This window comes from Nicotiana tabacum, chromosome 20 (assembly GCF_000715075.1).
Source record: "Nicotiana tabacum cultivar K326 chromosome 20, ASM71507v2, whole genome shotgun sequence".
In the NCBI taxonomy this organism is placed as follows: Eukaryota; Viridiplantae; Streptophyta; class Magnoliopsida; order Solanales; family Solanaceae; genus Nicotiana; species Nicotiana tabacum.
In genome coordinates, this window is record NC_134099.1 from 141,304,664 (window position 1) to 141,376,752 (window position 72,089).

Below are 72,089 nucleotides of genomic sequence, written 5' to 3' on the forward strand. Positions count from 1 at the left end.
GTAGTCTCTCTCATACTCTTAGACTTACGTTAGATGCTCATGACTGGTGACACCCCGATGTCGGGCTGTGTTGGTTTCCGCAATTTGTACTATTTCACTTTTATTTTGGGATTATTCAATGACTTAAATTGTGTTATTATAATTGTGTAAAAATGAATTGAGAGTTGTGTTGGCTGGCCTTGTTTCACGATATGCGCCATCACAACCGGGTCCGAATTTAGGGTCGTGACAACCCCCTGAATCTTTGTGAACATTATTTGACCTTCTTGGCATCAATGCTACAGGGAAAAAAGGAGGAAAAAAACAAAAGATCTAAGTATAGAAACTTGTGATCCATTTATATGTTGTGGTTTTTTATTTCTAACCTTGAATTACTGCCTTTGAACTCTCGTGCATATTGTTGAAGTGTGTGAGCACCTTATCTAAAAGCTTAAACTGTTAGATAAAACATATTTTTATTTATTTAATTATGTATTTAAATGCCCCTAACGTGCGGGCTGATTCTTTTTCATTGGCAAGCACGTAATTTTTTTTTGGTATTGAGTAGCGGTGAGACTCGAATCCATGACTTCTGTCTGCTATATAATTTTGAAGTGTGTGATCATCTCATATAAAAGCTTAAGCTATTAAAGAAATCACACTTTCATTTAATTAATTATGTCTTAAACACATGTAGTTGTTCAGCTTTGAAAATTTTATAGGCTTTGACTTTTATAGATGATATAAAATGCTTTTTCAATACTTACGCTTATCCGTTATAAAAATCAAAACCTATAAATTTTCTTCAGTACAAATCCCCAATTAACTACAGCAGTAACTTCATCATTCATCAATAAACTATTGAAGTAAACAATAAGAGTGGACATCACAAGAAAGTTTATCCCAAAGGAAAAGAGTATACTTACTAGTCTTAACTCCTAAGCTTGAATCTTATCTTTACAAATACCTATTATTCTAAATCATATGCAATTGAATTGATTAGACCTGTCAATTATTAGCCATTTAGGTTTGTGTATAGCCTTTCTATCCTCACAAGAAAGAGGTAAGGTCTATACTATCCTCCTCACACCTTGTTGGGGTTCGAAATCTGCACGGCAATTATAAGTAACATTGTACCTCGAATAAAGTAGTAACCCTGTGCCCCCCAACACCTCACGATGAAAACGAAAAAATAAACATAAGAGGTTGAGAAGTTCCTAGTTGTCCCAATGATTTGAATTTTTTTCCTATATAAATCCTTATTTACATTTTAAATTGTATTCTTTCACTATTTTGAGACGAGAAAATTTTGGATGCACTAATATTTTAAATATTTTTTTTTCAAATTTAATTGTTACCCTAAATTAAAATGATTTTTTTTCAATTTAGCATAATAAAAATTAACCACATAGATTCAAGATAACAAATAATAGTACCCAAAAAATTAAAAAGAGAAAAAACAAATTTTAAAAGCGGTTGTAAAAAGAAATTGCAACAACTATAGAGTATCAAGATACTAAGCCACACGATGAAAGTTTGGGAAAGGACGGTAGAGACGAGGGTTAGGAGGGGTATATCTATTTCTAAGAACCGGTTCGAATTCATGTCAGGGCATTCGAGACAGAAGCTATTCATCTTATTAGGAGATTGGTGGAACAATACAGGGAGGAGAAGAAAGACTTGCATATGATGTTCATTGATTTGGAAAAGGCACATGAGAAAGTCCCTAGGGAGGTTTTGTGGAGATGCTTGGAGGCTAGAGGTATACCTGTCGCATACACTAGAGCGATTAAGGACATGTACGATGGAGCCAAGATTCGGATAAGAACGGTGTGAGGGGACTCGGGACACTTCACAGTAGAGGTGGGTTTGCATAAGGGATCAATGCTTAGCCCGTTCCTATTTGCCTTGGTGATGGATGAATTGACCCAACACATTCAATGGGAGGTATCTTGGTGCTTGTTTTTTGCAGATGACATAGTACTAATGGACGAGACACGCTGCAGTGTTAATGCTAGGTTGGAGGATTGGAGGCAAACCTTGGAGTCCAAATGTTTCAAGTTGAGTAGGACTAAAATAGAATACTCGGAGTGCAAGGTTAGTGACACGGCTTGGGAGGATGACATTGAAGTGAGGCTGGACACACAAGTCACACCCAAGAGAGAAAGTTTTAATTATCTTGGGTATATAATCCAAGAAAATGAGGAGATTGACGAGGATGTCACACATCGTATTGGAGCGGGATGGATGAAGTGGAGGCTAGCATTCGGCGTCTTGTACGACAAGAATGTGCCATGAAGACTTAAAGGTAAGTTTTACAAAGCAGTGATTTGACCGACCATGTTGTATGGGGCAGAGTGTTGGCCAGTAAAGACCTCTCATATTTAGAAATTAAAAATTGCGTAGATGAGGATATTGAGACGGATATGTGGTCATACTAGGATGGATATGATTAGGAATGAAAATATTTGAGATAAGGTGAGAGTGGCCTATGTGGGGACAAGATACGGGAAGCAAAACTGAGATGGTTCAGGCACATGAAAAGGAGAGGTGTGAATGTCCCCGCAAGGAGGGGCGAGAGGTTGTCTATGGTGGGTCCTAGGAGAGGTAGAAGTAGGCCGAAAAAATATTGGGGAGAGGTGATCAGAAAGGTCACGGCACATCTTCAGCTTACTGAGGATATGAACCTTAATAAGAGTGTGTGGACGTCGAGGATTAGAGTTGTAGGTTAGCAAGTAGTCGAGCGTATGTCCTTTCCAAAATTGTACTTCCTTCCATAGTTGTGGTACTAGTATTATCCTCGTGTTCCCTATTTTTAGATCGATATTGTTACCTGATGTTTCATTTGCTTCGTTTTTTTGGGCTATGTTCATTTATAAGTAGCTTATTATAAAAATTGATCAATTTATAATATATTACTAATATACCAATTAGCTATTTGTAGCCAAAAAAGGTGTCAAAGTTTTGCTTTCTTTTGAGTGGGTGTTATTCAAATAGATTGGGCATCTTAAGGAGCTTGAATCTCAGCTTTGGGATGATTTGGTGGAGTTTTGAGATTGTTTGAATTGAAAATTCGAAGTAGAAGATGAACATGAAAAAAAAATATGTGTATCTGATAATTGGGGATTTTAACTACTTATTAGTGCCTTTTTTCTTTTGTTTTAGTCTAAAAGCATTGAATTGTGTTCCCCAAACTAATGAAATGGTGCAAAATTGCAGGAATGATGGAAGTTAACCTCTTGAGCTCAAAAATGAGTAATCAGAGGCACAAGGCAATAAAGGGCGAAGGAGCACAACTGTGCGGTCCGTAGAAGGAATTATACGGTCGCAGAAGAAATTGCAGACTGCAAATTTCCATCTGTGGCCGTTAACAAAGAAGGAAACTTCAGCAGACAATTGCGCAAATTGCGGATTGCACATGAATTGTGTGGCCGCAAAGATGTGCTAGAAGTTGAAGATAAGAGAGTGTGCAAAAAGACCAAGTCCAGGAGCCTCTGTGAATTGCGGACCACACAAGAATTGTGCGGCTGTAGAAGAATGCCTTGCCATTGCAGTCATAATTCTGCGTGTCACTACCCAAACCGATGGGCGACGACGGGCACCCGGTACCTTACTCAACCGAGTAACAACATAACGTATCTTTCATGCCATACTCTCATAGATAACTGAGCCGGAAGGCTGCCGTGAGATAAGTAGAATACAACATGTGATACCAACTTATACATAATACATACGGGCCTATAAGACCAAAATAACCACTCGTACACTGAACATAGGCCGACAAGGCCATACAATCTTTTATGTACATGACATCTATCTACAAGCCTCTAAGAATACATAATTTTCATAAAGGTCGGAACATATTCCCACCATACCAAACAATACACGTGTAAATCATACTAACCAAAGAAGCAACTCCGAAGCAAATGGAGTGCACCAACATCTTCCGCTGAGCTGATAGCCTACTTGGAGGGCTCTCAACCTGTCTATCGGGACCTGCGGGCATAAAATGCAGCATCTTAGGACAAAAAGGACATTAGTACAGATAATGTACCGAGTATGTAAGGAATGAAAATCAGTAAATAATAGACATGCGAGAAACATGGAGTAAAAGACTCGACATGTACGTTTGCATAGCTCTATGAATCATTTCATTTTTATAATGTCATACATATGCGTATAAATGTTATATCATGCATAGGTATATGCGTTCATAAAATCATCAAGCCCCTTAGGGCATCCCATCATATCATCTCGGCTATTGTGGGCAACATCATCAACGTATACCAGCTGATCAGGTGATGGTGCGTATATAATGTCGTAACCTTTTCCCATATCCCATACACACACACACACACACACACATACACACATATATATATATATATATATACGCGTATATAATGTCATCTGGTCATGAGTCAACGTACATGTATAAATGAATGCAATGCATGAGAAGTACGTTAATAAAATCTCTCGGAACGTCATAAGACCATTATGCCTCTGATTAATATCATGAAATAAACTTTATCAATTTACGTTTTTCTGAGACCCATGAACAGACGATAGAATAATAAGACATATGGGAATTCAAGAATATAGACATCTCTAATACTTCTATGAATAGAGTCATTTATGCAATTTGTGCATTTGCTCATTTCGTTCGTGTCGTATAGATCATGACAAAAAGAAAGAAGGATAACCTTAACATACCTGGAGTAGGGAAAAATCCGTATAGTATTCTTGGAAAAGGTTGCGCCGTACTCCTCTAGAACCGCAAAAATTTTCGTTGCTATGGTTCTAACAATGCTCGTTGGAATTGTTTGGTTGCAAGAAGTTTGGTTGAAATCTTGTAGGAATTGCTTGAAAATCACGTTGTTGTTGTGTTTTAGAACTGATTGTAGAGTTTTGGCAAGGAATTTTGTAGGAATTTTGCAGGAATTTGATGTAATATTTTGTGTTCAAGATAATAGAAAGGAAGTGTTATGTGATTAACACATCTCTTTGCCACCAAGCCAAAATGACTAAGAGTCATTTGTCCAAAAAGGAGCATGCTACCACGTTAAAGGTAAGGTTCCTTAAACTTATCCAATTTTTAATTAATTAATAATTTATCAATCTCCCATTAACCAATAATTAACCAATTACCCGAATCACTTCCTCCTGCTGCTCACTACTAATAGGATGGGACTTTGCTAGGTGATTAAATGAACCACCAAGCCTAGGAATATCAACCCGATGAGGATCATTCTTGAGAAACAAGCCTACAGGAAAATTTTGCTGGCCTCCTCTGTGTAGGAAACCAACATCAGATGCTCCAGAGTCCTTCATCCAACCACCAATGTCCCCAAAACCTTCAGACAAGAAATGGAGTATGACACTAAACACAGAAACAAGCACAGAATTGCTTGAAACACCAGGAGGCGGCAAATTTCGATCTGCACCCCTGTTTTTAAGTAGAATGTTTTGTAAAAATGTCCTGAATACAGAGCCAGGTAGCTGAGGAGGTGCTGTAGGTGGCATGAACTGCATTACCAGGCGGCAGAGGTCCCTCTGCTTCTCTTCAACCTGCAGAAGGAATAGGTTGAATTTGCTTGTGGATGAAGAAATATTTAACGAAATAGCAAGCCTTTCTAGACTTTCTAGTAGAAGGGATGGGCATATGTGATGCAATGATTCTTTGATGAAACATGATCAGCAAAAAATTGGTTGATGCACTTAGTACAGGAACCAAGGCAACTTTAAAAGCCAGCTAAACAGAAAAGCTGGGCAAAAAGATGATCCATATATGCACTAAAATCCATCATATCATCGTCCAAATGTATGATTAAAAAAGAGCAGCCAAGCAACTATAATATATTGAAGAACGTAAGACTTTAGCCACCCAAAATCATGCCGGACTAGGTGGTGCAGTATTGTTACTTACACAGCCTTATTGGGAAGATACGCATATAATTTAAGGAACTACATGGAAAGTTTGAATACAAATGACTAATGACTTGGTGTTTTTTATCTAAAAATGCCACCTTTTGCCAACAAAAAAACCAAGCAACATAAATAAGAATTGTCAAGGCTCCAAAAGGTTAGATTTCCTCTCTGTTTTTATGCGCGTCATGGAGTAATATTTTTACTTAGATGTCCAAAGCCAGCTTTATGGATGAAGATTCAGTACAATTTCCTGAGCAAGTCAACCAAAACTTTTTCTCTTTATTCTGACAGGTGCAACTCAGTGCAAAAACTGGATCAAGTAGGAGCGCTACAATTTAAGCCAAAGCTCTGGAACATCTGGCTGAAAGAATTGCAATAATTTCCAAATTGCTGGATGAATAAATGTTCCTATTAAACTTGATCAAGTGAGAAATATCAATTTTAATGGTCAAGTCATACTTTTGGCTGACAGGTTGAATTAGTTTTTAAATTGCTACATACAAAAATTATGGTGTTATTCCTCCTCAGCAAGCAGTTCAATCATAATAGTGAAACTGGAATACGACATCAACCATCAGCTGCTCCTTACATCGCTGACTACCATATTAAAGGATTAGAGCTTCCATTTCAACAAACAATATTCCATTCAGGTATCCTTTAAAGACATTACAGAACAAATGAGTCATGTTTAACTTGTTACAGGACCTTCTTGGAATACCCACCATCTCATTCAAGTATAACGTAGGAATATTAGACTAAGAGCCAACATGAGCATGGAACAGCATAGGATGAGGAGAGAAGCACATAAAATGCCAACATAAGTTCAGTTCCATTCACAAATAGAATACCTTGTTAATTGCTTCTGACAAAGCGGTTGTAGTCAGGACCAGGCTAGCCTCATTTGACATGTCCTCACACGAGCCAGGCCAACCATACAGAAGGCATCAGACTTTGAAGATCCTGCTTGTTAGGACTCTTCCGCGACAAAAACCCTTCAAACAAATGGTCAAAATTTGAAGATTTCCACCACAGTATCATCATTTCTTCCCGCCTTAAGATGTGGCATGCCAAAGCCAGATATGTATATGAACCTGAGTAAGGACAGTCTGTAAGGCTCAACGGTGCTGTTTTACATAAGGTCGAAAGTGCACTTATAATATGTTCAAACAAAATTCTTGACTCTGAGAATTCTAATAAAGAATCGAGTATGCTGTCCAAACTCATATAGTCATGTGGAGGATGTATCCTAAAGACCTCCATTATCAGTGATAAAAGTGGGCCACAAGCTATGTACTTTGTGCTTCCATCTTCAGCAGCAAGTGCAGAGAATAACTCCTCGCATATCCCACGAGAGACAGGATGAGAAAGTTTTTCAAATGACACAAACCTTTTCAATCTTCGCAATTTCTCAACAGAACTGAACTCTGCCCTTCCCACACGCTGCATTTCAATTAGCCTTCCAAAACAATTAAGCAAATCAGTAGCAAGTGAACTTCTGGTTGGTGGAGGCTGAATGGGAAGAAAACCTTTCACTGGGTACCTGAAAGGAATTCCCCCGAAGTTTAACTCACAACGTTCACCTTGAGAAAGAGAAATTGCTGGATAATATCCCAATCCAGGTACCATCTTACGAATACCAACAAATGCTAGAATTATTTCAAATTACTTAAAATACTACTTATTTTTAATACTACTATTATGGTCATATGGTACCTTGTATGATACTAGTCCATAAATATTGGGTATTAACGCTCGGCCCGTATTTTATCCCGATATGCCAAACTTGGACGAAAAATTCATTTTCTTTGACTTGCTTCCCCTCTCACCTTCACAAATTTACTCATCACTTGTTTGAAATTGCATAATCCTTATAATCTCCAAATAATCTTTTCCTTGGACTAATGTCAATTACCTTACGGCAAATTCAATGTACAATACTACAGGGTGCAACATCGTTATAATTTAATACTACAAAATGTAATATCGACGTAATATTACGGGGCGTAACACTGCGAACCGCAGAAGAGTTGCCTCATGGCCGCAGTTCAGAAATGTGTGGCCGCAAACATCCAGTTCCTGACAAATGAAGAAACCTTCATATCGCACATGGAATTGAGTGGCCGCAGAACCTCTCGATGGGCATTTTTGTCCGAGATATTCAGCTTTGTATAAATAAATGTGTTTCACAAAATTAGGTCAAGTTTTGAATATCAAAAGCACTATATTCGTTGTTCTTTGCATTTTGGTGTTTTAATATTAGATTTATTTGTTTTAATCTTTCAATATGAGTTTTATTATCTTTTCTTCTTTGTTTTTTCTACACCCACTATGAGTAGCTAAATTTTTGCTAGGGTTGTGACCCAACCCTAGTGTGTAAACCTTATGGGTGATTAACTTTATGATTGGGTGTTTATTATTTAGCTTAATTCATGCTTGAATCGGAAGGGATCGACTGGGTTACGAATAACGGAAACTGATAGCCTATTTGGCCAAGCTGCAAAAATCAGCTTATTTTGAGAAGTGCTTTTCTCAAAAGTACTTTTGATGAAAAGCAATTTGTGTTTGGCTAATTAATTTGAAAAGCACTTCTGAGCAGCAATTAGTGTTTGGCCAAGCTTTAAAAAACTATTGTTAAGTGTATTTTTCTCAAAAGTGCTTTTCAAAAAAGTGCTTTTGGAGATAAGCTATTTTTTTCTTCTTCTCCAAAATTGCTTCTGCTTCTCCCCAAAAGCACTTTTTTCCTTTCAAAAGCTTGGCCAAACACCTTAATTTTAGAAAAAAAGTACTTTTGACCAAAAAAAAGTGCTTTTGCCTCAAAAGAAGCTTGGCCAAACAGGCTATTAGTATCTACTTGAGAAAGAGGGACATAGGTAAACTTAGCTAACAAGGAATTGGGTCAATTGAGAGATTGATTAACCCAATTAAAAGGTTCAACTTAGAGATAATAATAACTCGACTTGAGCTCTTATCAACTGTTTTGGTTGATACCTATTTGGTTTTGAGAAAGCCAAATTGGATAAAATCACTCTTTGACTGAGAGGTATTGAGTGGCTAACGTAGTGTTGTGAGCTGTAACACACCCCAATCAACAAAATGAGCATAAACTTTTTTATCGCATTAGGCAAACACCTACGTCATGGTCATAGCCCTAGACCTTTTATATATTTGGAAACCCCTCAAAACAATCTCTAGTCTTATATCTTTAATTTGCATTCCTTAGATTAATACTAGATATGGAACAAAAACCCTATTGTGCAATCTAGATACTTCACTTGCTCATTCCGAATATATACTCCTAGCTCCCATCTTAGCTCCCTATGGATTCTACTCCGACTCTTTGTTGGGTTTTATTATTGCATACGACCGTGTCATTCCCCTTTTGAGGTATACAATTGAACGTGATCAATTTTTGGCACCGTTGCCGGGGAGTTAAAAACGGTGTTAGCTATATATTTGGGTTTGTGTGTGGATTATCTTATTTTCCTTCTGTGTTGCTAATTTGTGTGAATCAATCGTAGGTACAATCATAGAGGCAAAAAACAATGAACGAAAACATGCCTTTGGGGATGTATACATTGATGATGACCAAGTTGAAAAGGTTCCTCTTGAACCTCAAGCAAATAGAATAGATCGGGCGCCTCATGACAATGCCCCAGTTCTACGCCCACCTCCACCACGAGCGGCTCCGCACCGGTTGTTGCCTAATGAAGGGTATGCAAGTGTCATAGTCCCTCCCGTATTAGGGAGAGCAATATTCAAATCGCCTATGTGATGCTCACTTTGTTAGAGCAACGAGGTTTCTTCACCGGGGCTACGGGTCAAAATGCGTATAAACACTTGAAGGGGTTTGTCGACACTTGTTGGGGAGCAAACAAATGAATGTCTTCGAGGATGCATTGAGGCTAAGGTTTCTTCCCTTCCTTTCTACAAGGGAAAGCTTTAGATTGGTTGGAACGATTGTCGAACCATTCCATTCGTACTTGGGATGAGTTGGCGGAGAAATTTATTGCTAGGTTCTTCTCTATCGGGCATATGGCTACACTTAGAGATGAGATTCTAGCATTCAAGCAAGATCCCAATGAACTGCTACATGAGATATGGAAGTGGTATAGAACAATGGTCAAAGAGTGTCCCAATAACGATATCATAGAGAATATAATTCAACAAACTTTCTATCGTGGGATTAACGCAACCAACCAATGTGTGGTGAATTAACTTGCCGGTGGAAATTTTATTACTACGACTTATGCGGAGGCTTGTGAGATTTTGGATTAAATTGTGGAAACATCATCGGCATGGCAATCCCGAGCTAATGTTCCACAAGGTGATCCTAATGTGATTCACCTCCATAAAGAGTTGCATGACCATGGGCAAGCCATTGCCAAATTGACCACCACCATGAATCAACTAGAAAAGGCTCAACTTCAACAAGTGCAAAATCCTAAGCAAGTCAATGCCATGGAGGGAGTGAACATGATGGTGAACAAAAGAAGGACAAAGGGTCCGCAAGTGCAAAATCGAGTGGAGAATTATGTGCAAGAGGATAGTGGGTTTGAACAAAATGACTCTTATAATGAACAAGAAGAGGAGGTGCAATATGTGAATAACTTTTAAGGGTAAATAAACAACTTCCAAGGCCCTAATCAACAAATATGGCAACCTCAAAGCAATCAAGGTAATTGAAATGGAGGCAACAATCAAGGGAATTGATATAACAATGACAACCAAGGAAATTGGAGTGGTGGCAACAATTAAGGTAATTGGAGTGGCAATAATCAAGGAAATTGGGGAGGTAACAATTAAGGCAGATGGAACAATAATCAAGACAACCAGGGCTCGGATTTTGAAAGACCCACGATGTTTCAACAACCAAGAAACCCGCCTCCTTATCTTCCCATGGTCCAAGTTATTCCAACAATTAAATAGAGCATATTGAGAATATGTTCAAGTAAATAATGAAAAACAATTCTGATTCGGATGCCCAACTTGCCTCCCACAACACTTCAATCTGCAACTTAGAAATTCAAATGGGGCAAATCTCTCAAGCTCTAAATACACGTCCTAAGTGGGCACTACCAAGTGACACAGTAGTGAACCCAAAGAGTGGTAACAACATGGGGTATGTCAAGTCTGTTACTACAAGAAGTGGAAAATGTGAGAGTGCACCTACCTCAAGCCAAAGACAACTTGTGGATGAAGAACAAGTGATACAAGAAGAAGAGATCCCGAACAATGTAGAGCAATATAATGAAGAGGTTCGGATTGATATTGATGAGAGTGTGGAGGAAACTCAAGAGGAGGTGAACCCGTCTAGGGATCACATTATTGACATACCGGAGCCGGTAGTGCAAAGGGCTAAAGCACTATTGCCTAAGCCTCTACCTCCATACCCTCAAAGACTTGTAAAGCAAAATGGTGAAAACTAATTCCAGAAATTTATTCAAATGATGAAGAGTCTCTCAATCAATGTGCCATTAGTTGAAGCCTTAGAACAAATGCCCGGTTATGAAAAGTTCATGAAGGATCTTGTGACAAAGAAGCGGTCGATGAATTTTGAAACTATCAAAGTCACTCATCAAATGAGTGCAATTGTGCATTCACTAACTCCCAGGTTGGAGGATCCCGGTACTTTCACGATTCCTTGTACAATTGGAAGTGTTGAGTTTGCTAAAGTTCTTTGTGATTTTGGGGAAAGTATCAATTTGATGCCCTATTCAGTTTTCAAGACATAGAGAATTGGGCAACCAAGGCCCACCTCTATGAGATTTCAAATGGTCGATCGTACTATGAAGAGACCTTTGGGAGTGATTGAAGATGTTTTGGCTTGTGTTGATAAATTCATTCTTCCAGCGCATTTCATTATTCTAGATTGTGAAGTTGATTATGAGGTGCCGATTATTCTTAGAAGACCTTTCCTTGCTACGGGGAAGGCTCTTTGTGATGTTGAAGCCGAAGAACTTACTTTCCGGGTTGGTGATGAAAAAGTGGTTTTTCATGTGTGTAAGTCCGTGAGGCAACCCAATAGCAATGAGGTGTGCTCTTTTGTGGACTTGGTGACTGATGTTATTGCGGATGAAACAAGTGCGGTGATCAATATTGGTGATATGTTGGAGGCCAGCTTGCTCAACTTTGATGATAACGAGATGGATGGTTTTGTGGAATGTGTGAACTATTTTCAAGGAATGGGGTCATACACCTATGAACCCTGAAAATTATCCTTGGATCTTGAAAATAGGACAACTCATCCTACAAAGCCTTCAATTGAAGAGCCTCCTACTTGGAGCTGAAGCCATTGCCTCCACATATTCGGTCTGAATTTCTTGGCCCTTATTCTATTTTAGCAGCTATTCTTTCCTCTTGTTTGACTAATGTGGAGGTAGATTCTACATTAGTGGTGCTATAAAAGAGGAAGAAGGCTATTGGGTGGACATTGGCGGATATTCGGGGGATAAGCCATGCATTTTGCATGTGCAAGATTACTTGGAGGAAGGTACAAAACCATCTATTGAACATCAAAGGAGACCAATGAGTCTATGCAAGAGGTTGTCAAGAAGGAGATTATCAAGTGGTTGGATGCTAGGGTTGTCTACCCCATCTTCGATAGTTTGTGGACTTCTCCGGTTCAAGGTGTCCCAAAGAAGAGGGCATGGTAGTGGTCACCAATGATAAGAATGAGTTAATTCCTACAAGAACGGTGACCGTTAGAGAGTGTGTATGGACTATCGTAAGCTCAACAAAGTCACGAGGAAGGATCATTTTCCACTTCCCTTCCTAGATCAAATACTTGATAGATTGGCCAGTCGTGCTTTCTATTGTTTCCTTGATGGGTATTCGGGCTACAACCAAATTCATATTGCTCTAGAAGATCAAGATAAAACAACGTTCACATGTCCCTATGGTATTTTTGCTTTCAAGCCGATGCCATTTGGTTTATGCAATACACCGGTGACTTTTAAAAGGTGTATAATGGCTATTTCACGGGCATGGTGGAGGATTACCTTGAAGTTTTCATGGATGACTTCTCGGTGGTTGGGAATTCTTTTGATGATTGTCTCACAAACTTGGATAAAGTGGTGGGAAAATATGAAGAAACAAATTTGGTGCTAAATTGGGAGAAATGTCATTTCATGGTCGAGGAAGGCATTGTCCTTAGGCACAAAATCTCAAAGAATGGAATTAAAGTTGACAAGGCAAAGATTGAGGTGATTTCTAAACTTCCACCTCCAACTTTGGTAAAGGGCGTGCGGAGTTTCTTAGGTCATGCAGGGTTTTACTGATGCTTCATCAAAGATTTTTCTAAGGTGGTGAACCCGTTGTGCAAGCTTCTCAAGAAGGATGCTAATTTTAACTTCAATAATGATTGCATGAGAGCCTTTGAATTGTTAAAGTTCAAGTTGACAACTACTCCTATTATCACCGCTCCAAATTGGAGTGTTCCTTTTGAGCTCATATGCGATGCAAGTGACGTAGCGGTGGGGGATGTTTTGGGGCAATACATCAACAAGATTTTTCATCCGGTCTACTATGCTAGTAAGACCATGAATAGTGCCCAAGTTAATTATACCATTACGGAGAAAGAGCTCCTTGCCATTGTGTTTGCAATTGAGAAGTTTCGCCCTTACTTAATGGGTGCAAAAGTGATTGTCCACACGAATCATGCGGCACTTCATTATCTTATGAGCAAGAAAGATTCCAAAGCTCATTTAATGAGATGGGTGCTTTTGTTGCAAGAGTTTGATATTGATATCCAAGATAGAAAAGGAAGTGAAAACCAAGTGGCAGCCCACTTGTCTTGTTTGGAGGAGGAGGGGAGGCCGCATGATGGCCTTGAAATCAATGACTCCTTCCCTGATGAGCAACTCTTGGTTATTTCAGTAAAAGAGGTGTCATGGTTCACGGATCTAGAAAATTGCCTTATGTGTGGTATCATCGTGGATGAATTCTCTTCAAACCAAAGGAAAAAGCTCAAGCGGGAATGTCAAAATTATTATTGGGATGAACCATACCTTTTCCGGATTTGTACGGATGGGGTGATTAGAAGATGTGTACCGGAAGAAAAGCAAGGTGAAATTCTTGGGGCTTGTCATTATTCACCTTATGGTGGTCATCATGGTAGAGCGAAAATGGCAACCAAAGTTCTAAGTTGTGGTTTATATTGGCCCACTCTTTATAAACATGCAAGTGATCTATCATGGGCGGCTTTCAGGCCATGCCCCATGACCCCTTGGGTGCGCACCATGGCGTCCTAGCAAGCCTCACAACGCCTAGCACTATGGACGGCCATGTGGTCTTGGCTGCACCAAGTGACAAGCGCGCATGTGCCTTTGTCGCCCCACCGATATCCCTTGCCAGCGCCCAGCCACAGACAGATGCCAACAATGTCGCACGTATAGACAACGCCGCGTGCGCAGACCGTGATGCTAAAGACAAGGTTGCTGACAACGGACCTATTTCTACCTTGTATAAAACTAAGTCCTTTTCATTATAATTATAAAGTAGATTTACTTCTTGTATTTCCAATGTCTCTCTAGCTTAGTTAGGTCAAATCCTGTAACTTTGGTTTATTTTTTTTAAAGCGTTATTAGGGGGATCAAGCAATCAAACTTTCTAGCAAGCAAATAATTTTCTGTACCGGTGTCTCTCCCCCTCGACACCGTGTTGCTTTTTCTGTAATAGCTTTCATTAATGCAATCAAGTTTTCTTTCATTTTTATTCTCTCATTGTTGTTCTCTCAATTGCTCTTGACATTAGTTTTCCCGTACGGCACTGACAATCTCTCTAGCGTACGGAGGGGAACTCAGTTGGCGGATAGTAACTGCACTGATATTAGTTGCTTAGCCTTACGTCGCCCTTATAAGGAATCTCAGGAAGTCGCCACGTAACAGATCTAGTGAAAAGGTGTGATAAATGTCAACGGGCCGGTGGAATCTTAAAGAAAATTGAAATGCCTCTCACTACCATTTTGGAGATTGATATTTTTGATGTGTAGGGTATTGACTTCATAGGTCCTTTTGTGAGTTCTTGTGGAAACGCCTACATCTTGGTCGCGATTGATTATGTCTCCAAATGGGTTGAAGTCGTTGCTCTACCCAACAATGAGGCAAGAATTGTGGTGGCATTCTTGAAAAAGAATATTTTCACAAGGTTTGATACTCCGCGGGCTATTATAAGCGAAGGGGGGTCACATTTTTGCAACAAGGCTTGTGACAACTTACTTAGCAAGTATGGTGTTACTCATAAAGTTAGGACTCCCTCTCATCCACAATAAAGCGGTCAAGTGGAAGTATCCAACTTAGAGATAAAGAGTATCTTGTCCAAAACAGTGAATGCTAACTGGATGAATTGGTCCAAGAAGCTTGATGATGCATTATGGGCTTATCGAACGGCGTACAAAATGCTTATCGGAATGTCTCCATACCGGTTAGTGTTTGTAAAAGCTTATCATCTTTCGGTGGAGCTTGAGAACAAAGCCATGTGGGCTCTAAAAGAGTTGAATCTTGATTGGGATGTAGCTGCTAATCTGAGGGTTGCACATTTGAATGAGTTGGATAAGTTCTGGTACCATGCTTATCCAAGTTCGTCCTTGTACAAAGAAAAGATGAAATATCTTCATGAAAAATATATTTGGAACAAAGAGTTTAAGGTGGCGGATTTTGTGTTGTTGCTCAATTCACGGTTGAGGATGTTTCCCGAAAAGCTAAAGTCTAAACGGAGTGGCCCTTTTGAAGTTGTGGGTGTGACACCCTTTGGTGCATTGGACTTGAAGAACAAAAACAATGAGCTATTCCGAGTCAATGGTCATCGGGTGAAGCACTATTTGGGAAAAGTTGGAGATGGTCGCGTCGTGGTGGTCATTCATTTCAATGGATTGTATTCTACGTCGTGTCGCGATGTTAAATCAGGCGTTTCTTGGGAGGCAACCCATGTTTCTTTTTCTTTTCTTTGTTTCTTTTGTAGTTAGGTGTTATTTTTTAGCAAACTTGATTTGAAGTGTGCTGCAGGGATGAGTGTGCTTTACAGAAATTATGGACAGAAAATCTGGTTAAGTGTTTAAAGGATTGCAGACCCCAAGTGCAATATGCGGACCGCACAATTATGATTGCGGCAGCAAAAGTGCTCTGCGGTCGCACAAATAACTTGCAAACCACACAAATAGAAGGTGAAAATTGACAACTCTCTGAAGTTTGTCTATCAGAAAAATGGTCAATCTGCGATCCGCAACAGGGATCTACAGTTGCACATAAATTTCTGTGGACCGAAGACAAAATGAGGTGTGACGACCCAAAGGACCATCACCTGTTTTCTTACCCATTATGTGCTTCCAAGGCCTTGAAAACTTTATTTAGAGTCGCTTCAATTTGCGTGCGCAGTCCGGGCACATAGCCGGAAATCTTAAATATGAAATTCTATGAAAAATGCTAAGTTTGATATTAAAATGAATAAAATTTAACTTCGGTCAATATTTTGGGTAAACGGACCCGGACCCGCGATTTAACGGTCTCGGACGGTCCGTAGGAAAATATGGGACTTGGGCATATGCCTGGAATCTGATTCCGAGGTCCCAAGCCCGAGAAATAAATTTTTGAGTAAAATTGTTTTCTCAAATTGTTAAGGAAAATTGAAATGAAAATTTATTAGAACGTGTTGGTATCGGGCCCGTATTTTGATTCCGGCATCCGGTACAGGTCTTATATGTGATTTAAGAGGTTTCTGTAAAGTTTGGTTAAAATCGGACGTCATTTGACGTGTTTCGGACTTGAATTCCTAAATTTGAACTTGATGGAGTTTTTGAAAATTTCATTGATCTTGATGTTTAATTCGATGTTCATGATGTTATTTTGGGCGATTTGATTACATGAATATGTTCGTAGAATGTTTTTGAGGTTGTGTGTATACTTGGGTTAGAGTTTCGAGGGCTCGGGTGAGTTTCGAGTAGGTTCCGGGATGCCTTAGGCTTAAAAAGATCAGATGTTGCAGGTTCAGGAAATATTGCAGGTCTCTGAACCCTCTTGCGCGGTCCGTGAGAAATCGCGTGCGGCCGCGGAGGGGCCAGCGCGTCCGCGGTCGCCTTTGAGCGGTCCACAGTGGATGTTGTGCGGCCGCGGTCGGCTTTGTGTGGTCCACACGGGGCTATGATCTGCAAGTCTTCAGGGAGGCCTGTGTGGCCACGGTCCTTTTTGTGCGGTCCGCACAGAGAGTTTCAGAGGGGTATAAATTCACGTGAATTTCAGTTATTTTTACACTTTTCAAAACCCCAAAACGTAAGAGGCGATTTTCTAAACAACTTTTCTTCTCCAAAACGATTGGTAAGTGATTTCTAACTCATTTTCTTCACTTCTTAACATTTTTTAACATGATTTCAACTTCAAATCAAAGATTTTCATGGGGAAATTGGGTGTTTTGGGTAGAACCTAGGTTTTCTAAAATTGGGGATTTGGACCTCAATTTGAGGTCCGATGTTAAAACAAACCATATATTTGGATTTGTGGGGGAATGGGTAACCGGATTTTGGTCTGAACCTCGAGTTTCGACCATGTGGGCCCAGGGGCATTTTTGACCTTTTTGGGTAAAACCTTGTGAAATTTATTTTCATGCATTGGGGTTGACTCATTTAGCATTTATTGATGTAATTAAGTAACTTATGACTAGATTCGAGCGGATGACTAGATTCGAGCGGATTGGTGGTGGAATCAAGAGGTAAAGCTATAATTGAGACTTGAGTGGTGTTCAAGGCATCGAGGTAAGTGTTTGGTCTAACCTTAGCTTGAGGGATTAGGAGCGGAATCATATTTGCTACTTGCTTCTTGTTGAGTACGACGTATAGGTATGGTGACGAGTATCTATACGTTGGTGTCGAGCATGACCGTGAGTCTTAAATTGAAAGTGGTTGTGTCCTTAATTGACATTTCAGATGCTTTAATTAATGATCTTCTATATTGCGCAAAGAATTGTTCTATCCTCGCAGATATTATATATGTTTGAGAATTGTCATTATTTGGGCTGAGTACAAGCTAAGTTAAGATTGGTTATAGCTAATTCTCCCTTGTCGGGATGATTGTTTCGATATCTTTGTTCCCTTGCCGGGAAACTATTATATTGCTTTTGTTCCCTCGCCAGGAGGTTATTATATCGCTTATGTTCCCTTGCCGGGATTTCTTGTAATTGTGTGATGAAATGGGAGTGTGTGGTATGCCTACCACAAGATATTATGAAATGGGAGCGGGTGGTACGCCTACCACAAGATATTATGAAATGGGAGCGGGTGGTACGCCTACCACAAGATATTATGAAATGGGAGCGGGTGGTACGCCTACCACAAGATATAATGAAATGGGAGCGGGTGGTACGCCTACCACGAGAAATGACAAAGTGGGAGCGGGTGGTACGCCTACCACGAGATATGAGAAATGGGATCGGGTTGCATGTCTGCAGCAAGATGAAACTAAAAGTGAAAGTTGCCTTTATTTTCTTCATTTGTGATAGAAGTTATATTGCTAACTTCCTTATTATTCCCTGTTATTTTCTTTTAACTGCTATCCCCGAAGCATGTTTCCCTTCCCCAGCTTTAACTGCTTATTACTTGTTTACTTTCCCGCCATATATTGTATAACTGCACAGGTTTATCTGGAGTCTAGTCCTAGCCTCGTCACTACCTCGCCGGGGTTAGGCTAGACACTTACCAGCACATGGGGTCGGTTGTGGTGACGCTACACTCTGTGCTCTTTTGCACAGATCTAGGTCTTGGACAGCAGCAGTAGCGCGGGAGCCAGCCTTTAGTCCAGTGAGACACCGAGGTAGCCTTGCAGGCGTCCACAAGTCCAGCGTCTCCTCTATCTTTTATTTCAGTCTGTTATCTCATGTATTCGAGACAAACAGTTTATATTTTCTTTCAAATGGTTGTATTTAGTACTCTTAGAAGTTCGTGAGTAATGTAACACCAGTTCTTGGGTAGAGGCATATGTGGATTCTCGCATTATTGTTTCGTCTTTTTTAATTTAAATCTTCCGCATAATTATTTAATTCCGTTGCTTCATGTTATCACTGATAATTGTTGAAAGAAGTAATTGTTAATGAAGTAAGCAGTTAAGGATTGGCTTGCCTAGCTCCCATTAGTAGGCGCCATCACGACACCCAGGGTGGGAAATTCGGGTCGTGACATGAGGCTTTAAGCTCAAAAGGTAACAGAGTGCGGTCTGCAATTGAAATTCTACGGTCGCACTCGTCCCTTCTTCCCTTAGCAAATCGTTGAGTATAAATAGAGGGCTAGGGGTTCCTGTTACACTTTTCCCTCTCTGAGTACAAAACTTGCACCAATTTGAAATCTCTTGGTAAATCATCTGCCCATACACTTAACAATTGTGATGACTCATTTCTTGCACTTCCTCATATATGTTATGCTTAAATTATTTGTTAGAATTTTTCAATCTTTAGTTTAATTTATAGCTTTTTAGTTAGTTTTAGGTCATTTGTCAGTAGAACTCAATTGTACAACCATGTGGGGTTAAATTTGTAGTAGGTCAACTAGCACATGCTTTATGGGGAATAGGTCAATAGATTTTCATGCTTGTACACTGTTACCATGTCAAAATTTGTGCAAAAATTGCAAGCCCTAAATACAATTACTAAAATGTTCGTGATCCGCAAGAAAATTGTCTGGTCCACAGAAGTTGAGTCTAGGGCAACTTTTGTAATGAATGGGTTTGCGGCCGCAGAACTGCCCCTATCCTGTTATTAGAGAGTTCACAATTTGTGACTCACATGTGCGACTGCAAGATAAATTGTGCGAATCGCAAAAAATGAGTTACGGCCACAAAACAGCTAATTCTCTATTATGAGAGAGTTGGCACATTTTAGATCTCTGAGTTTCGACCGCAAGGAAACATTTGTGGACCGCAATACACATCTGCGGCCGTAATATAAAATTGTATGGTCTGCAAGGCCTAATCTGCGGCCGCAAGGAAAATGTGCGGACCGCAGATCCTTATCCTGCAAGCATGTCTCAATTGTGTTCTTCATTATGTTTACTGGTATGTCCTTGTACGTCTGAACTTGAATTGCAACTAACAACTGCCTTTGCTTGGTACAGAAAATGGTTTGATCTAGAGGCAGAGGTGATATTTCAAAGGGGAGGGGTGAACCTTCCAGAGGTCAAGGCAAGAATGTTTTACCCCTTGGCCTACAAAAGATAATTTCATAAAAGGCTACAACCAACAGAGAGAGAGGTGCAGAGCCCTCTGAGTCGAGCTCTTATGTCCCGTCTAGGGAAGCATCGGAGGGCAACTCAGTTCAAGAGTAGCCGGCTATCCAGTCAAAGCCGTTAGGGAGATATCAACTTAGGGATGAGTCGTCCATATCTCATTGCACTTTCGAGGGTTCGAAAAGTGCTAGTCAGGCTTCTGAGCCATCTACTGCACCTATCCCTAAGGAACCAGATACAACAGTTGAGGACGTCCCTGATGATGGCAGTGAGGGAGATGTTACAACTGCCTGCCCTGAAAGGTCGAAGAAGAAAGAGGTCTGGGAGGACTGGTTTGTTAGTTTGGCTACCTTCACCAGCTTCCGTACTTGGTGGCCAGTGAGGTCGCTCACTCTTGAGTGACAATTTCAGTTGAAAGATCTTGAGAGGTATAACCCTGCAGTATTGAGACAATTTTAATAACGCAAAGGGTGGATGTGGTTTACCCAGAGCGTGGTGGATGCTAAGGAGTACCTTGTTCGGTAATTCTACGCTAATATGGTGCATATTAAAAAGGGACAAAGGTGACGAAAGTGAGAAACCTCAAGGTGCGATTTGATCGGCATACATTGAACACATATTTGGGACTTGATAATGTCGAGCCCACAGAGTACTTAGAGAAGTGCGCACTTGGGGATGCAACTCGTCCTTGGTTAGCGGAAATTCTAACTGCACTAGGTCCACCACAACCATGGATCACAACAGGGGTGCCTATCCAGAGGAGCACTCTGAGTTTCGAGGTAAAGGGGTGACAAACCTTTGTCTGCAGCAGACTAGACCCATGCCAGAATGAGACATATCTTCCGATTCCTCGGGCAGTTCTAGTTGCTTCTATCATGGCCGGGGGCCCTATCAATGTGGGTGCCGTGATGTCGACCAACAGCTCAATAATTGCTAGGCAGGATGACTCTTCCTACCCATATCCCAACACCATTACAGAGTATCTTACAGATGCACAGGTGGAACCAAGAAATTTTGATACAAAGGTGAGGCAGAAAAAGACTTTCTCATAGTACTCACTTATGGATGCGAACAACCCAAAGAGAAAAGGTCAGTCGTCTACCACCACATGCCAGTCTGATGAGCCAGTTGTGGTAATTGCGGAGGTAGTTGATGTTCCATCCACTTCGGCCGGGCCTTCCTCTAGTGAAACAGCTATGCCTTCCCCGTCATCTTCAGTTCCAACTATAGTTTCTACCACAGGTTCCACTTTAGCTTTGAAGTTGTTACCCATGCCTATTGTCCCACTTTCTGCGTTGCGAGTCTCCCAAACACTCGTGAGCCTCAACAACTGGATGCAGATAGCCACTGCAAAGTTGTCTGACTTATCCAGTACTATTGCAGCACAGTCCTCTATTCAGGCACCTAAGGTTCCCCCGACAGTTGAGGAGACATTGAAGAAGCTCCTAGAGAACCAGACTACTATTATGGCTAACTTGGTACAGAATGGATCAGTGATAAAAGAGCTGGTAAAAGAAGTAAAGAAAATAAGAAAGTCCGAAGCCACCAAGAAGTCAGTTGACAAGCTTCGGAGATAGGAGACCAAGATTGCAGCAGCCGGAGATCTTCCTTTTGACATGATGATTGATCCAGGTCCTATAGCCCCATCAGCACCACTGGCACCAGCTAGCCAGTCTGAGGAGCCAGACCTGGCTGCCGACACATCTGAGGCAGTGCGCCAGATGTTCACCAACCCGGCCACTCCCAGAGTTGAGGACGATGAGATTTAGTTGGATGAGGCTGAGGGCGGTGACATTGTTGGGTACACATAGATGTCCAAGGAGCCATAGGGAGTCTTCTTCACTCTTTCCCTTCCTTTATTCTTATTTTTTTAAGCATTGGTGACAATGCTTATTTTTATTTAGGGGAGGGGGTGGAGTTTATTTGATCTTATTTGATGATTCTGAGACATGCCTGTAATTAACTTGATACTATTTTCTTTTTTTTTTGCTCATTATGTATATATTCTCTCTCTTCTCTCATTATGTATATATTCTCTCTCTTCTCTCTCATTATGTATATTCATTCTGTTTTCAATAGTTTTTACTTTGTAGCTTCTTTATGTTGGTTTCCTTATTAGTTAGTGTTCGATTTAGTAGCTTTTTTTTTAATTTAGTAGCTTTCTTTTATGTTTCAATAGACAACAAACCTTTGATTTTCTAAATGCCATGATTCTTTCCAAATGTGGTTATTGCGTAAACCGGGTAACTCGTCCCAACGGTGGATGGCGTGTCAACCTTCCTAAGGGAATGAGTCCATTTTGTGTTTAGATAATAATAGTATTAATGAATAAAAAGACCTAATTAAGTCAAACTCGAAAAGTGAAAAACTTGCTTCATTTGGCACTAACACATTCAACTACGTGCTTATGTTTAGAGACAAGGTTTTTAATAGGAAATAGCTCTAGTTAGCGACTTTGTGACTCTTGTGTCGACTTTGGTACCATCGAGTGGTCTATTGGACCATAGTGATCTTGAATCTTGAATGTGGTCGTTGTGATCCCTTGACTCTATCATTTTTAACAATCTAGTTGCGTGAGGGGTGAGATGCTTTGTTGCTAGTCCAAGTATCTGTGAGAAAGGTCTAGAACTTGCCCCGAATGTATTTTAAGGCGAAATCCTAAGTTTTGCTTGGCTTGAGAAGTGATTGTAGGCTTTCCTTGGCCCATTTGAGTTTTCTATCTCCTACCAATGATGTCATCCCTAGTCAACCCCTTCGAGCCTTTAGCCTTTCTCATTTGAAAACCATGTTATAAGCCTTTACTCGTTCTATCGTGATCCTCTCTTGGCACCCGAGCTTTCCTTAACACTCACGTGAAACAAATGACTAAAAGCATAAGTATGGGGGAGAGAAGAGGAAGAAAAAGGTATCAAGGCACAAAACAGAAAAGAAATGATGAGAAGGAAAGGCAAAAAAAAAGAACAAAAAGAAAAATGCAAAAAAGTGAATAAGTGGAAGAGTTGAAGGGATTCAAGGAAAGACAATGATCCCAAATGTGGAGAAAAATGAATGTAATGATCAAGAAAGAGTGATGTTAAGTCTCTCTAGTCTCCCAAGGAAAAGAAAGTGCCTCAAGGAATTGGCAAAGCGTGAGCGGAGAAATGAAAGATGGAGTGCTTAAGGAAAGTGTAACCACTTACCCATATTGTACAAATCCCTAATTCAAAAGCCTTCATTATATCCCGAAAGAAGTCCCACTTGATTTTGAGCCGAGCGATCTTACATTTGTGGGATCTACATGAAGGGCAAGCCTATGATACTTGAAGTCGTAGTTGTGGCATTCTCTTGATAGAGATGAGTGAACCTTTCATAAACCTTATTGAGTGTTAATTTCTTAAGTGAGCTTGGCAAATGGAAAGCATATGAGGAAGAGTTTGGAGTCCACCATGACCTACAAGATAGAGCGAGAGTCCTTGATGAGTAAAGTCAACTCTTAAAGCTCGAATGTCACATTAGAGCTATACGTGCATAAATGTTTAACTTGTCGCCTTGTCAATAATGCATGAGAGGTGTGGGTAATTGTTGGTCCCAACTGAGGTATGAATAGCTTACCCGTGGCTAGCTGTAATATCCCTTAACTTTTGAAGGTGGGAAATATTTTATCTGCTTGAGGACAAGCAAAGACTCAAGTTTGGGGGAGTTGATAATTGGGGATTTTTTTACTACTTAAATTATATTCCCGAAACTAATAAAATGATGCAAAATTGTAGGAGTGATGGAAGTTGATCTCCCGAGATGAAATCTGACTCAAAAAGGAGTAATCTGCGGCACAAGGCAATAAAGAGCGCATGAGCACAACTGTGCGGTCCGCAGAAGAAATTATGGACCGCACATGAAATGTGCGGTCGCGAAGATGAGCTAGAAGTTGAAGATCAGAGAGTGTGCAAAAAGATCAAGTTTAGGAGCCTCTGTGAATTGCGGACCGCACATGAATTATGCGGCCGCAGTCCTAATTCTACGGACCGTAGAAGAGTTGCATCACCGCCGCAGTTCAGAAATGTGGGACCGCAGACTTCCAGTTCCTGACAAATGAAAAAATCTGCGGACCGCACATGGAATTGTACGGCCACAAAACCTCCCGAGAGGTATTTTTGTCCGAGATTTTTAGCTTTTTATAAATAGATGTGTTTCACGAAATTAGATCAAGTTATGAATATCAAAAGCACTGTAGCCATTTTTCTTGGCCTTTTTAGGAAATCTTAGCTTATTTTGGTGTTTTAACATTAGATTTTTTTATTTTATCTTCCAATATGAGTTTTATTACCTTTTTCTCCTTTGTTTTCTTCTACACCCACTATGAGTAGCTAGATTTTTACTAGGGTTGTAACCCAACCCACTATGAGTAGCTAGATTTTTACTAGGGTTGTAACCCAACCCTAGGGTGTAAACCTTATGGGTGATTAATTTTATGTTTGTTTATGATTGGGTGTTTATTATTTAGCTTAGTTCATGCTTCATTTGTAGAAATGATGGTTGCAAACATTGATTCATGCTTATTTGACTTAGTCTCTATTTGAGAAAGAGGGACCTAGTCTAGGTTAACTTAGCTAACAAGGAATTGGGTCAATTTTGAGATTGATTAACCCAATTAAAGGGTTCAACCTAGAGATAATAACAATCCGACTTGAGCTCTTATCAGTTGCTTTGGTTGATACCCATTTGGTCTTGAGAAAGATAAATTGGGCAAAACCACTCTCTGATAGAGAGGTATTAAGTAGATAACGTAGTGTTGTGAGCTATAATATACCCCAATCAACAAAACGAGCATAAAATTCTTTATCCCATTAGGCAAACACTTAGGTCATGGTCACAACCCTAAGCCTTTAATATATTTGGAAACCCCTCAAAAACAATTATCTCTAGTCTTATATCTTTATTTGCATTCCTTAGATTAATACTAGATATTGAAGTAAAAACCCTATTGTGGAAGTGCAATCTAGATACTTCACTTGCTTATTCCGAATATATACTCCTAGCTCCCATCTTAGCTCCCTGTGGATTCGACCCCGACTCTTTGTTTGGCTTTATTATTGCATACGACCGTATCATACCCCTTTTGAGGTGTGCATTTGGACGTGATCTGTATCATACTATATATCATTTGTGTATCACATATGTATCATATTTGTATCAAATGTGTATCACATATGTATCATATTTGTATCAAATGTGTATCACATATGTATCATATTTGTATCAAATGTGTATCACATGTATATCCATGTATACATGTGGGGGGATACATGTGTGATACATGTGTCGCGAAAAAAAAATTTGAACTCGATTTTAACTATGAATTTTGATACCAAATCACCTCAAATCTTCCTAAAATTTTATATATTGACTAATCTATATGTTTCCAATGAATTTCGACCATGACCATTGAATAAGATCCATTTTTGCTTAGAGTTTTGGAATCTTGTATATATTTTCTTGTATTTCATCACCTTATTTGCTATCTCATCCATGAAATTTCCTTTCTGTCTTGCATCTAATGTTGTTAATCACGCTTAAAATATAGAAGGAGATCTTTGTGTGTGATTTTTAGAGAGAAGGAACCTTATTTATTTGGATTTTCAATTTTTGTATGTTTAGTTAGTTTTGGTAAGTCTATGATTAATGGCTAGAGGTTGGTAAGTTGGGATTTATTTGGGATATTTTTATAAGATTCTCATCTTCTTCTTTTTTGGTTGTTGTTACTATTTCGCTTACCGCAATTATTTTGCCATAATTACTTTTTTTTTATTTTATTGAGTCGAGCATCTTCCGGAAACAGTCTCTCTACCTTCATGGAATAGGGGTAAAGTCTGCGTACATTAGGTATGTTGTTGTTGTTATGGTAAAAAAAAAAAGGACGTTATCCAGTAGGGCCAGAAGTGTTATTTTGTGATTGAAGGAACTAACTCCTAATTCTCTAGTGAAAAACTTTTTGAGTTAAAATTTTTGAATTATTTCTCGAGTTGTGAGTGTCATTTTTGCACAAAATTATTAGAATCATCGCTATATAAGTTCTTATAAAAAGTTCGTAGGGCTATAATAATGAACGTAAAACTCAGTCATTAGATCCATATTTTTTGTATCACCATTTGATATCTATTCATTAGTTCGACAAAATTTAAATTTCACAATAAATACATCTAGAAACTTCTCGACGGACTATAATAATAAATATATGAAAATTCGTAATTAGATCCAAAATTTCTATTTTCTTTTGGTTTAATGGGTATTTGCCTACTAGTTCACAATATGTAAGGGTGTATTCTATTAAAAAGTTTTTCATTCCCAAGTTTAAATGGTGCTGCAACTCAATACCTCTAAATTCTAAGCAAAAATAAAAAGTCAATCGTAGCACCAGTCTTTGAAGTGAATTCAAAATTACTGTCAAAAGATATGGTGCAGTGAATGAATCTGCTCTTCTTGGAAGTCTTGAGTTTGAGCTCTTCCCTTTCTTTTAAATGGGATCTTAGGCAGTGTGAATCCGAATATAGTCGAGTTCCAATACTACATGCGAGAGAGTCGGGCTCCAATGCTATCTGCATATCTTATCCCGCCTCTGCGACGGTATCTCCGAACAGCGAAGGAGAAACAAAAAAAACCAAAATTCAATGCATAGCACATTAGCACTAATGAATCATAATTTGCTAAAAACAAAAACCAAAAAGTCAAAAGAAAGCCTCTTTTTTCTTCTACACTCCCATCCACAAACCTGAGTCATTCTTTACCTCTTTTATCTCCCTCCACCTTATTATTCGCATATTCTTATCCACCACCACTACCATTTATAAACCTTCGCCCTTCAAACTAAACTCCTAATCATAATTATCAAAAAAAAAAAATCTTATCCAAAACTCCAATCGCCGAGTCAATTCAACATGACTCGGCGGTGTTCCCATTGCAACAACAATGGCCACAATTCCCGGACTTGTCCCACCACCAGGGGTGGCACCCCCACCGGCGGTGTCGGTAGTTCCTCCGGCGGCGGCGGAGGAGGAAGTGGAGGGGTACGGCTATTTGGTGTGAGGCTTGCAGATGGTTCGATCATGAAGAAAAGTGCGAGCATGGGAAATTTATCTTCTCTTCACTCTTATCATTCTTCTTCTTCGCCTAATCCGCCAGGTTCCCCTTCTTCTGATGTTCCTCATTTGCCTGATGGTTACCTCTCTGATGACCCCAATACGCATGCCTCTATTTCTGCTAATCGACGACTTGAAAGGAAAAAAGGTTTGATCTATTTTTCGTTTTTTTCAATTTTTGGGTTGTTGATTTTGGTCATTCTTTAAATTATTGAGTATTGAAATGAAAAAGGGTCCAAGAAATTGATATTTGAGGCTTATATATAGCTGGTTTCGACATGATAAAAGAGAAAGAATGTTGCAGCAAGAGTAAAATTAGTCCAATTATGAGGAATTTTTAAAGATTAATTGATTTTTGTTTTTTGGGACTAACCAATCTAGGCACAGGCCTGAATAGAGAAGTATGGATACTGTTCTAACTAGTTTCTGATTGAGGCTTAATTGATTAGTTGATTTACAATTTACGTTTTGCCCTCTTTGCATTTTGACCCTATTTGACTTATCATCTGGTAATTGAGTTGAATAGGCAAGATGATTTGGTTTACCTACTAGCATGATAGTGAATAAGTCACTTTTCATATTTTCCCCTCTTTCCTTATTCTATCCTCCTTTTTTTGGGTAGAAAATTAGAATGGTTTGAGTTTTATGTTTGTTGATTTTGCTCGTGTGCAATTATATGCATCCCCACTTTGTATTTGAAGTTATTTGACTCATCATCGTAGTTGAATTGGATAGGAAGGATGATTAGGTCTACATAGTGCATGATATGTGACTATAATGAATTCTTTGAGTACTGTACAGCATTTAAGATTCAGACAATCGAACTTGTTATGTTATGTGTTTGGTCAGCTTCGTATTTTTGTTGTTTGTTTTACAACAAAGATAAAAAAAAAAAAATTGATTCAATTTTTGTAAAGAAAATAGATCTTGAGCCTACTCATTCTTAAAAGTTAACTCATGAAGTGAGAATTGTCCTTAGACTATTTAAGAGAACAACATCTCATTTCCTCAATGGATGTGGGACACGCTAACACTCCGGTACACCCCTAAGATTGAATATTTGGAGTGTGGGCAACATAATATGAGGTCCCAATGTTGGGTAAACCAAGAATAAGAGTGGGTGTGATGGTTCTGATACTATCTAAAGAAAAATGGACCTTAAGCCTAACCCAATCCCAAAATTTAGTTCATAAGGTAAGGATTACCTGTGGCTATATAAGGAAATAGCAACCCATTCCGTTAGCCTATGAGGGATCCTCTTAATGGTTTTGGGGTTTCTAAGCTTAAGGAGATGAAATCTTTTTAGGTCAACGTGGGTTTGTTGCATGTTATTGCTGGTTGAATTCAGTGATGTCAGAGCCGAAAAGCTCTAAGAAGCTCCCAGGTGTATCGGGGCTTAAGCGCAAAGCGCAATTTAAGTGTGGCCTTCAGTAAAGAAAACAGGTGCAGTGATGGAAAAAATATATATAGAGAGAGAGAGAGGGTGAAGAAAAAATTAAACTATTCATTCATATTGTTTTCCTTAAAACGTAATACACTTATTTGCGATTATATTTGTTGTTTAGTACCACTTAATTCAAGATAGAACTCATGGGCAATAGGTGCGCATGCTTTAGTGCCTTGCCTACACTGAAGGTAGCTTAAGCGAGACGAAGCGCCCTCCCCAAACTTTTCTGAGCTTCAGGGTTTAAGCATGCTTTAAATGAGCCTTTGACAAAAGTGGTTGAGTTTTCGATTAGTTAATACAGGAGTACTTTTAGTATATGTATAAGTTGCATTCCGTTTCTTTTGTGGTCAGTGTCAAAGTTAAGTAGTTGGCTGGATACGCACACTTGGTAATCCAATTACTATCAAAGTTCAGAATAAGTGATTTACTGGAAGATCTCTTTCTTTTTCTTTCTCCTTTTTTGAAAAAAGAAAAATGTTTCTTGGGGAACTATTTGGTAACGTCTGGCGTATTCTCTTTAATTTTTCTCTTCTCGCATTTGCACGTCTATGTAATTATGTATTTTGAGAACTGAGCAACCTTTACCTCTTCATTGAAAATTTGTTCTCTGTTTCTGTCATGTTGTAGGTGACTTGTGTGCCTATACTTAGATATTCACTGGTTCCTTCATGAAGTTTCTTTTTGTCAACTTATGACTTAGAATTTCTGAGGTCATAGTCATCATCTCAACATGTAGACCAATTAAATCAAACTCAAAAGTTCTAATAACATTGCCCCAAAGAGTAAAGACCAGCTGCCTTCTTGGAAGTCTGATTGCAATTCCTTTAGAACCTTTCTTTTGCTTTCTCCTTCTTTTAAGGCATGCCTTCAATGCAAATCTTTACTCCACCTTTTAGTTATCCTCTATTTCATGATTCGCAATATATTGTATGATTACATACCTTTATCACACTCCAAACGTCGATTATCTGCTAGTTAGCCATGAGGATGGACGCACCCTCTCAGTCAATGACTCTTCTAGGGGAGCTTAATTAAATCGAGATGTCATGTTTGGCTATCTTTTTCCTTCTTGATGATTGAAAATGTATGGAAATGAGGATTTACTACCTCCTGCTGTAGATATTAATGAATGTATCGTCTTCAGATGGAAGATGTTTGGAGCGGTAGGGATGGAATTAAGCAAAAACTGTGAATTTGTCTATAGTGCTTGATACTGCAGGAAATTCATCAATTTCGGTATTAGACAACAGTTAACAAGAAAAAAGTGGATGTTGAAAGTATTTATTGATACCTTTCTTCTTGTGTGGTTATTGTATTTGATTGAAAAGGCACCTATCTTTTGCACTTAATACAAATGCACTCGATGAGATTTATGTGTTATATATTTTTCTAGCTTTCCCTGTTCTGATGTTTAACTACTGAAAAAGAGAACTGAAGAGCTGGTCCGTATTATCTGACCTTAATCAAGACATTAGTCCTCTTATTGTTATGCATGTGAAAACAATGGATTGCCAAGTTGGTATTTGTTTGTGATCTGATGGTGCAGCTTAAAAATGGAGGTTTTAGTTTCTCTTATAGTTCCAATCCCCCTTTATAGGGAAAAAGTAAAACTAGATTATCAACTTGAACGCATGGTAGACCCCAGAATGTTCTCCCACTGGTGGTGCTTATAGCAGCTATGTTGTTGTTCTTTAGAAATAAATTTTATAGCAAGCCATTGAACCAATTGCTTTTTGTATGCTGTCTAAACAGTACCATGATACCTACATTATCTCTTTGACTGAGGCTGCTAAAAGAACTGATGTGCTCTTGCAATTATTTTCTCATCGATCTGTCAAATATTCATCTTCAACTCACTCCCCAATGATTGGATATAGCATGTGGCCTTTTAACTAATGATGCCATCTACCTTCTTGATTTGGTGCAGTGAAAAGAAAGTTAAATCTGTGTCTAAAATGCAGTCTTCAATTTCTTAAGAGTTGTGTAGAGATGGTTGAGAACTAATGGCATGTCTTCTTAAACAATAGCTTTCAGGAGTAGAAAGTTCCTTTTTTACCTTTATCTTATAAATTGGGCTTTTCTCTTCCTTTTTGGATCTCGTTTTTGTTAGTTGGGGAGTTTTATTATTAACTCCAACTGTGTGGCAAATTTATCACTTAGCTGCACAGAGGAAAGCTTGTTGTGAACTTGCTTCTTCGATGTGTTTGTAGGTGTTCCATGGACAGAGGAAGAGCACCGGCTTTTCCTGCTTGGTTTACAGAAATTAGGCAAAGGAGACTGGCGGGGTATATCTCGAAACTTCGTGACATCAAGGACTCCCACCCAGGTAGCTAGCCATGCACAGAAGTATTTTATTCGGCAGAGTAATGCTACTCGGAGAAAGAGACGATCCAGTCTTTTTGACATTGTTGCAGAGAAGATCCAGCCTTTTTGACATTGTTGCGGATACGGTTTGTCTTGCTTCTCAAGCTTAAGCTTTGTATAATGATCATATTGTGACCCTATAGGCATGCCCCACCCCAAGATGCACAGGCACAACAAGTGAGCTGACATGTGGTTGCAGCATGTCTGCTCTTAGTTACTTGGTTATCCATCACATTTTACAACGTTTGAAAAAAGCATTATTCCCGTCTCAGAGAGCGTGAAACTTGAGCTTCCTGATTAAGATGTCATGCTTTGTTATCTGAGGCTTTTGCTGAAAAGTCCGTTCTTCTAACTTCTGTTTGATCTTCTTTTGTGTTCTCTATTTTGTTATGTTAAACAGGGGACCGATGCTTCCCATCCACTTTCAGAAGAGCAATTTATGCTCCCACCTAGAGCAATAGAAAGTGATAAGGAACACTTAATACCTCCTGCAACAAAAGCAATAGAAACTGATTTTGCAGATACACTCCCTTCCCTATATCTTTCTCTCAAGTCAGATTTTGAATCCATGGAAACCACTCCAAGTGAACCTGTTGAAGAAACGAAACCAAATACCACAACCAACGAGATTCCTTCAGTATATCCAGCATTCTTCCCAGCTTACATTCCAGTTCCATATTCCTTCTGGCCATCAAATGCAGTTCCTGTGCCTGAAGATAGAGGAGCAGAACCATCCCATCATCAGATCCTCAAGCCAATTCCAACCGTCCCCAAAGAACCGGTGAATGTAGATGAACTAGTGGGCATGTCCCAGCTTACCTTAGCGGACGCTGGTTCCGGCCATATTGAGCCTTCGCCACTTTCCCTTAAGCTAACAGCAGAACCATCAAGGCAATCAGCATTTCATGCGAGCACACCAGTCAAAACCGCAGAGATTACCAAGGGTGAAACTGCTCCAATTCAAGCAGTTTAAACTTCTACTTTTGTTTCTTTTAAGGGTGTAACTATGTGTTTTCCTCCTGCTCTTCTATGTAACATAGGTTAGGTAATCTCTGGGAGCAGTCGGTAGGTGAATTAAGCTGGAGTTCATTCTTTACCCTTGTATAGAAGTGGGGTGTCTAACAAACCTAAGACTCTGGAGTTTGATGTAAATTGTTGGCTTCTTTATAGTGGATTTTATTTTCTCAAGAGGAGAAATAAGAAGAGGCCACTGATCCTGTTAAGTGTGAGGGGCGACGGATAAGTATATCTTTGGCGTGGTGAATCTCCAATTTGGCTAGCTATGGTTATAGAGTTGATTGTCTAATGTTTTGCATGTATAGTATGGTAAAATCCTGTCTAAATTGTTAACCACTTCATGTTAAATATAATAGTCATAAACACTTGATACTTTAAATTACTGCTTTAGCTTTGTTCAATAGAGAACTAAATGGAAAATACAGAGTGAGACCAAATAAGGTTGCACTATCCATGCATCTTTAAGCTTGCAGTAGTACTATGCTTGCATTTGAAGTTTGCTCCAATATTTTCATTATGATTGCTTTTAGTATTATATTTACGCATCGCAACAATTAGAAACTGAGAATATATCTTTAGATCATAGAAAGGTCTGAATCTAATTCAGAGGGAGGAGTGTCTCAACATGTCTTGTCTATACCTCATAGGCTTTTTCTTTTACTTCATGCGGACAGTAGGACACTATACCACTTTGAGGGATGTGGTGAGATTATTGGAACACCTTCAATAGTTAAGGTCAAAGGTTCTTTTGGTAAGGAGCGGATTATAGTGAGGTCTAAGAAAAAGTACAACAAAAAAAAAAACCAATATATTCCCACAAAAGTGGGGACTTTGGAGGGTAACAGTGTACGCACACTTTATCCCTACCTAGTGAAGGTGGAGGCTGTTGCACACAGCGAAGTATTCAGAGACCAGATGCTTATAAGTTTCATCTTTCCTCTCCTTATTTCTTGGTATGGAAAAAAATTTTGGACCATAGACAGTAGTTGCATCTAGCAAAACATCACAAGCCTACCATGCAAACTCACATTAAACAAAACTTGTTCAACTGGCAACAAATGATACATGGCATTTGATATTTTATATAATCAGCCGGAAACATTTTCGCTAACAAACTAAGAAAAATTAACGAGGCTTATTAAGCTTTTAGGCTGCAGAGCTCCCTACATTTTCACGCTAACATAATGAAATATTTCATGAATACACAACATCTGCAAGCTACTGTACGTTTTCAGTCACTTGTATATCACTGCCAGGATGAACAGAGATAGTTTGAGAATAAAAGAAAAAGAAAGAAAAGACGTTAATAACTAACTAATCTTAAAAGAACAGTGACTGACTAACTTTTTGAACCAACAAATATCTTCTATGACTCAACGATAGCTGCGGTAAGCGGGGCTGTACATACAGCTCTCTGCATATGCTACTAGGTTCGCAGGTTCTGGTAGACGAGTGGCCAAACCTATTAAGCAACAAAAAGGACAAAGTTCAACAGGTCTGCTAGATGTGAGCATGCAAATCTTCTAACGACAAGATTCAACAGGAGAAATATACCTAGTTCATATGCCTTAGCTGCTACTTTGGCAGCAATGTTGGCTGAAATCTTTCTTATGTTGGTAAATGGCGGGTATATGAGCCCCTTCTCAAAGTTCTCTTGACTAACCTGCTCCGCTAAAGCTTCCGCTGTTTCAAGGAAAAAAATTGGAGATTAATGTAAAACCTTATGAAGCAAGAAAAATCTACAATTGGTGCCTTTAAATGTTTTAAGTGAAGATGACAACAACAAAAGTGAAAGTTTGTTGTGGTTTGTCAGTTCAAACTTAAGAACAAATGAAGCTTGGAAGAGGTATCCTGTTGATTCTGTTGTCCATGTTTGACTGCATACGGAGAAAGTTCTGCACTACTAGAAAACTACGACCTTGCGAGTTTGATTGCAAAATATTCCTTCATAAACAGCTATCTCATGGAAACATGTAAAATTCGGGGTTCGGAATGCAAAACCTAGACAGTGATCAACTTGACATTATCAAACAGCAAACGTGAACCTATCTTTGCACTTCCATGGACAATTTAAGAAGAATTTATTAGCTGTCACCTTTCTTTTAATAAGTATTGGCTGCCAATTTTTTGCTACAACTTAGGGGAGAGGCTGGAAAGATGTTGATTAAGGTAAATTGTATCAAAAACATACAGCTTAGAACTTTCATCCAGAAAAATTAAGGTAAAAAAATTAAGAACGATCATTGCACGTAAGTTCATCAGCTTTTGTTTCCCTTTTTCCTGTTGTCCTCTTTTCCCTCATTTACATATATTTTAGAAAGGAGGGAGGGAGTAGTCTTGAACTACAAAAACTTCCACAACTTACAGGCTGCCAGGAGCATGTCATCGTGGACACGAATTGCACCGGAAATTATCAGTCCTAAACCAAACCCAGGGAAGATATATGCATTATTTGCCTAGGCAAGGTAAAGAGAGAAGTTTAGTACGTATCTTGCATAAGTACTGATAATATAAAGAGATTCAACGAGAAGGGGAAAAGGTAATAATGGTAGGTAGTCAAGGTTCTGAAATCTCTGACCTGACCGGACGCGTAGACCTTCCCATTGTACTCAACTGGGGCAAATGGACTCCCGCTAGCAAAAATGGCCCGCCCCTGAAGGAGACATGAAAAGAATATTACAGACTTAAAAAATAATAACAAAAACATATGGGACCTGGGAGAGAAATAATGACATTGTAAGACCAAGTTTAAACATGAAAAAGTAGAGTGTCCACTATCTTACCTCACTCCAGGAATAAGCTTCTTCAGCAGTACATTCAGACTGTGACGTTGGATTGGAGAGGGCAAAAATAATTGGTTTCTGCCATACAGACCATTGAAAACGTTAGTTTATCCTTTTACATGTTAGTGACACTAACTGCAGAATGTAGCTTTTCTTATGATCTTATCCAAGTAGGGATCAATTTTCTTACCTCATTGAATGTTGCCATAGCTTGTACAACTTCTTTAGTAAATGTTCTCCCAGCTCCAGAAGACCCAATCAAAACTGTTGGCTTAATTGACTGGCACAAAAAGAGAATTGTGCGAGTGAGTGAGTGAGTGTGTGTGAGAGAGAGAGAGGGGGAGAGAGAGAGAGAACAAGGAGGATGAGGGAATAGAGATACCACCTTGACAGCATTCACCAGTTCTTTTACTGGTTCGTGTTCATGTGCCCAGGGCCTCTTAAAATGTTGAAGCGACTCCATGCGAGAATTAACAATCAGCCCCTAGAGGGAGAACGATATATAGATGCTTTAATATCATACAAGCTGTGGGAAATGATAAAAATAATAAAAAGTCCGATAAAGGAGTTTTTAGTACCTTAGAATCCAACATCCAAATTTTCTTACGAGTCTCTTCCAGAGGGATTCCAGTCTGCACAAGAAAGAGTAGTGTAAAGCTAGCCGAACATCTTCACTTTAAACGTAGTTGAAACTCGAAGCAGAAGAGCTAATAAATAAAAAAGAACTGAATTGTTTCCTTTTAACTCTACCTGCTTTGACATTTCAAGAGCTATGAGTTCTGCTATACCTGTTCCAGCCTGCATTGACGACAAGGTGAATGGGACACAAAAATGAACATTTAGAGGCAGAAAGGGTGATCAAATCAGAAGAAATACAAGCAGCTGTTCAATAATTGCTAAAATCTTAAGAGCAGGAACACACGGAGCAACTTTGAACAGAATCCCATTTTGGTCTTGGAGTAAACAATGCTTTAGCTCCCGTTTGACCATAGATTTTGGCTTCATTTTTTCAAAAAAAAAATCTGAAAACATTGTTTGTTTATGAAATATGATCATGTTTTGAGAAAAAAAAATTCAAAAATTTCAAGTTCCCAAAAACTGGTTTAGGGCAGTTTTTGGGTGAATTTTTTCTTCGACTCACAATATTTCAAGTTTCATTCAAATAAAATGCATGTCCAAACACAACTTTAACTTACAAAAATTATTTTTCAACACAACTTCAAAAACTCTTTTTTCAAGTTTCCACCAAATCTATGTCCAAACGCTAGCTTTGTGTAAGTCAAATATTCAGTTCTCCAATAAGCAAACTCTTTCCCATGAAATGCGAAAAAAGAAGTTGCAGTTCAAAGTGAAGAAGAAGATAATTCTGCAGTATAAGTAATAGCTGTACCTCCCCTGCTCCAAGGAATAAGAATGTATGTTCAGCCAAGGTTCCTCCAACCAATTGCAATGATGCCATGAGCCCTGCGAGGACCACAGATGCCGTTCCCTGGAACAAAAACAAGATAATTTGTTTGCTATTGAATGCGTGTAACAAACAGAAAAACCATCACTTCCTAGTTCCTACTCCTGCCCCCCCACAAAGAAGAAAAATGACAAATTGATGAGTCCTTGACTTACCTGTATGTCATCATTGAAAACAAGGTGGCTAGTTCCGTATTTTGCAAGGAGGTCAAATGCATTATGATTTGCAAAGTCTTCAAACTAGAGATGTGGGAAACAAAGTTAGATTATCAATTAAAATATTTAATTGCACATATCTGCAACTATGCCAGAGAACGTCTACCTGAATGAGCACTTTCTCCCCATAATTCTGCTTGACAGCATACATAAATTCATCAAAAAGTTCGGCATATTCCTGAATATGGACGATTAAACAAAGTACATTAAGCAAATACTCCATCTTCTATAGAATAGTGCAAAGTGAGCATGATCAAATATAAATTTCTGAACCTGTCCTCTAGCTCTTCTTTGCCTGAGTCCAATGTAAAATTCATCGTTCAACAAATCCTCGTTGTTTGTACCCACATCAATGGTAATGGGCAAGCACTGAAAAGAACGAGAGGATAGTCAAGCTTTCAATTGATCTAATCTGATAGGCAGACAAAGCAAAGAACGACCAGATAAGATTATGTGACTGATAAACCTTGTACTCCCACCGTCTCAATGAATGGATTGGAGTACGAGGGTCCTTAATATTTTTAATATAAAATTCATATTTTCAGAAACTAGATAATAAACAGTATTATAAATTACAATTTTTGTTGTTAGAAATATTAGATACTTTTTGTGTGCCTACATCACACCCCCTCGGGTGCGGCCATTCACCAGAACCTGCGTGAATGCGCGATGCCTTGTGACTGTGCTGCCCTTTCGAAGTGTCTCTTTGGCTGGGTGGTTAAGGTGTGTGCCTGCTAAGTACATGGGGTTTCCCCGCGAGAGTTCAAATCTTTCAGGCTTGTGTTCCTCTTTTGGAGGGGAGCCTTGGAGCTACAGTAAAGTTGTCTCCGTATGACCTGCAGTTCATGGGTTTGAGCCGTGGAATGAACCACTAACATTGTGTTAGAATAGGCTGCTTACATCACGCCCCCCTTGGGGGACGGTCCTTCCCCAGATCCTGCATGAACGCGAGATACTTTGTGCCCTAAACTTTTCTTTGTTGTCAAAGAAAAAAAAATTTGACTCTCCAAATAGTAAGAGTGTCCCACAAATTGGGACATAGGAAATACATGATTTTTAAGCACCATGCGCACATAGCATATACAGCGGAGTGCTATTACAGTATGCTATGTGAGGTGACGATTGCAAAACGATCAGAAGCCGCTCAGACTATAAAGTTAAAACATCCATTCTCAAATTGCAGGCTCATTTGTCAAAACATCAATTGGGAGGAGTTCACAACCTTAAACAACTAACCCCAAAATACGAGTGTATGACAAGGTGTTGGCGGATAGAGTGATAAAGTGAATTATCCAAACTCCATATAAGTACAATAGTATTTATGAAATAAGGGTATCATCTCAATTCCAACTACTGTTACATCTATCCTACAGAAACTTACAGCTGATGGACGAATGCCTCCCAGAGCAGTGTATAAAGAGAGCTTGCCTACTGGAATCCCCATTCCCTGGTAAGACATAAATATTGTTATAATATGTTTTCAATGTCAGAGAAATACATTTGCAGTATACATGGAAAATGATTTATAGGTTCTGAAAAGAACTGGATTAGTTAAACAGACAGGATTTTTTTGTCCCTAAAAATGGCTTTAGGAATTTCAAAAAAGTGAATACACATTATACCTGGCAACCAAGGTCACCAAGGCCCAGAATTCGTTCTCCATCAGTAACAACAATAACTTGAATTTTCCTCTCAGGCCAATTTTTTAATACCTCATTAATTTTGCCTCTGCAAAAGGTTAGCACAGATTAGTTTAACAAGAAATAAAAGGTCTCAAGCCATTAATTTGAGAAGCTATCTAGTGAATTTCTATCGCTTACTTTTCTTTCAAGCTGATAAAAAGACCTTGAGGACGCCTGAAGATGCTGCCATATTTCTGGCATGCTTCACCTACAGTTGGAGTGTAAACTATAGGAAGCAGCTCCTCAACATTGTCCATAAGAAGCTTGTAGTAAAGCCTTTCATTCATCTCCTGCACAAATGCATACAATAACAAACAAGAGTATTACGAAGCCATCCATACACGTGCAGAAGGATGTCTGGAGTTGAGCTGAACAAAGAAATGGTTTACATTTCTCAATGTCATCACACTTCAAAGATTATTGTACCCTAATCATCTGTGTTCTCCACAACTTAGTAGTATAACTTAAAGGAGCCGATGCAAGAACAGCATAATTGCAGAAAGTATTTAGAGCCGCAAAATCATTTGTTTGACTACCTGAATATCCATCATGGCTATGTATCTTTGCAGTGGTACCTCATACTGACGGAGATTGTTCATCATTTTCTTGACCTGTCACAAGGGGTGGCACAACAATGTTGTTAAAAGAAAGGAGACACAGAAACCATAGGACTGCAAAATGCAGTATACACAACCTGAAGGTCATGGTTAACAACGACCGGAGGAAGAAGACCACGCAAGTAGTGGGAATCTCTCTCTTTCTCACTGAAAGCAAGCCCTTTGTTGTAGTGTGGATTACGCAACAATGAGTAACCACTGCAAGCAAAAGAACAGAGTTATTCAATGAATAAGTGCCATTAGCTCTTAAGACTAATAATACCAAAAACGGTTACATAAAAAAAATATTAATTTTTTCCTCACCAATAGATTTTAATTTAACAATAAAAGAACAGAAGAAAATGGCAAGTGCCATTATTGAATGACAAAAATCCAAAGATCATGCGTGTACAAAGATTTTAAGCCTAGTTGGATTAAAGCTCATAATTTTTAAGATCATAGTAGAACTGCCTCTAAAACTAGACAACCCCTAATATGTATTGGAATGAAATGGGTCCAAATATAACAGAATATACACAGAATTTATATGGACATCCATTCAGTTTCAGATTGACACATAGTTGATTGATTGATTCAAGTAATTAAAAAGGATATTTAAGCAAATAGCCGGCCGAATTCACTATTTACTTTTCCTATAGATTAAACACTAATTATACACGGTTATACATATACAGTCAAACCTCTCTATAGCAGCCTCGTCTATTCCGACATTTTTTGGCTGCTATAGTAAAGTGTTGTTATGGATAACTTGTATTATAACATTACATGAAAAAATGGTACCAAAGAAAATTTGGATGTTATAGTGAAGTTTTGTTATAAAGGATGGCTGTTACAGCGAGGTTTGACTGTATTATAGATGGATCTTACATACAGTATACATCCTCCGATATTTTTAGCTTTTCAAAGTAACAGTTAGGTACAATATAAGAGGTAACAACCATTCAAACAAGCTGTTAAGCGGGTGGGTGAACAGCTATTTAGGTTGATTCTTCTAATTAAAAACACATCCAATCCTGAGTTGATAACCAAAGCATAGTAATTATCGAAACATAATCAAAAGATGTAATGTTATCACCTAGCAACAGAGAGAGTCCAAGGGGTGATGGACTGATCTTCAGTGGCACTATCCTCACCATAAACATCACCAACTCCACCTGTCACAGTAGATTTAATCTCCTTCTCTACCGGCGCAGCAGCACTTTCCTTCATAGAATTCTCCACCAAAACACTCACATTTCTGTCTCCTGGTTTACCATTTGAATTCACAGCTGCTGCTACTACCATAGGACCTGAAACTCCTCTTCTGCTTGACTGAGTCAAACATCTTGAAACCCCAGATAGGGAATTGTTCTGCAAAATAATAAACTTTATTATATAACCTGATCTTGGTTGTTGTTTTTTTTTCCTTCTTTTTTATGGCAACTCAAAATTTGGCCAAAGAACAAATTTTTAGCTCAATTCTAAATATGGGATTTAACCTAGAAAAATGGGTCTGATCTAAATCAATCTGAATCAAGAAGTGTTCATAAATCAAGCCAAGTTTTTTTTTCCCCTTTTCTTCTTTTTTTTTTTTTTTTGGACAAGAAAAACATATATCCATAGAATTTTCGTAAGTTGAAATACATGAAAATGGGTGTGGTCCAAACAATCTAAAATCAAGAATTATCCACTAATCAGGACAATTTTTTTTGGAGGGGTGTGGGGGATAAAAGAAGATGAGTTTGTATGACTGGAGAAGAAATCTGAGGTGAAATCAGAATCTGAGTTAACATTACCGTAAAACTGCTTCCGTTCAAGGAGAACATGGTGAAAAAAGTATAAAGATAAGAGTCTTTTTGTTTAGCTGTGAAATGAAGTGAGGATTGAGAAAAGAAAGAAGAGAGAGTGAGGGGTTTTTCTTGTGGATCTGCTCTCTCTCTCTCTTCTTCTTCTTCCTCTTCCTCTCTCTCTCCTAATACTTTGTCCACGCAATTCTGCAATTTATCAGGACATTTGTAGCTCAACCGATATGGACATTTGCGACCTTCCAATTTTTCACTGTAATAACATTTTGTTCCTTTCATGCCCTTTTTCTTTTTTTTATTACGTGCTTATTTTGAGTGCTATATTTGGTCCTAAATATTATCGCCAAAGATTGGTTAGACTATAGGGAAAAGGGTCAAAAATCCTTATGCTATACGAAAAGAATCATATATATCAATCCTTATACTGGTGGTGTTCACTACATGCAAAAATACTCCTCTTCTACTATAATAGCACCATCCTACATGGCCTGACATTTCAGAGAGGCGGGCGTCACATGACATTGCTACCTCATTTCTTCTTCCACCATATCATTCATGCCGAAAGGACATTTTTGAAGTGTTTTTATTGCGAGTAACAAAATAATAAAGTGTTACTTCCAATAATAATTTATACTTCTATTTAAATTTACTATGACGATCATCAACTTTTCGAGTTAAATTTTTGAACTAAAATATTTCTCAAAAATACTTTATTCTATTTTTGAAGTTTTCAAAATATTATATTATTTTTGTTAACTCTTTTAAATAATGGATTGTTTAGGTTAAACCATCTCATATTATCCTTCTTCCTTCCTTTTTTTTTTGTTCTTATTGCATATGTAGATTGTAGTATACTAGTACTAGTACTAGTACTTTGTAGGCTGGTGCTTTGGTGATGGTAATGAATGGGGTGAGTGTTATTTTTTTCCTGAGTTTCTATGTTTTATAAATAAATCCAATTATTTAGTTATACTAATGTAATCAAACAATGACATTAAAATTATATTGTGATCATATTATGATAAACAAACACATCTTTATTTGTGTAATTTATTTTATACCCCACTACTTTTAAATTATATTTCAGTTGCTTTTTCCATATAACAAAAAGCTCACCATACATACATTTTCATGAAAATGGAATAAAATGTTGGTTATGAGTCTGTCGCTGTCCAACATAAAAAATGAAGTTTAACATTGTATTAAGTTAATAAGTTTGAGTCCAACATAAAAAATGAAGTTTAACATTGTATTAAGTTAATAAGTTTGAGTCAGAAGAATACTTCTTCCAATATATAATGCACCTACAAATATAATACATGTAAAAATGACCTTTTCTTTAAGCCCACAACGACTGAAAATGTGACTATTCAGAAAATTCTTAATTAATCTGGTACCTAGTTGTAATGTTACAACTGCCCCCCGCCTGTATCTTCCTTAATAGACTTTTGTAATCTTAATTTTTAAAGTACGTTTTTCCTCTCTCTCTCTCTTATACGTCGTATTTACAACAAGAAGAATAAACTCAAAAAAAAAAAAAAAAACTCCTAATAAATTCTTTTTGATTTTCTAAAAGATTAAATATTACGTGTGAAATAACTTCAGTTTGTTAAAATGACTAACATTTGAAATCTGAAGAGAAAAGTAAATTAACTTGATTACTTCTTCTACCATAATTTATGTCATGTTACTCCTTTTTTTTTTTTTTGTAGACATTCCAAAAAAAAAAATGACATCGTTTTGCATTTAGGACGAGAGGAGTATACTCTATTTTATTTCGAGGTCTTATGGGATTTTTCATGAAATTGCGATGATTGAATAAGGGCAATCAAAATGAAAGCAGAGTATATCCTTATGAATTTCTTGTACGTTGACTGACGATACAAGGTAGGTACTAGCTAGATGTCACGGTTAGAGTAACATTAGGAGAACAATTAATGGTTGAGAAAATAAGAAAATAAAAGGTGGATGCTAATGATGCTGACAAGGATCTGTTTGTGCACCCCCTGTGGAAACTAACATATGAACTGTCAAAATTTTGCCATAAGATTTTGTGATTTGCTGCTAATAAACTAGAAAGTTTTCGATGTGAGAAATACTCTCTGTATAATATGTGAAATTGTCATTTACTTTGAATTATGCTTTTACTCAATTGTCGTGTTAGTTACATGTTCGACCACTTGCCCAACATCGATGTAAGTCATGTCTATTTTCGTCTGCTTTCGGGATTTTGTTTTCATTCCTTCAAAAAAAGACAAAAGAGAATATAAAACTTTAATTTGATGAAATACTTAACAAAATGACGTGCATTCGATATCCATATCAACTTATACTGATTAAACATGGTTAAATAATATTTGAATAAAAATACTTAATCATTTTAAGTGATAGAAGTATCTTATGATGTAAATATTTTTTATACAATCGGTAGATAAACTATAAACTCGTATTATATATATATATATATATATATATATATATATATATAAAATAGGGGGGGGGGGGGTTAGTATCTCAATCATCATACTTTGTAGATCTTATAAAATTAATATTGCACGCTAAAAGAAAAAACTAAGCCTAAGCACATTATAAATCCCCCTGGATCGTAGACAGCAAGATGCGGCAAGTTTTAAAAATAGTACCACTACTATACAAAATTTAGAAAAAGTGAAAACCAACTCATGCGCTGATGCTCTGTCATCATTATCGTCAATGTAAACAAAATGGACTGTTTGAATTACATACCATGCAATTTGTCTGGGGAGGCTAGGCTAAGCTAAGTTGTATATGGTGGATGGGATCAGTTGCGAATTCAGAAATGCATTTAAAGTAAATAAAAATAAAAAATAAAAACTAGAATGTCCGGTAAGGACTTTAAACCCGTCACAAAAACAATTGTTGAATTTACAAAGAAATTCAACAGTTTATTTATATAATAAAAATATTTATATTTTATTTTATTTGTATAATTATAATTTTTCATGGAAAAATATAATCGAATCCGATCCATTGCCAACTTGTGGTTGCATGAACGCCAATTGTACAACGAATGGGAAACCCGGTACAGTTGGCGTCCATGCAACCACAAGAGCGGCCAATTACTGTTTGTAAAACAACCATGAAATTGCACATCGTAGAGTCCGTCCGAATTAAGTTGACAAGGATTGCCTGCCCTATCCAATTATCTGTGGCCAGAGAAATTCCATTTCAACTCGTTTTCATCTCTATTATTCCAAATCATGACAGCAATCTGGACACCTATTCCATATTTAGTAACAATGTTTTAAAAGTTAAAACTTAATTTAGACTCATCTTGAAATTTGATGATGGGTATGTCTTATAATCGCTTTAAATAAGATGATGGATGCAACTATCACATGAATCTTTTCTGTATGATCTCAATTTTTTGTTCTATATAGCTTGAAACATTTTTTTTATAACTTATATATTATTTTCTTATAATTTAGAATTTGATCATTTATTAATTAAGAATTAAGAACTATCGATAAATTTTGGCATGGTGGGCATTAGTGGTGTACATGGACCGGGTTGGTTCGGTTTTTATCTAAACCAAACCAAACCAATTATATCGGTTTGGATTGGTCCGGTTTTGTCGGGTTTTTCGGGTTTTCGGGGTTTTTTATTACATGAATATTATTTCAATCTTACTTTGTTAAAATTATAGATAAAACTTTGATAAGTGAATATATATTTAGTAAATATGGAAAAAATTGACAAACATATGATCTATTAAAATATTCTAATGGGAGAATTTTTTTTAGTAACACATGATAGTTATTTTCTTAGTCGTCTAACAATAATTTTTCGTTAATTTACGCTTTCAAGGTTAATACATGGGAGGATCCCAAATATTTCTACATTTTCTAAAGAAAAATCACTATAAAGTTTTGAAAATATAAATATGTTATAAAATAAAAGCAATGCAGTAAAATGTAAACAAGAAGAGATAGAGAGAATGGAGAAGTGTTTTCTTCTTTCACTTTGGTGTAATTTTTTATTGCAATTACATGGCCTTTTATAGGCATAAAAAGTAAAGATGATGGACATAAAATAGAAAATTTAATCTTTAAGTTATTCACAACATGGGCATCCAATGTAGCATCCAATGTAGTATCCAAAGTAGCATCCAATGTACAAACTATTCATAACACTCCCCCTTGGATGTCCATGTAAGATAATGTGCCTCATTAAAAACTTACAAAAAAATATTGGGATGTACATAGTTATTTATAATATGAATTGCTTGCTGCCTCATTAAAAACCTTACCAGGAAAACCCAGTGGGACAAAACCTTGGTTAAGGAAAAGAGTGCAACGTGTAGTTACTCCCCCTGATGAAAAATCACTTAATGTCTCGAAGACGACGCATTCCAATCTTATATATCAGCTTTTCAAATATTGAGGTTGGTAATGCCTTAGTGAACAGATCAGTCAAATTATCACTTGAACGAACTTGTTGTACATCTATTTCACCACTCTTCTAAAGATCATGAGTGAAAAAGAATTTCGGTGAAATGTGTTTTGTTCTATCTCCTTTGATATATCCTCCTTTCAATTGAGCTATGCATGCAGCATTGTCTTCATACAATATTGTTGGAATATTCTCTTTCGAAGAAAGACCACATGTTTGCTGAATGTGTTGAGTTATAGATCTTAACCAAATGCATTCTCGACTTGCTTCGTGAATGGCTATTATCTCTGCATGATTTGAAGAAGTAGCAACCATAATTTGTTTTGTCGAATGCCATGATATGGCTGTACCTCCACTTGTAAATAAATAGCTTGTCTGAGATCGACCTTTGTGTGGATCAGACAAATATCCTGCATCTGCATAACCAATCAATGATGGCTTGGATTCATTTGAATAAAATAAACCCATATCAATGGTCCCTTGGAGATATCTGAATATATGTTTAATACCATTCCAGTGTCTTTGTGTTGGCGAAGTACTAAATCTTGCCAATAAGCTTACTGAGAAAGCTATATCTGGTCGGGAATTATTGGCAAGATACATTAATGCCCCAATTGCACTAAGATATGGTACTTCGGCACCAAGAAGCTCTTCATCATTTTCATGAGGTCGGAATGGATCTTTCTTTATATCGAGTGATCTCACAACCATCGGGGTACTCAATGGATGTGCTTTATCCATATAGAATCGCTTTAAAATCTTTTCGGTGTATGTCGATTGATGGACAAATATTCCATCTTTCATATACTCAATTTGTAGACCAAGACAAAATTTTGTCTTTCCAAGATCTTTCATTTCAAATTCTTTCTTCAAACAGTCTACTGTTTTTGGAAGCTCCCAAGGAGTTCCAATGATATTTAAATCATCAACATACACGGCGATTATAACAAATTCAGATCCAGACATTTTTATAAAGACACAGGGACAAATTGGATCATTCTTGTACCCTTCTTTCAACAGGTATTCACTCAGGCGATTGTACCACATACGTCCTGATTGTTTCAATCCGTATAAAGATTTCTGAAGCTTTATTGAACAAGTTTCTCGAAAATTTTTATATGCTTCTGGCACTTTAAATCCCTCAGGTACTTTCATAAAAATTTCGTTGTCTAATGATCCATACAAATAGGCTGTAACAACATCCATTAGATGCATATCAAGTTTTTCTTGTACTGCCATATTTATGAGATACCTGAAGGTGATAGCATCCACTACAGGAGAATATGTCTCCATATAATTAATTCCAGGCCTTTGGGAATACCCTTGTGCCACAAGTCGTGCTTTATATCTAACGACTTCATTTTTATCATTTCGTCTTCGCACAAAAACCCATTTATACCCTACTGGCTTTATGCCTTCAGGTGTTCGAACTATGGGTCCGAAGACTTTACGTTTTCCAAGTGAAGTTAACTCTGCCTGGATAGCGTCTTTCCATTTTGGCCAATCATTTCTCTGTCTACATTCATTGACAGATTTTGGTTCAAGATCCTCATCTTGTTGTATTATTTCAACAGCAACATTATAAGCAAAAATGTTATCAATAACAATATTATTTCGGTTCCATCTTTTCCCGGTTGAGACGTAACTTATTGATATCTCTTCATTTTCATTATTTTTAGGTATTTGGACCTCCCCTAAGGTCTTATCATTTGTTACGTCTTGGGGCTCTTCTTGAGCCACTACCTCTGTGTTATGTTCACTTTGATCACTTGCTCCTTTTCTTCCTCGAGGATTTTTATCTTTAGAACCGATTGGTCTACCACGCTTCAAGCATGGCTTAGACTCATTTGCTTTAATTAATTATTTTGTCGGGATATCAACTCGAATTGGAGCATCAGCAGCTAGAATATGTGACTTAGTCACCCTTGGTAGATTAGTGAATGCATCTGGCAATTGATTTGCAATATTTTGTAAATGAATAATCTTTTGAACCTCTTGTTCACATTGATTTGTTCGAAGATCTAAATGAGACAGTGATAATGCATTCCAATCTATCTTCTTTTTCAGCTGCTTATTTTCTCCCCCTAATGTTGGATATACTGATTCATTAAAATGACAATCAGAAAATCTTGCCGTAAATAAATCTCCAGTCATCGGCTCTAGATATTTTATAATAGAAGGAGATTCATATCCAACATATATCCCCAACCTTCTTTGAGGACCCATCTTTGTGCGTTGTGGTGGAGCAATTGGAACATATATCGCACAACCAAAGATCCTAAGATGGGAAATATTTGGCTTCTGACCAAAAGCAAATTGCAATGGGGAGACTTTATGATAACTTGTGGGCCTTATCCGCACAAGTGCTGCTACGTGCAAAATAGCATGACCCCATACTGAAATGGGAAGTTTTGTTCTCATAAGCATTGGTCTAGCAATTAATTGGAGGCGTTTGATCAATGATTCTGCTAGACCATTTTGTGTATGAACATGAGCAACCGGATGCTCAATTGTTATCCCAGTTGAAATACAATAATCATTAAAGGCTTGGGATGTAAACTCACCGGCATTATCAAGACGAATTGTCTTAATTGCATAATCTGGAAATTGTGCTCTTAGCTTTATTATTTGAGCCAACAATCTCGCAAATGCCATATTGCGAGTTGATAGTAAGCACACATGTGACCATCTTGTAGATGCATCTACCAAAACCATATAATATTTGAATGGTCCACATGGAGGGTGAATGGGCCCACATATATCACCCTGTATACGTTCCAGAAATGCAGGGGATTCCATCCTAACTTTAATAGTTGATGGTCTAATAATTAATTTTCCTTGAGAACACACAGCACAAGAGAATTCCTTAAATTGAAGAATCTTCTGATTCTTCATTGCATGTCCATGTGAATTCTCAATTATTTTACGCATCATATTAGAACTAGGATGACCCAACCGGTCATGCCAAATAATAAAATTATCTTGATTAGTAAACTTCTCGTTTACTACAGCATGTATTTCAATCCTGCTAATACTTGTGTAGTATAAGCCGGAGGAAAGAGCAGGTAACATTTCAAGCACATATTTCTTACCAGACATTATTGTAGTAATATAAAGATATTCAATTTTTTCATCATTTGTAGTCTCAATATGATAGCCATTTTGGCGAATATCTTTGAAATTTAATAAGTTTCTTTGAGATTTACTACAATATAGTGCTTCATCAATAGCCAAATTTGTTCCTCCTGGTAGTAATAAATTGGCTCTTCCAGAACCTTCAATTAATCTTGTACTACCGGATATTGTATTAACATTCGCTTCTTTCATTACCAAATAAGAGAAATATCTCTTATCTTTTAAAATAGTGTGTGTTGTAGCACTATCCAGAAGACATATATCATCTTTATTAATCTTGAGTCCAACTGAAGACTGGGGAATTTTCATATTCTTCATAAAAAAGACAAATAATACATCATAAGAAATATGAAAGACAAGCAGGAAAAAAACATTAAGAAATACATTAGAAATGTAGAAACTAGCAACACATGATGCATTAGGAAAATACACTCAAGAAAAATAAACTAGTTGCAAACATAAACATAACAACTTTTATAGCTTCATTCCCCAGTAAGATGATTAGTTCTTCAGTCAATATCCTCAAAGAAGTCCCCAACTTCTAAATGAGTAATATTTGTTAGGCCTTCAAAATCATCATCTTTATATGCAAGATGTGCCTTAGAATCATATTTATTTGAGGGACCTGCTTCATCATCATTATTTTGAAAGGTCAAGTGTGCCTCCACATTATTTTCTTTTTTCTTAAGGGAGGCTTGATAAAGTTTGACAAAATGTTCTGGCGTACGACAAATGCGTGCCCAATGACCTCTCATACCACATCGGTGACACATACTACCTTTACCTTTTGAATGATTAATTTGAGAACTCTTATTGTTCTCCAATTTATTTCCACCATAATGACGATAATTGTTTCGCCCCCTGCCACGTCCACGTTTACGACCATGTCCATGACCACGGTAATTATTTTGTTTTCTTTCAAACTTATCATATGTTGATACAGCATTCACTTCCGGAAATGGAGCTGATCCAGTGGGACGAGCTTCATAATTTTTCATTAATAGAGTATTATTCTGCTCAGCCACAAGTAGGCATGTGATTAACTCAGAATATTTCTTAAAACCTTTTTCACGGTATTGTTGTTGTAGCACCACATTTGAAGCGTGAAAAGTAGAAAATGTTTTTTTCCAATAAGTCCTCATATGTGATAGTGTCTCCACATAATTTTAATAGAGAACTTACTTTAAAGATAGCAGAATTATACTCACTTACGGTTTTAAAGTCTTGCAACCTTAAATGTATCCACTCATACCGAGCTTTCGGTAATACCGTAAGTTTTAGGTGGTCATATCGATCCTTCAAATTAATCCATAATTCAAGTGGATCTTTTACGGTTAAATATTCAGTTTTTAACCCTTCATGTAGATGATGACGAAGGAAAATCATGGCCTTCACTTTATCCTGATTTGATGCTTCATTTCCTTGTATAATAGTATTTCCAAGACCTTTAGCGTCAAGGTGAATTTCAGCATCAAGAACCCATGATAAATAGTTCCTCCCGGTGATGTCAAGTGCCACAAATTCAAGTTTTGATAAATTTGACAAAGTGAAAACTATCATAAAAGATGAATAAGTTAGAGAAATAATTATAATAATAAACAATTAATGAAAACAAAACGATTAAGGTAAAAGAAATGAAAATAGAGCTATATCATGTTAACAATCTACTATTTCATTTTATTCTTGCCATAAAGTAGAAATTACATACCTGTTTCATTTCACTTTATATTATTGATATATATGTGTTAATAGAACTGAACGTGACTAACATTATTTATATGTTCCAATAAATATAAAATAATTAAACTATAAAATTATTGCTTGTCAATTTATTTCTCACAGTTCTTCAAAATACCTTAAAGATATGTTTTGATCTAGGGAGTCCATGAATATTATAAGTATGACATTAGTGCATAGCTAGTTTGATGACTTTAAGGTCCTCTAAGAGTTGAGCACGAAAGGAAATAGTTATTTTATCACTGCAATATACTTAAACTATTTAAGATGCCCAAGCGCACAAGTAATCTGCAAATAATGAGCATATGATATGTACTGCCATAAATAAAATGATTATAATGATACATACCTTAATAAAATATGGCTCAACTTAACGGGAGTTAAAGAATAAAATTAGAGTTTCGTGCTGATAACGTGTTATAAAATAAAAGCAATGCAGTAAAATGTAAACAAGAAGAGATAGAGAGAATGGAAAAGTGTTTTCTTCTTTCACTTTGGTGTAATTTTTCATTGCAATTACATGGCCTTTTATAGGCATAAAAAGTAAAGATGATGGACATAAAATAGAAAATTTAATCTTTAAGTTATTCACAACATGGGCATCCAATGTAGCATCCAATGTAGTATCCAATGTAGTATCCAAAGTAGTATCCAATGTACAAACTATTCATAACAAAATAAAATTTATATATTTATATGTCGGTTTGGTTCGGATTTTTTTTACTCAATACCAAATCAAGTTAAACCAAACCTAGTCGGGTTTTTTAATCGGTTTGGTTTGATTTTTCGGTTTGGTGCGGTTTTCCGGTTCGGTTTGAACACTCCTAGTGGGCGTAGAGGGTGGTGGGTGACTCTGATATCATTGATACAACTTAGGGAGAACCACACCCCAAAAAGCTAGCTATTGAGGTGGGAGAGCCCAAGGCTATATAATTCCGATATCAACACTTTGTAATATCGATGTAGGACTCAAGTCTCACTCCTTGCAATAGACCATAATAGGTCCGTACATAGTATCTCTAATTAATACTAAGTTGTAGCTCCCAATTGAATTATTAAAAACTTTACTCACAAATGAAATCATCTCCCTCAATCGGTCACTCCAAGAAAGAGAAAGGGTGAAGGAGAAAAGAATTGGAAAGTTAGGTGGAACTTGGAAGGCCAAGTAAATGCATGGCTTATTGGCCTCTAGTTCAAAAAGTGCACGCAAGTAAGAAAGAAGCCAAGTTGCCAATTGTTGTTATAGCAAATGCCCATTCTTTGAATTTGTCTTCTTCTACTGCCTTCGGCAGAAACGTAGCCATCAACAACTTTTCTTTCTCACTTCTACAAGGAAATTATATTCAACTTCTTGCATTTAATTTGATAGTTTCATTTCACTTTGGCTTATGGAAACTTCGTTGTTTTCTTTGGTTTAGCTATAAAATAATGGGATAATACGTATGAATCCTCTTGTCCTTGTTTTTTTTTTCTGATTCGGTGTTCGATATTCATTTTAAATCTCGGATTAACCTAAATTCACGCCTAAAGTTCAGAGAAGGAGAAGTGTGCCAGAATTTTTTCATTTTCAGTGGTCAAAGAATCGATTATCTATCCGTCTCACCACAATCTTTGATGGTCCTCTTATTCTCGTTCGAAGTGAAGTTATTACTCCCTTACACAGTAAACACAACCTAAGTTTTGGGGGAGGGGGTCTGTGTATATTACTCATGATCAAATTAATATTTACAAATTGTAAATTTCAGTATTTACTAATAGTGAAATAACAATTATGCCCAAATGGCTACTTTCAAATATAAAAATGGAATTATGAGAATCCTATATTATAATTGTTTGACCAAAAGATGTTCAACCCTTTGACTAAACTAATCTTATGATTAGAAGAAGGGTGAATCTCAGTTAAGAATCATAAAATCTAGATCAAGTGATAAAGGAAGTAAGCAAAATGAATGATGTTAGCTAATATGTTGGAATCAATTAAATGCTCGTAAATGCGACAACCTAAATGCACAATAAATCTAAATAAATGCAGTCGGCGCAGAAAGGGAATAAGTATGACATGATTGTGGAATCTTTGGATCTTATCAGTATCGTGTAATGATGTGTGCTCAGGTTGTGCGATCAATGAACAAGGTTACTCTTGTATTTACTCTCAGATGAATCTTTTACAAAGTGTTCTTTTTTCTTTTTCCTGGGATCCCCCTTTTCTTTACTAACTCTTCATATTTATAAGGGACAATCTCCCAAGAAACCCTAAAAACCACAACATAAAGAATATTCGAAAAGCATATTCTTACTGTCTCCTACTAAGTTTACACTGCCGTTGACATCTTGTCTCGACTAACGGCTCTTGGTCGTCGTCCTTCATCACGACGACCATCAGACGTTGTGTCACGGTAACCTCGTTCCTCGTCCTACTCGACAGCTGTCGTCGTTGATATGTTATATCGTGCTCGCTCAATTCTATGGCCCATTTGGCCAATCTACCCGACAGTTTGGGTTTGTGCATGATGCTTCTGAGGGGAAAAATCGTCACCACCTTTATGGGGTGACACTGAAAATATGGTCTAAGCTTCCGTGAAGCTATGACCAATGCCAGAGCCAATTTTTCGAGGGGATACCTCGTTTCGGCATCAACTAAGGTTTTGCTGATATAGTAAATCGGAGATTGCGTACCTTTGTTTTTGCGAACCAAAACTGCGCTTACCGCGACTTCGGAGACGGCTAGGTAGACAAGGAGGCATTCTCCTGGATCTGCCTTGGCGAGTAATGGCGGCGAGGACAAATATGTTTTCAGTTTTCTTAGGGCGTTGACACATTCCGAATTCCACTGGAGCCCGTTGTCTTTCTTTAGCAAATTGAAAAATTTATGGCACCTATCCGATGACCGTGAGATGAACCTTAACAGGGTGGCTATCTGACCTGTCAATTTGTGGACCTGCTTTTTGCTGGTTAATGTTTCCGGTATTCCCTCGATGGCCTTAATCTGATTTGGATTGACCTCGATGCCCCTTTGTGACACCAGGAAACCGAGGAATTTGCCGAGGTTACACCGAAGGCACATTTTTCGGGGTTTAGTTTCATGTCGTACCGCCTTAGTATGTCGAAGGTTTCCTTCAAGTGATCGATGTGGTCTTCTTTCCTTTTCGACTTAAACAACATGTCATCAATGTAGACTTCCATTATTTTGCTGAGTTGATCTTTGAACATCTTGGTGACTAACCTCTGGTACGTTGCCCCTACATTCTTTAGTCCGAACAGCATGACTCTGTAGCAGTACGTTCCCTGGTGAGTGATGAAAGTGGTTTTCTCCTGATCCTCTTCCTCCATGAGGATCTGGTTGTAACCCGAGTAGGCATATAAGAAGCTTAGCAGCTCGTGTCCCACTGTTGCATCGATGAGCTTGTCGATGTGTGGTAATGGAAAGGAGTCTTTTGGGCATGCCTTGTTTAGGTATGTGAAATCAACACACATCCTCCACTTTCCGTTTTTCTTCTTCACCATGACCACATTGGCGACCCACTAGGGATATTTTGACTCTCGAACGGAGCCATTGGCGAGCAGCTTATCGATTTCTTCGCGGACGGCTTCGTTGATTGCAACGTTGAACTTTCTCCTCATTTGCCGCACTGGCGGATAGAGGGGTCAATGTTCAGTTTGTGCGTGGTGATGTCTTTCGGGATGCCTGGCATATCTGAATGGGAGAAGGCAAACAAATTGGCACTGTCAGTTAAGAATTTACGAAACTTACCTAGTTCTGAGAAATTGTGCCGGATATAAGCCTTTTTTGTGTTGTCATTGTCTACTCGGAGGCTTCCACGATGTCGGGATCCTTGATAACGTTTGTCTGTACGTCGAGCTTGGTCCCCAACATTGCTGATTGCTATGCTTCCATGCTCACTCCTTTTAGTTGTTAGATGTGTACGCAATCCTGGGCAATGCGATAACATTCTTGTGTGGTGCGTTGTTCGCCCCGCATGCTGAATACCCCCATGGAGTAGGAAACTTGATTACTTGATAGAGACTTGACGGGACTGCTCGCATGGCGTATATCCATGGGCAACCTATGATAGCATTATAGGTTGTATCTTGGTCTATGACGTGAAACATTGTTTCCAGAGTGACTCCTCCGGCTAGAATGGGTAGCACTATCTCTCCAGAAGTTCGCTCGACTGCATTATTAAAACTTGTTAGTGTTATGCAACGCGGTATTATTTTATCTTCGAGTCTCATCTGTACGAGGACTCGAGGATGGATAATACACACGCCGCTTCCGTCATCTACCATTCTTCTTCTTACATCAGTATCTGCAATACATAAAGTGATAATAAGAGCATCGTAGTGAGGGAAAGACAAACCGTCGGTATCTGATTTATCGAAGATGATAATATCTTCAAGGTCATCATACCGTTCATGAGTGATCGACCGTTTGAGTGTATGTAGTGGTGAACTTTACATGGTTGATTGCTGTGTCATCGCCTCCGCCGATGATCATATGTATAGTACGAGCCGGAGAGGGCGGTTTTGGAGGTCCTAGGGGTTGGTCGCGTCCGCGTGCAAAGTTAGCTCATCCTCGGTTGCTCAGCACTTCTTTTAGGTGTCCCTGATTTAGCATTCTTACTACCTCCTGCCGCAGACCTATGCAATCTTCGGTTTTATGACCCCTTTCCTGGTGGAATTCGCAAAGAACGTTCGACTTCCGAGTGCTCGGGTTGGACTTCATCTTTTGCGGCCATTGTACCTTTGTGCTGAGCTTCTCTAGTGTGCACACTATTTCTGAAGGAGAAACACAAAAATTGTGAGCAGATAAGAGCGGAGGCATATCTCTTTCGTTTTGGTATGGCGCAGTCGGTCGAGGAGTGTCATCTGTGTGCTGCGGAGGAAGTGGGATGGATGTCCTGATGTAGGGCTGATGCCTTTCTTGGCCGAGACGGGGTCCCAACTAATCTCTTCGACCGTCATTACGACGATCTTTCCTTGCTTCAGCTTGAACTGACGTCAGCCATTGGATCGGACTATTGAGGTCATCCTTGTCTGCCCTTACCTCGGCGCAATAGGCGTTGTGGATTTCTTCTCAAGTGGTGAGAGGGTATTTTATAAGCCTGCTTAATAGTTTTCTGGTCGCTCTCGACCCATTCCTGCTTAACTCTTTCTGGAAGGCTGCTACCGCCATCCCTTCTGACACATTCGGCAAGCTCATTCTCACCCTGTTAAACCAGACTAAGAAGTCCCTAAGTCCCTTGTTGTGTGTCTGCCTAACGACGAACATGTCGTTTACCCTGGCTTCCGCCTTTTTAGCTCCTGCATGAGCGGTGACAAACTTGTCTGCCATTTTTTCGAACATTGCTATTGACCGTGCTGGTAGTTGTGAGTACCAGGTCAGGGCTCCCCCTGTTAGGGTTTCGTCGAATTTTTTCAGTAGCACCGATGGTGCTTGTTCTTTCGAAAGATCGTTGCCTTTTACGGCTGTGACATAGTGGATGATATGATCCTCTGGGTCTATAGTACCGTTATATATCTTCAGGTATGGTGGCATTTTGAAGATTTTTGGAATGGCATGGGGGGCTGCTTCCTCATTGTACATTTTCTCGATGAATCAACCAACATCCCATTTTGGTAACAACTTTGGGGCGCCTAGTATTTTGTCGACCCTTTCTTGATGCTCCTTCATCTGGTCGCGGAGTGTCTTATTCTCATTTTCCATTTCCTCCATTTTCTTTAGAATGGTTGCGAGTGCATCATTATCTAGGGGTGTGCATTCGATTTATCGATTCAATTTTGACCCTTATCATTATCGTTTCAATAAAGTTTCGATTTTTTCTATTTCAATTTATCGATTTTTGGGGCTTATCAATTCGGTTATCGATTATACCAATAAGCCAAAGGTTGGTTCCCAAGACAATTGTCCCTTTGAGGCGTTTTTGAGTTTAATAAAGAAAACGGACTTTTGGCACGTACTAAAAGCACGTTTAACTACGGTTAAAAGAATGTATCTAATCTTAACATGGTGAGAGATACAATACCTCCTCCTCCAACATGTCAAATGTGTTGAACAAAAGCCAATATGCTTTCTTGAAATTGAAGTTCTGGCCAAAGACAAGTCTTTTAACCCTAGGATATGCATCAGTCACAGATAACCATAGGTTCCCAAGACAATTCTTTAACTGTAAGCTAAACAAAAGCACAAAAGCATACTAACTTTTGTGCACAAAAGCACAAAAGCATACTAACTTTTGTGCACAAAAGCACAAAAGCTAAATAGAAGCACACACGATCTCTCTTGCCATACGTAAAATGTAAATAAGACATATGATTTCCAGAATAGCTCATTTACTTGCGATGATAACTGTGGCAGCAATGGTACAGCAAAAGAAAATGAAGTTCCAACAAGCACAACTACATGATTACCAAAAGAAAATTAACAGTAAGAACATGTGTCATTAAAGAAGTAGAAAACTAAGTCGCAATTAGATCATGGAGACGCAAGAAACACAATTCTTTTGTTCTTCTGATCAGAATCATCAGTTGATGGGCAGCAAATCAAGTTCAACTTCACGAGCCCAACTTCAACGTCCATGTTATAGCTATAATGGGCAGCAAATCAAGAATCAACCCTCAAGTTATTAAAGAGAAAAATATTAAGAACTTTGTAATACATCACATTCTTTTACAAGTATATTATTTAAAATGGAGAACTTACATAGCAACTAACAAAGTCTAGCAAACATCGTCGGTGGAAGCTTCTTTACCAAGATTAGTAAAATCTAATAAGAAAATATATTAACAAGTCAAGCAATTAATATATTATTTAACTATCTTAAGCAATACAATAAAATTAATTAAAATATACATACCTTCCTCGAGTGTCTCGAGAAAATCTAAATCTTCCTCAACATTTGCAGGAAGCTATTCACTCCGAAGCCAATCTTGAAGGCACACTAGAGTTTCAACCAATTTAGGAGTTAATGAACTCCTAAATTGGTCAAGAATACGCCCTACGGTACTAAATGCACTTTCAGATGCCACACTTGAAATAGGAATAGCAAGCACATCTCGAGACATCTTAGCAAGAATAGGAAATCTAGGTGAGTTCACCTTCCACCAAGCCAAGATATCAAAGTCCGGTCTTTCATTTTCAGGATCTTCTGCAAGATACTTTTCCAATTCTATTTTAGAATCTACACCTCCACTTGCAGCTTTATGTTTCCTTATTTCATCTAAAAGTTCACCTAAATCAGGAGTTGAAGTTTCCATTGTGCTGAATGAAGAGCTTGGCAAAGAGGTAGAAACTTTACCACAAGTATCTTTTGAAACAGATTTAGAGACATACTCATTAAACAGTGAACTCATATAAGTATGAACCTCTTTTTCAATAATTGTCCCTTCATCTCCAAACATCTTCTTAAGTACAAAACTAACAGTAGTAAACTTGTAGCGAGGATCCAAAACACAAGCAATGAAAATCATTTTGTTCATTTTTGTTGGTTCACCCCAATACTTCTCAAATTTTTTCCACATACTTGATGCCATCTCACTCAAAAGTACATCTTCAGTTGTTATTAATCGATTTAAGTAAACAGAAACTTGACCAATTTCAAGAAAATGGGAATTCGATGTTACATAAAGTAATCCGGACACCTTCAAAGTGAGATTATAAAATATTTCAAGAAATTGTGCAATTCTCTTTACATTATCCAAATCAGTTCTTGTAAGCAAACCTACAGGCTTTCCATCTGAAATAGCATCAAACATAAGATAACGTGACAAGCCGGTATCACGATCAGAATATTCTTTAATTGCACGCTCATATTCAATGACCCTGTTCAACATCAAGTAGGTGGAATTCCACCTTATAGGAACATCTAAGCATAAAGACTTCTTGACAATATTTTCACTTTCACAACATTCCAGAAACTTCCTCAACCTAGCAGGAGACTATCTACTGTATCTGACTGCACATCTAACACGAGCAATAGAAATATCTGACTCTTTTAAACCATCTTTCACAATAAGATTTACAATATGAGCCATGCATCTCATGTGAAGGTGTTGACCATTCATGGAATTGGTTCCCCAATCATCTAATTTGTCAGACAACTTCTCCACGGTCACATCATTTGAACTAGCATTGTCAACTGTGACAGTAAAATCTTTTGCAAACCCCACTCACGCAAATAATCAATAATACACCTTGCCATATCTTCACCTTTATGACTAGTAATTGGAGAAAAGTTAATAATTCTTTTATGCATAACTCATTCACTATCCACCCAATGGGCTGTGATGCACATATAGTTAATTTTTTGAATAAAAGTCCATGTATCAGTGGTAAGACTTACTCTTTGACTTGTTCCTTTAAGAAAATTCATTAATTTATTTTTTTCCACATTAAAAAGAGCAAAACAATCCCGTGTAACAGTAGTACGGGAAGGAATATGAAAACAAGGTTGTGCCACTTTCATAAAGTTTCTAAAGCTTTCCTTCTCAACAAAACTAAATGGAAGTTCATCAACAATCACCATACGACACAAAACCATCCTACACTCTTCTTGATCAAATTTCCATGGAATAAGATCACCTTTATTACCCCCCGGTACTGTTTGATATGGTAATAGTTTTTGACCTTTTTCAACTTTATAAGGATTCCTTGGACATTTACTGATATGACTATTCATTTGTGTCGTTCTTTTGCCTTTTGTCTCAAAATATTCTTGTCCACAAAATCTACATGCATATTTATTATTTCCTTTAGCATCAACTTTTTCTTCAAAAAAATCTCATGCCCGAGATCGTTTTTTCCTTTATTTTGTAACTGTCGAGTGAGTAGTTGCAGCAGTAGACTCAGAACCTCTACTTTCATCGACCACTTGATCAATTTTATCATTTTTAGCCATATGAAGTGAATGAAGAATGTAACTTACAGTCTTAAACGAGTTGAATGAAGCAAAGGTGCAAAACAAGACGAAGTCAGCACTCCTCGCTCTTGACCTAAAAATTATGGCCGGAAAGAAATCAATTTAAATAAGTTCCTTATCAAATACTAGGAAAAAATAGTTTCAGTTCATTTACACATACGAAATTCATATATCTGCTTCAGTGTAAAAATTGCAGTGTCAAAATAGCTGAAGCTATTCATAGCTATTCAAATTGCAGTGTCAAAATAGCTTCAATTCATATATCTGCTTGAACAATGACCAGTATGATAAGACATTGTCGATATTTACTGATTAGCTAGCTTTTAAAATTTAACTTATTATAGTTTGCAATGTTAGAGAAGAAAAGATTTTAATATTGGCTTAATGACAAATAGTCTTCAGTATACTGCTTTAGTGTCAAAATTGCAGTAGATGCCAAGTTGGTCACTAACATACGAAATTCATATTTATTAAAAAATAAGTTGGTAAACGGCATTCACAATGCAAAGATTTACACAGAAAAACTTTCCCACAGAAAGATAACTAAACAGATAACAAAAGATAATAACGAAACACGAAACATATAACCAAAAATAACGAAACAGATTAGAGTCTTTACTACCAATAATAACGAAACAGAAAAATTTACACAGAAAGCATTCCTTCAAATAGAAGAGAAAAGAAAAAGTTGAAGAAAGAAATTTGGAGTACCGGAAACAGCGATAATCAACGGTGACTAACTTTCCGATAGACCAGATCTCGATTTGACGGTGACGAGTGGCGATAGAATAGAGCTAGGTTTGTACTTTGAAAAAAAATGCTGAAGACTGAAGAGAAGCGGCGCTGAAGAAGGGAGGAAATAATAGGGCATTAGGGTTAGCCGGTAGGGACTTAAGTGAAGGAAAGGGTAGTATTATAAAATAAGGTTATATTTATCTTTTTAGTATATCTTATCGGTTTATCGATAATCGAAGAGGACAAAATCGAAATCGAAATTGATAACTCGATAAGGAAAATTTCGAAATCGAAATCGATAAACCGATAACAAATAATCGATTCGATTTATCAATAAACCGATTCGAATGCACACCCCTAGATTAATTGACGTAAATTCGAGAATGAGATTTATTTTGGGATTATAAGTATTACGCTATTTCAAACAAGTGATAAGTAAATTCGTGAAAGTGAAAAGTCTCCCTTTGAGCGGGTTTATCAAGTATGTTGTTCAGAGTGCTTGTTAGCCACTCTTCCAGTCGTCTTTTTACTGCCGGTGGTACCTCTCCTATTATAGACTTGGAGGCTTCCTTTTCGTGCGAAGCAGTTACGCTTTCGTGCGGGAGAGGTGAAGCGTCTCTCTTAGGTGTACCGTTTGGTGTCACGTTTTCGTTTTCTTCCATGCCATCTTCGTTGATGGTGTTCAAGATGTTGGTTGTGACACCTGCTATCGCTTTTAACCTTGCATCTCCTTTTCTTGCCATTGTTAGTTTATGCCAAGCTAGGAAGAGATGGCTATCCCTTTTTGTGATCTAGATGAAACTAAAATCTTAACTAAAGAGCTCCCTACAGACGGCGCCAAATTGTTTGACCAAAAGATGTTCAACCCTTTGATTAAACTAATCTTATAATTAGAAGAAGGGTGAATCTCAGTTAAGAATAATAAAATCTAGATCAAATAATAAAAGGAAGTAAGCAAGATGAATGATGTTAGCTAATATGTTGGAATCAATTAAATGCTCGTAAATGCGACAACCTAAATGCACAATAAATCTAAATAAATGCAGTCGACGCAGAAAGGGAATAAGTATGAGATGATTGTGGAATCTTTGGATCTTATCAGTATCGTGTAATGATGTGTGCTCAGGTTGTGCGATCAATGAACAAGGCTGCTCTTGTATTTACTCTCATATGAATCTTTTACAAAGTGTTCTTTTTTCTTTTTCTTGGGATCCCTCTTTTCTTTACTAACTCTTCCTATTTATAAGGGATAATCTCCCAAAAAACCCTAAAAAGTACAATATAAAGAATATTCGAAAAATATATTCTTACTGTCTCCTACTAAGTTTACTCTACCGTTGACATCTCGTCTCGACCAACTGCTCTTGGTCGTCGTCCTTCATCACGACGACTATCAGACGTTGCGTCACGATAACCTCGTTCCTCATCCTACTCGACAGCTGTTGTGGTTGCCAAATTTGGATCAATACAATAATAGCATCAGATTTATATTTATCAAGACGAGGTACTACTCAAACACAAATAATTTATCATATGTTCAGAATTTTGTATAAAATATTCATACTATTTGATAGGAATGCCTAAAAACATATAAAGAATTATCCTCAAATGATGGACGTAGGGACTTTGTCTGGATTGTCACGCCCACTTGTGGTTTTAAATAAGTGGAAATGGGCCTCCAAAATGAACAAGGCTTTTCCACTTTTCTTTTGGATATTGACTTTATGGCAACTTCCTTGGTGGAAGAGAAACCGCGTCGACTCGCTCACTCCTTTAATTTGTTTTTAAGAAAAAAATTTACTGTTGCCACAGGTGCGCCCACTCCAAATATGTGCCAGCCACGCGAAAGTGGGAGAGCCATCCTCGTCCAATTGTGAAAAGTTACACTTTAATTATGATATGTTTGAATTTATTTGACTTTTTTGTATATGTAATTCTTTGTATTTTCAATCCTTCTGGTAAAATTGTTTGACACTACTACTTCTTTATAGATGTACTCCTAGAGGTGACAAAATAGTTAAAAAAAAATAGTTATGGACTTATATTATCCATCAAAAAATGGGTTGGATAATGAACCGTCTAAAAATGGGTCGAATATGGATAAAGAACCATATTAATGATTAACCAAACGGATAACTAATGTGTTTAACTTTTACATTTGTAAAACCTCAAATTGAAGTTCTTCAAGTTTGGAAGACTAAGAATTTTCTCATCAGTGATCATATTTAAGAAGCCATGAATAATATGGATATCCATATTATCCGCCGGATAAACCCGTATTTTATCCGTCTCAAATACGGATTGGGTCGGATAATTTATCCGTTCTTTAAATTACTCATTTTGACACACTCATATCCGACCCGACCCACCGGTTTGCCACCCCTATGTACTCCTACTTTATAAATCGTAACATAAGTAGTCCCTCAAGCTTTTAAGAAAGTTTACATAAAAGAAATTAGCGTATATACAAAAAATTTATATATTATATATGCTAATTGGTTATGATAAGATGGATTTAAAATTTGAAGCTTATGAGATCCAAAGCGATTTTAAGTTAATGTACAATAATAATTGAGTTTGCAATAAAATATTTATGAATATTTAATAAATTTCTTAATATATATATATATATATATATATATATATATATATATATATATATATATAATACCTAAACAAAAAGCTATTGGGTTATCTTGATCCACATATTATATCGTGAATCTGCCCTGATGACAACCTAATTAATTATTTTAAAGTTGTTTGATTAAATTTACTGGTCTATACGATATTAAAAGCACGAAAACCCTTAACAAAATGTCGTTCGCCTTTTTCACCCTTTAAAAACATACTTTACATTGGATAAAATTGTAAAATAAAAAAACTTTCCTTATATTTAGGAGTTCTAAAAAAAAAATCTAATATAATTAAGTGTTTGATATCTTCTCCTAATAAAGATACAATATATTAAGACGTAAAAGAATACAACAAAGTAGGAGGAATTTTTTTTGTTTGTTTCCAACAAGAAAACTTCACGTTTTTGTGTTATATTTTTGTTCTTTGTCCTTGTTTAATTATTAAGACCAATTTTACCTTTATTTTTCTTTCATATGATTTATTTGTTTTTTGAAAAATTAAATCATAAGTATTTTCTTAGAAGCTTGGTTGTTAAATTCGTTAAAATTTACTACGGCATTAGGTTTTGAAATAATAATTATTGTTGAAAAATATAGTAATCATTAATTTGTGATAAAAAATTAATTATCATAATTTAATTTACAGAAATACCTAAATTACCTCATTGCATATGTTAAAATAAATAAATAAATGGAAAAGGACTTTTATTTTTTGGTAAAGAAGAAACCAATATTATTACTAAGAAAGTTTATTACATAATTTAACTTTATAAAACATGAATTAGTTACTACTAAATTCATGTTATAGCTAATAGGATTTTTTATAATATATAACTGATTATGTCACTAAGTAGGATTAGCAATAAATTTTATTATTTAACTACATAATTTATCTATCGCTAATTTTTCTTCTCTTTGTAGATAACTTGTCTTAGAATACATGGTACCTAGACGACTACTTTGATACGAAATTAATGTAAAAGAACGAGATACATAATAACATCAAACTTTCAAGATTATCTTGGTTTTTGTCATGCTTAGATAGGCTATCCGTTACTTTTTCGACTAAGTAGGCTCAATATTTATCATATTCAAGAGCTTATATTTTTAAAAATCTTATTTTTAGGGGCATATGTTTTTTTTTTAATAATTTTGTACGCATCAATAAAAGGTACACGCATCACGCGTATCCTGACACGAAGCCTCTTAGCGGAATGTCATTCGCCTTTTTTACCCTTTAAAAATAGATGTTATATTGATTATAATTATAATTTAATTATTCTACTAATATTTAATACTTTAAAATCAACTAAATGTTGGTCAGAAACTCCTAAATTTTAGGAATTTAAAACCAAATAAAAATTTATTTATAAATCCTTACCTTAAATAAATTGTGTAAAGTAATTATAACTTTTTCTTATGATTATTAGACAAAATGTATATAAACGTGTTAGAAATCTACTAATAAAATTTTAGATCTAATTTTTAGTCTTCAAAAATTAAAGATTATTAATAATATGTAAACCAAACTTACAACATATTAGGTCGAGTATGAAAATATATATAAAAAAGTTTAATATGATATGCTTACGTTTTGAAAATAGTAGTAGTTTTTTAATTTAAAGTAATAAGTACTTTAATGTACTTTGAGTTAATTATTATTTGACTAAGTTGAATACATATTGAAAATTTATACACATATTAAATTACAAATCCAATTACAATACTCGAAAAGTAAAACATAGATAAGATAAATTTATATATTGAAATTAATGAAAATAAATTAGAAACATTTAGTCATAAGTAATTTAAGGTAGTAGTTAAAACAGAAAAAATAAAACATAGACATCTTTTTTTTTGGTAAAAAAAACATAGACATTGAAATGTATAAATTGATATTCCTTATTGAAATAGCTATACAAAATCAATATCTTTTCTTAAAATAAATTTACACATTTATTTTAATTCAAAAAAAAATATTTATATAAATTTTTAAAAGTTTTATACCCATTTAAATAGGTTACACGCGCAACGCGCGTACCATAAGACTAGTATAACAAATTACCTTACTTAATATTAATTGTAGGTCGTCTAAGAAGAAGACTTGAGCTGAGAATCATGTCCCCGGAGGGGCCAACCACACAAAGTGACATTATTTGGGGCATTCCCATCAGATATCCTCTTACGAGGTCGTTGTTGAAGTTATACCCTCATTATATAAAAATTACAAAATTTAACCATTCGAATTTAAAGTAATTTTTTAATGTAATTTAAAAAATCAAATCTTAAGTTCTTCTATCTTTCAAATGCAATTTCATAAATTTCAAATATTACGTAGTTTAACCTTTTCAATGCAACTTCAAAAATCAAATCTCAAGTTCTTCTATCTTTCAAATGCAACTTCAAAAAATTGAATCTTAAGTAGTTCAATCTCTTCAATGCAACTTTAGAAATCAAATTTTAAATTCTTCTATCTTTAAAATGCAATTTCAGAAAAATTCAAATATTAAGTAGTTTAATATCTTCAATGCAACTTCACATTTCAAATCTTAAGTTCTGAAATATAAATTTGTTATTCGAATTTTAACAATCTAACACACGATGCAATGCCTAAACCTATTCCAAATGAGCTCAAATTGGAAACATAACTTTCAAATATCATAAAGAAAAAATAATTATTAAATTGTCAAAATAACGACAACTGAAACTGCCCGAGAATTTTCTCTCCGGTGGATATTATATGGGTCAAAATCTGACCATAAGATGGTTGTTCTTAAAAGGAACGATAAAGGGTCGATCAAGCCGTAGTCATGCCCATAGGGCGTGATAGCAAAGAGCACCTCGGCCATTGCCGGGGCCAAACCGTCGGAAAGCTTACATCGCAGAACAAGTGTAATGTTTGGGCAAGTGATGAAGGATACTGTCATAAGAAAGTACGCCGGTCAAAGACCATTGGATAAAAGGAAAAATTGTTAATATATATAGGGGCTGAGCCCAGATCTGGGAGAGGGTTTTTTGATAGTCATCACTATGGAATCAACAAGGGGAATCTCGTAGTCATCAACAGTTCCCTCTCTTCTCCTTCTTTGCTTCCACGATTATGGTGCAAACCTGTCATAGATGTAAGCCTATCATTCACATTTGATGTACGATAATCATCTTAAGAAATATTATACGTTCTTGTTCTTCTTCAATTTTTGTACTCAATATATTTGGATCTAGAGTTAATTATATTTGGCTAAGATTTACATTCTATATTTCTGTTAATTAGTTTAACAAAAGGGTTTAATACTTTTTTAGTCAAATAATTTGGCGTCGTTTGTGGGGATTTCTTAGTTTCCTTTAGATCTAGAACCAGCAAAATATCCCTACCAGGCTGTCATGGCCTCACCATATCGGCACAAACACCCACTCGAAAGAGCGGTAGGTAAGCCTTCGAGATTATCGTACCAATCTAGGTCAGGTTGCTAGATAAAATAGAATTCATAACTAATGTCAATGCAAAAACCCATGTCTCACCTGTAACGATGAGTTTGGCACGACATATGCACGTTTAAAATAGGATCACGGTTGTTTGGCCTGACCACAACCCAATTTGACGTATCTACCTTATATACTGACCCTTATTCCCACCCCTTGGGAAGGGGCGACAGCCTGCCGTATGGTCTTTTGAAAGAGTGGGCACATCCCAACCTACTTTCACATCCCCCCCACACTGGATGATTTATGAACGAAGTGTGACATGTTTCCCTTGTTGTTTGTGCAAATCAGACGAGATCGGACCGGGACTCGGTTTCAACACTTCAACAAGTAAGGTGGGCCCAACCCGTAAAAAGCCTAGACGTTGTTAACGATAAAGCCGAACACTGCCGCCAAATCTAAAACCACCATTCAAGCACTAGAGAGTAACCCTACGACGCCGTTCCTTCTTTCACCTGCTTGTTAGGTCGAGGTAATAGACAATTCCATTTTGGTCTATCTTTACTCTTTTGTTGATTCAAACAGGAAACACATAGTATTCTCCAATGCAAGCAAAATTAAGCAAACTGGGACTCACCCAGGAAACACATAGTATTCTCCAATGCAAGCGAAGCTAAGCAAACTGGGATTCACCCAGGGAACACCCAGTATTCTCCAATAAAAAACGAAATCGAGCACACCGGGGCTCACCCCGACGCACGCATAAACAATATGGCGACACGTAAAGTTCTCCAAAAAATATACATAACAATGATACAATGGGTTATAATTTCGACCTTGCTCGAAATAATACCCCTACGGCCAATGGCCATCGCCAAAAGAAGGGTTCGACCTCACTCGAACTTACAACGGGTTATAACTTCGACCTTGCTCGAAATAACACCCCTACGGCCAACGGCCATCGCCACAAGAAATGTTCGACCTCACTCGAACTTATAACGAGTTATAATTTCGACCTTGCTCGAAATAACACCCCTACGGCCAACGACCATCTCCAAAAGAAGGGTTCGACCTCACTCGAACTTACAACGGGTTATAACTTCGACCTTGCTCAAAATAACACCCCTACGGCTAACAACCATCGCTAGAAGAAAGGTTCGACCTCACTCGAACTTATAACGGGTTATAATTTCAACTTTTTTCGAAATAACACCCCTACGGCCAACGACCATCGCCAAAAGAATGGTTCGACCTCACTCGAACTTACAACGGGTTATAACTTCGACCTTGCTTGAAATAATATCCCTACGACCAACGGCCGTCGCGAAAAGAAAGGTTCAACCTCACTCGAACTTATAACGGGTTATAATTTTGACCTTGCTCGAAATAACACCCCTACGGCCAATGACCATCGCCAAAAGAACTGTTCGACCTCACTCGAACTTATAACGGGTTATAATTTCGACCTTGCTCGAAATAATACCGCTATGTCCTACGGCCATCGCCAAAAGAAGGTTTTGACCTCACTCGAACTTACAACGGGTTATAACTTCAACCTTGCTCGAAATAACATCTCTACGGCCAATGGCCATCGCCAAAAGAAAGGTTCGACCTCACTCGAACTTATAACGGGTTGTAATTTCGACCTTTCTCGAAATAACACCCCTACGACCAACAGCCATCGCCAAAAGAAGGGTTCGACCTCATTCGAACTTACAACGGGTTACAACTTTGACCTTGCTCGAAATAACACCCTTGTGACCAATGACCATCAGCAAAAGAAACGTTCGACCTCACTCAAAATTATAATAGGTTATAATTTTGACCTTGCTTGAAATAACACCTCGATGGCCAATGACCATCGCCAAAAGAAGGGTTCCACCTCACTCGAACTTGCAATAGGTGACAATTCGATCTCGCTCGAATTAACACCTTTACGTCCACTGACAATCATCGAATCAAGTAGGACACAATTCAAACCTCGCTCAGAATAACACCTTTACGGTCGTCGGCTACCGTAAAAAAATAGAGTTTTTGAACTTGTTCAAATATGAGTCAGAAACTGACTTCGCCCAAGATGGCAACTTCAAGTTCGACCTCGTTCGAACACAAGTCAGAAACTGACTTCACCCGAGATGACGATTCCAAATTCGACCCCGCTCGAATGCGTGTGAAAAAGTTAACTTCGTCTGTCGGTAAGTTTAAGTTCAATCTCACTCGAGTGTTCAAATAAAAAGTGACTCCGTCCAAAATGACGAGTCTGAACTCAACCTCATTTGAACCAAGGATGATTCCACCTAAGTCAGCTAATCGGAAGTCAACCTCGCCCGGATCTGAAGATCCAAAGCAACTTTATTCAGACTTCCAATCGAAAAGATCAGGGACTCATCGCAAAAAAGGGAAAAGAGAGTCCAAAGGTCTGCGCCAAAACGAAAACGATATGCAACGAACGAGAAAGAAAAAGAGAATCAAAAGATACACAAAGGCGACGCAAGTGTTTTATTTAAATATACGTGCGCAACAGCCGCACCTTACAAAAGGCCAAAGCATGCCCCAAAAAAAGAAGACAAAAATGAACAACACAAAAAAAGAGTACTAAAGCTGCAAAACTTTTCACTCAGCGCCATCACCGTTGTTCTCCCCATCATTGTCTTCAGGAAACCCCTCCTCAACATCAGCGTCCTCGCCGTCCTCCGGTATCGTAGGGTCATAGCCGCAATTGACACGAGCCTCGCGTGCCTTCGCCTGAGCTTCTTCAAAAGCAGCCTCGGAAACACTGCCCGCCTCCAATAAACCCTTGTATATGTCTCGTTGGGCCTCGACATGGGCCCACATCTCATGCAAGTGACAAGGAACAACGGCGGAAGCAGATTCAACTTTAGCCAGTAATTGCGCCTTTTTGGCCTCGAGGGTCGCGATCCGGTCTCTTAAGTTTGAAGCTTCCCAGTCAATTTCGTCGATGCGCTCTTCGAGCCTCGCCTCTCTTAGCATGGTCGTTGCTCTTTCGGATTCCTACTTAGATTGATGGATGCGAATAGCATCCTCTAATGCCACCGCTCTTGCCAAAGCCGATGCCCTAGCATTCTCGGCATTCTCCAACTCGGCTACTTTTCTCTCCAGCTCGGCTAACTTCCCCATCCATTCCGCACTCAAAGCTTCAACTCTAGCAGCATTCTGATCAAGTTCGGCTTGCAACGATAACACCTTCTCCTGAAGATGCTCGCACTCTGCAACGACCCCCTTTCCTAACTCAAGTTCTTCGTCTTTGGCACGAAGCATCTCCTCGAGCTCACTACACCTGCGAATGGACTGCATCAGCTTCTGATCCCTTTTCTCCAACTCCTCACCGAGGGATTGGGTGCCAGTACCCGCCCTGAACCGTCATGCATCTCACGACATTTGTTGCGATAGTGCCGATAATTTTCAAGCATCATCAGGAAAATCTTGGCCCGAGTCTCGGCCCTGCGAGCACTCTCGATCTCCAGCATGTAAGACTAAAAACAAAGAGAAGAAAATAGACGATAAAGGCCAAGATAAAAAAAACAAAGAGAAACATACAAAGAGGAACTTACCCTTAGGCCCATCGCAGCCACACCACGTGATAGTTCAGCGTCGCTAACGTCCTGAAGAGCCCCGCTTTCTACGGCAAAGCATAGAAGGTCAAACTGCGGCACAAAATCTACCACGTCTCGCAGAAGGTTGAGGTTTGACGGAATCTCTAGTATTCGAGAAGGACCTCCCGCTCTTACCACATTTCGGGTAAATCCCTCCTCGAACATCCTAACGTCATCAGGATCGAGGTCGGATTCAGACTCGTAATCATCGACCATGATGCCTTTTGCCCTCTCTTCAGCCGAAGAAGAAGTGTGGTTCGGCCGGGATGTTGAAGGGCCGCCCAAGATAGTAACGACAGCCTCGGGACACCGTCTCTCCATCACATCGGCCTGTTAATCGCTCACAACAGGCATAGCCTCTGCGACCAGGTTGGCACCACCGCCAACTTTAGGCACCACCAAGGAAAGACTGCCCCCGATGATGTTTTGGTTTGAGGCACCACTTCCAATGCCACCCATCGTCTCTTCAATGGGGCCTCTCCAATACTAGCAAGGTAAGATTCGCCCATTGAGCAAATAGTAGGAACTGGAGTCTCTGGTTGAGAAGTAGGCTCCGCGCGCACGGCTCCTGCCGCAGGCACAGATTGGGAAGTAGCTCCCAAGGCAGGTCGGATAGCGGCACTCAGCACAGGCCGGGCAGGGGGCGCCGACTGACGGAATGCTAGGGGAAGAGCCCTCATCCTTCATACCCTCCCTATCAACAAAGAAAGACGATCATATAACGACAAGATCAAACCATAAGGCAAAGAAACAGAAAAGAACTGCAGCGGGCCGACTCACCAGTGAGAGGCTTACACCTATATTTCTCGTAGAAGGACACCCACTCATGAATCCCCATTGTATGGGGAAGAATTGCGTTCACCCACTTGCGGATGTCGTCAGCTAGTTGGGGAGGTAGTCTCTCGGCTGCCAAAGTGAAAATAAGTCCTTAGCAATGTCACCTCAAGAAGAACGATCGACGATCGCCTTGAGAGGAATCACAAAATAAATAAAGGAAAACTTACGAGCGAAGTTCCACATCTTATCCAACCCTGCCGAGTCCTCCACAAGGTGCACCGTCCGCACATAAAAATAGCTTTCCTAGAAGCGGCGATTAGCCTTATTGTCCATCTTCACCACCAAACTCTTAGTTCCTCGATGGCGCATGTGGATCATCATACCTCGAAGAAATTGAGGGGCAAAAATATGAAGCATGTTCCCCAAAGTAATCCCTCGACCGGCGAGCTCCACGTACTTGATCACGCATAACTATGCCTTATAAAAAGGACTAAGCGAGCATTGCAAATATAGTTCGATTTACAAGTCCGGAGTCGAATCCCACAGAGAACTAAGGCTTAGCTACAGTTGTTTAATATAGCTAAGAAACACAAGTCCAAAAAATTTCCTTATTATAAAGATTATAATATTTATTTTTATCTAATTAACTAACAAATACTAAAAAGCAGTAAAACTATCAATTAGCAAAGATAAAGATTGGAGACAAGATTAAGGAGTTCTAGAGTTATGATTTCCCCTATTGTCAGAATCCTGTCCGCTGCGTCTTCTATAAATTTTCCTAAGTCTTCTTTATAGATCATGAACACTCTGATTGTTGTAACTCTCTCCCGAGTAATTATCGCAATTTACTAGACATATTCTCCCGAATTACGCTAGCTGGCATTAAGTATGGCTCACTCGGATCGCACCAAGGTTTCGTTATCCCTAAGCCTACCTTTAAACCCTCTGTATTGATCCCTCATATACGTTTGGAGTAATGTTGTTCAACAACTACCTAAATATGCACTCTCTCCCGAGTAATACATACTAAATAAGAACAGTCGATTGAGAGCTCTTCAACTAACCACAATAATAACGTAGTTGAACAAATAGAGAAAATACTACGGTAAATCTATATTAACGTAACAAGAAAATCATCCTCCAATAGGTTCCATCAAAACCCTAGATAACAAATTAGCTATTCATAATAGTATGCATAACTACAATACTAGAATTCATAACCAATAATTAAAATAGGAAGAAGGAAGTGAAAAACTCGTAGAAGAATTCTCCGCCTTGCTCCTAATGTGTTCTTGCCTCCTTAGATTGAATCCCTTCTCAAATCTGTCCAATCTCGATCTGTCTCCCAATCTCTTCTCGATCTAAATTATGTTCAAAGTGACATTTTTAGGTCTATTTATATGTGTAGGAAAAGACCTAAACGTGTAGTCCAAGTCCTAGTCAAACTAGGAGACGAAATAAGTCATCAAAATTCGGACTGGACCTGGCCCCAGGCTTGGCGTCGCCAGCCTAATGCCAGTCTCAGCCTGGCCTTTGGCTGGCCTCGCCAGGCTAAAGTCTGGTTCAACCTGGCTTTTGGCTGGCCTCGCTAGGCTAAAGCCTGGTTGAGCTGGCCTTTGCCTGACCTCTCCTTTTCACTGTTCTCAAGCACACTTTCAACGTTTAAGTATCCCTTTTGCTCTACTTTCATCTCCAATTCACCTACACATAAAATAGACTCCATTACGCGCAATAAAGTGTAATTTATCATTAATGTATATAAAATGCAAGGCAAATAATGTACGAAACTATGGAATTATAGCCACACATCAATACCCCAACTTAAATATTGCTCGTCCTCGAGCAATCAAACTACACTTATAGACACAACCTTGAGCACTTTGTTTTTACACATTTGAGGCACATCACACTAATGACCATGGTTTATAGCAACAATTAAACTCTATCATATGCAATCACATACACTTTCCTTTTCTTATGCCATACTTCACAAATATTCACAACAAAGACAACATGCTCTCAAACCAACTCAATGTCACAATGCACTCATGGCTTGAACACCCAACATCATAGAGAGAAGTCTAATAATGTTATCTATCCCT

The 72,089-nt window shown here is 37.9% G+C and overlaps 4 protein-coding genes across 8 annotated transcripts; 2 read left to right on the forward strand and 2 right to left on the reverse strand.

Moving 5' to 3' along the window:
- Positions 1-5,115: 5,115 nt before the first annotated feature.
- Positions 5,116-6,831, reverse strand: LOC142174565 (E3 ubiquitin-protein ligase RKP-like). The gene is made up of 2 exons (XM_075240385.1): positions 6,756-6,831; positions 5,116-5,547 (listed from the first exon to the last, which is right to left on the reverse strand). Exons 1-2 carry the CDS (start codon positions 6,813-6,815, stop codon positions 5,116-5,118), a joined length of 492 nt encoding a protein of 163 aa, XP_075096486.1. The 5' UTR covers positions 6,816-6,831.
- Positions 6,832-26,857: 20,026 nt separating this feature from the next.
- Positions 26,858-32,374, forward strand: LOC107804420 (transcription factor MYBS3). The gene is made up of 2 exons (XM_075240855.1): positions 26,858-27,364; positions 30,874-32,374. Exons 1-2 carry the CDS (start codon positions 27,016-27,018, stop codon positions 31,095-31,097), a joined length of 573 nt encoding a protein of 190 aa, XP_075096956.1. The 5' UTR covers positions 26,858-27,015; the 3' UTR covers positions 31,098-32,374.
- On the forward strand, positions 31,215-32,374 carry LOC142174566 (uncharacterized). The gene is made up of 2 exons (XM_075240386.1): positions 31,215-31,229; positions 31,428-32,374. Exons 1-2 carry the CDS (start codon positions 31,215-31,217, stop codon positions 31,998-32,000), a joined length of 588 nt encoding a protein of 195 aa, XP_075096487.1. The 3' UTR covers positions 32,001-32,374.
- A 719-nt stretch (positions 32,375-33,093) lies between these two features.
- On the reverse strand, positions 33,094-41,060 carry LOC107804419 (NADP-dependent malic enzyme, chloroplastic). Of its 5 annotated transcripts, XM_016628309.2 has the most exons (21): positions 40,582-41,060; positions 39,882-40,156; positions 38,884-39,004; positions 38,726-38,800; positions 38,328-38,479; positions 38,130-38,235; positions 37,889-37,954; positions 36,781-36,876; positions 36,614-36,685; positions 36,448-36,531; positions 36,218-36,316; positions 35,578-35,625; positions 35,406-35,459; positions 35,213-35,311; positions 35,018-35,107; positions 34,828-34,905; positions 34,623-34,697; positions 34,410-34,500; positions 33,599-33,727; positions 33,389-33,506; positions 33,094-33,293 (listed from the first exon to the last, which is right to left on the reverse strand). In XM_016628309.2, the coding sequence occupies exons 1-20, from the start codon at positions 40,867-40,869 to the stop codon at positions 33,418-33,420; spliced, it is 2,187 nt and encodes a 728-aa protein (XP_016483795.1). In that variant the 5' UTR covers positions 40,870-41,060; the 3' UTR covers positions 33,094-33,293; positions 33,389-33,417. The 5 variants fall into 5 exon arrangements, with proteins under 5 accessions (XP_016483795.1, XP_016483794.1, XP_075097415.1 ...); XM_016628308.2 differs by having other exon boundaries at positions 33,094-33,506; XM_075241314.1 differs by lacking the exon at positions 35,578-35,625 and having other exon boundaries at positions 35,406-35,484; positions 36,198-36,316.
- Positions 41,061-72,089: the final 31,029 nt, after the last annotated feature.

Bases quoted from the DNA above. Each gene is read 5' to 3' on its own strand.
- LOC142174565 (XM_075240385.1), bottom strand. From the start codon at position 6,815: ATGTCAAATGAGGCTAGCCTGGTCCTGACTACAACCGCTTTGTCAGAA. The intron at 5,548-6,755 runs GTATTCTATTTG...TTCCTTCTGCAG, and splicing joins TGTCAGAAGCAATTAACAAG to GTTGAAGAGAAGCAGAGGGA.
- LOC107804420 (XM_075240855.1), top strand. From the start codon at position 27,016: ATGACTCGGCGGTGTTCCCATTGCAACAACAATGGCCACAATTCCCGG. The intron at 27,365-30,873 runs GTTTGATCTATT...ATGTGTTTGTAG, and splicing joins ACGACTTGAAAGGAAAAAAG to GTGTTCCATGGACAGAGGAA.
- LOC107804419 (XM_075241312.1), bottom strand. From the start codon at position 40,869: ATGAAAGGAACAAAATGTTATTACAGTGAAAAATTGGAAGGTCGCAAA. The intron at 40,157-40,581 runs GTAATGTTAACT...ATTATTTTGCAG, and splicing joins TGAACGGAAGCAGTTTTACG to AACAATTCCCTATCTGGGGT. The intron at 35,485-36,167 runs GCAACTTCTTTT...ATGTTCGGCTAG, and splicing joins CTTCTTCTTCACTTTGAACT to CTTTACACTACTCTTTCTTG.